This window comes from Electrona antarctica (assembly GCF_951216825.1).
Source record: "Electrona antarctica genome assembly, chromosome: 3".
Taxonomy (NCBI): domain Eukaryota; kingdom Metazoa; phylum Chordata; class Actinopteri; order Myctophiformes; family Myctophidae; genus Electrona; species Electrona antarctica.
In genome coordinates this window covers 16,136,258-16,189,239 of record NC_136808.1, presented here as the reverse complement: position 1 = coordinate 16,189,239, position 52,982 = coordinate 16,136,258, and the positions used below count along the sequence as shown (strand labels likewise).

At 43.0% G+C, this 52,982-nt stretch overlaps 4 protein-coding genes across 5 annotated transcripts; 3 read left to right on the top strand and 1 right to left on the bottom strand.

The window, feature by feature from the left end:
• Positions 1–17,356: 17,356 nt before the first annotated feature.
• Positions 17,357–17,779, top strand: LOC306919665 (transcription initiation factor TFIID subunit 9-like; the record flags this gene model as incomplete). Its single annotated transcript, XM_079496220.1, has 1 exon — positions 17,357–17,779. The coding sequence occupies one exon, from the start codon at positions 17,357–17,359 to the stop codon at positions 17,777–17,779; it is 423 nt and encodes a 140-aa protein (XP_079352346.1).
• Positions 17,780–33,295: 15,516 nt separating this feature from the next.
• mcee (methylmalonyl CoA epimerase) lies at positions 33,296–36,409 on the bottom strand. Its single transcript, XM_079497847.1, has 3 exons — positions 36,270–36,409; positions 33,887–34,227; positions 33,296–33,683 (listed from the first exon to the last, which is right to left on the bottom strand). Exons 1-3 carry the CDS (start codon positions 36,295–36,297, stop codon positions 33,531–33,533), a joined length of 522 nt encoding a protein of 173 aa, XP_079353973.1. The 5' UTR covers positions 36,298–36,409; the 3' UTR covers positions 33,296–33,530.
• Positions 36,351–44,139, top strand: mphosph10 (M-phase phosphoprotein 10 (U3 small nucleolar ribonucleoprotein)). Its single transcript, XM_079497840.1, has 11 exons — positions 36,351–36,486; positions 36,956–37,598; positions 37,865–38,016; positions 38,093–38,270; positions 38,498–38,639; positions 38,760–38,827; positions 39,388–39,525; positions 41,781–41,891; positions 42,384–42,491; positions 42,575–42,814; positions 42,964–44,139. The coding sequence occupies exons 1-11, from the start codon at positions 36,401–36,403 to the stop codon at positions 43,114–43,116; spliced, it is 2,019 nt and encodes a 672-aa protein (XP_079353966.1). The 5' UTR covers positions 36,351–36,400; the 3' UTR covers positions 43,117–44,139.
• Positions 44,140–44,484: 345 nt separating this feature from the next.
• ist1 (IST1 factor associated with ESCRT-III) lies at positions 44,485–52,623 on the top strand. Of its 2 annotated transcripts, XM_079497845.1 has the most exons (10): positions 44,485–44,605; positions 46,735–46,835; positions 47,255–47,435; positions 47,574–47,661; positions 47,947–48,030; positions 48,130–48,240; positions 48,404–48,592; positions 48,723–48,830; positions 50,352–50,397; positions 51,081–52,623. In XM_079497845.1, exons 2-10 carry the CDS (start codon positions 46,748–46,750, stop codon positions 51,248–51,250), a joined length of 1,065 nt encoding a protein of 354 aa, XP_079353971.1. In that variant the 5' UTR covers positions 44,485–44,605; positions 46,735–46,747; the 3' UTR covers positions 51,251–52,623. The 2 variants fall into 2 exon arrangements, with proteins under 2 accessions (XP_079353971.1, XP_079353972.1); XM_079497846.1 differs by lacking the exon at positions 50,352–50,397 and having other exon boundaries at positions 48,723–48,834.
• The last annotated feature ends 359 nt before the right edge of the window (positions 52,624–52,982 follow it).

Below are 52,982 nucleotides of genomic sequence, written 5' to 3'. Positions count from 1 at the left end.
ACAGATCTAGATTTGGCTACCTGCTGTTGCTCAGCAAATGACAGGGGAAATTGTGTTGGAATTGAAGTATGCTCTCTGTGTTGACTGAGGCAAAGCCTCGGTGAGCACGGTCGCACGCACGCACGCACGCACGCACACACACGCACGCACGCACGCACAAACACACACATGCACACGCGCACACACACAAGCACGCACGCACACACACACACACACACACACACACACACACGCGCGCGAGCGCACACACACACACACACACACACACACACACACACACACACACACACACACACACACACACACACACACACACTTTCACAGAATACCATCTGGACTTTAGCAAGATTCACTGTTCTTTGCTCAAGCACCCTTTTCTTCTTCACCCCATCCATTGTTATACAGTATGCTTAAACACACATGTACAAGCGCACCTCTCAACTAGATGTACTCTCTTCAACTTGACAATGCATCTGGACCGGTGTCAGGGTGTAGCCCACAGTGGCATTTTGTCATTTTTGGCAAGAAGAGGCATGAATTTGTGATTGCTGACTTGTAAGCCTTATATACTTCACTGTACAACCTCCCTCTTAATCTGCCAGCTTTATAGTGAATAAATCACCAGCCACTGCTACCCTTTAAACTGGTCACAGTGCCTGCCAGCCATCATTATTATGGACAGGTCCCTGCAGGGTAACTGTAAGTACTATAGGTCAGATTGTAAAAAATAAAATAAAAGTGACACTACCACTAACCACCAAGCTATTGTTCAATGCAAATGTGAAATGATATGTTATGATTCAACATTCATGAGTCATGCTGGTGGGAAAAAAGATGAATAAAATGAGTTTGTGAGTGAAACGAGAGAGTTTATGTTTAAAAAGACAGCTGCCATTAAAAACACTGAATTATTTTGCTGATTACAATATAAAACTTCAAATCAAAAATGCAATTGCCGATCTAAAAATCCAATCATTTCTGCACATGTACTGTATGGGATTGGTGCTTTCTTGTATTATATGCCCTACGCAGAGAGAGAGAGAGAGAGAGAGAGAGAGAGAGAGAGAGAGAGAGAGAGAGAGAGAGAGAGAGAGAGGAAAGGCTTTCTCTAAGCTGAGCTCTCATTCAAATTCAGCATTTGTTCTCACAGGCTCCTATTCAGTGACTGCAGGGCGAGGACCACAGAAAGAGGAAGGCTTGACTTATACTTCATACGTTCGTAGTGATCCAGTGCCACGCCACGGTAATAGCAACGTGAGGCGTTGTGAGCTTGCAGATCGGCTATTTCCGGAAAACGACACCGGGGCATAACATGGTATAGATCAGGCTGAAATTCAACAAGAAGAAGAAATTGTAGACTAGGACTGGGCAGTTAACCAAAAATATTATCAACAGATCGACATTATAAAATGTAATAGGATTTTTATAATTGACTAATTTGATTAGTCTGATCAACCACGTATAAGAAGTATAAGTGTGTTTGAGTACTATATAGAAAAGGGCTATATAAGACAGCAAAAATAGCAAAAAACCCCAATCTGCAAGCTTACAATGCATATACATCACAATGCGTCGTGGGCTTGTAGGTCTACAATTTTCACCATTAATATGTTTTAGTAATTGTTTTATCGCTCAGCCCAAATACACACAAGCACAGCCCAAATGAAACCATATGGAGACCACGTACGTAATGTATGAGACCACATAAAAGCAGATAACACCCCCATCGTTATGCCTGCCAGGGTCCATCTCTCCTCTCCAACCACACTAACACCCCCATCGTTATGCCTGCCAGGGTCCATCTCGCCTCTCCAACCACACTAACACCCCCATCGTTATGCCTGCCAGGGTCCATCTCGCCTCTCCAACCACACTAACAACCCCATCGTTATGCCTGCCAGGGTCCATCTCACCTCTCCAACCACACTAACACCCCCATCGTTATGCCTGCCAGGGTCCATCTCACCTCTCCAACCACACTAACAACCCCATCGTTATGCCTGCCAGGGTCCATCTCACCTCTCCAACCACACTAACACCCCCATCGTTATGCCTGCCAGGGTCCATCTCGCCTCTCCAACCACACTAACACCCCCATCGTTATGCCTGCCAGGGTCCATCTCGCCTCTCCAACCACACTAACACCCCCATCGTTATGCCTGCCAGGGTCCATCTCGCCTCTCCAACCACACTAACACCCTCATCGTTATGCCTGCCAGGGTCCATCTCGCCTCTCCAACCACACTAACACCCTCATCGTTATGCCTGCCAGGGTCCATCTCGCCTCTCCAACCACACTAACACCCTCATCGTTATGCCTGCCAGGGTCCATCTCGCCTCTCCAACCACACTAACACCCCCATCGTTATGCCTGCCAGGGTCCATCTCGCCTCACCAACCACACTAACACCCTCATCGTTATGCCTGCCAGGGTCCATCTCGCCTCTCCAACCACACTAACACCCTCATCGTTATGCCTGCCAGGGTCCATCTCGCCTCTCCAACCACACTAACACCCTCATCGTTATGCCTGCCAGGGTCCATCTCGCCTCTCCAACCACACTAACACCCCCATCGTTATGCCTGCCAGGGTCCATCTCGCCTCTCCAACCACACTAACACCCTCATCGTTATGCCTGCCAGGGTCCATCTCGCCTCTCCAACCACACTAACACCCCCATCGTTATGCCTGCCAGGGTCCATCTCGCCTCTCCAACCACACTAACACCCTCATCGTTATGCCTGCCAGGGTCCATCTCGCCTCTCCAACCACACTAACACCCCCATCGTTATGCCTGCCAGGGTCCATCTCGCCTCTCCAACCACACTAACACCCCCATCGTTATGCCTGCCAGGGTCCATCTCGCCTCTCCAACCACACTAACACCCTCATCGTTATGCCTGCCAGGGTCCATCTCGCCTCTCCAACCACACTAACACCCTCATCGTTATGCCTGCCAGGGTCCATCTCGCCTCTCCAACCACACTAACACCCCCATCGTTATGCCTGCCAGGGTCCATCTCGCCTCTCCAACCACACTAACACCCCCATCGTTATGCCTGCCAGGGTCCATCTCGCCTCTCCAACCACACTAACACCCCCATCGTTATGCCTGCCAGGGTCCATCTCGCCGCTCCAACCACACACGGCAACGCCCACCTTCTTCATCGTGTAGCTGTTACTATGGAAACTCTTCAAAGTACTCTTCATAATAATCAAAGTAACTAGTAACTAAAGTTTTCAAATAAATGTAGTGGAGTAGAAATTGTACTTAAGTAAATGTACTTAGTTACTTTCCACCACTGCAGGATAAGAGTGAAGGTGTCCAGGTCACAGGTGACAGGGGCTACGTTTGACCTAGTACCCACTACCCACTACCCAGTAAGAAGGGAAAGAGAATTATTTCTCCAAAGTTTGCCCGAAGATAACTAAATAGAGCAACGTGGCCCCAAAGGGAGACAGATGCTGGGGACATTTCACCAGATTGAATTGCTTTGAAGAGAGGGATAGAGAGGGGGAGAGAGAGGGGGGTGGGAGGCAGAGAGAGACAAAGTAAGGACATAAGAAAATGTACATGACAGCCTGGGACCGTGAAATCACAGAAAATAACATTTCACATCTATGTTTCTGTTTCTGTTACAGCTTGTGCTATCCTGATGTGTCCTGGGCCTGACTGCATCAACTGTACTGTACACAACGCCTGGTCGGTCTTTGTTAAGACCAGTTAAGACCAGACTTTATCGGTTGCACCAACCAAACTTACAGTACGCCTCGTATGAACTACACCCGGTTTTAGCAATGCCTGCGAATGCCCAATAGTGCTTTTGTCCCTATAACTCTATCCTGTCCAGCGTGCGTGCGTGCGTGTGTGTGTGTGTGTCATGCTTCCTGCAGCTGTCCAGTTCCCCAATCAATCCCTGTCTCCTGCTGTCTCAGCCATTCTTTGTTCCCTTATAATTGCCTCGCTGTACACTGTGTACAGTATGTCCCAGTCTCTTGTTGTCCAGTCATTGCTTGTTTGCGAGTTTACCCTGATGTTAGCTACGATCCGTATGCTGTTTTCCAACTATGTTACGTATACATACAGTAAAGTCTACTTTTGCGTTTCGCTCTATGAGTCTCCTGAGCCTTAAGTGTTCTGTGTTTGGTTTCTTTGCCTGACAGTTTCAGTGCATATATAATTAGCTTCAGTTAGAAATGTCATGTTGTACATGCTGTGCATTTCACAGTAACATATTTAGGCTAAACAGTGACATGACATGACATGACATGACATGACATGACATGACATGACATCCTGTATGCAGTTTAAGTATTGAGTTGCACACCCTGCATTTCAAAAACTTCTCCACTTTAATCTACACTAGCTTACCTGGCAAACTACATGAAACTCATTGGAAATTATATGATCATTGCCATCGGTAATTTCTTGGATATAATTGTTTTTATGTCTTGCAGATGAACAATTACATGTACAGTTACCTAATTTGCCTATTGGATTGAAACTCCAATATTAAAGGACATGAACAAATCAGACTTGAAATTGTAATTGTGCAAGGTTGATGGAGTGCAAAGAAATACAAAAAATAAACCAGCTGCGCACGCACGCACGCACGCACGCACGCACGCACGCACGCACGCACGCACGCATGCACGCACACACACACACACACACACACACACGCACACACACACACACACACACACACACACTAGTGGGTTGTTGCTGGCTGCAATGCTATCCCATTGGCTGAGAGGTTGGCTAGAGGCTAAACGTGTCTGGTTGCCTAGAGACGAGGCAGCCAATCAGGACGATAGGTAGTCAATACAGCAGCCAATGAGAAAGATAGGTCGAGTGGGCGGCCTGAGAGAGAACATGCTGTGCTTACACAGCAGCTGGTAAAAAATATTCATCTTAGAAACCATTTTGTAACAGCATTGACACACAAATGACACTTTGAGTAACAATACTTGTCCTTGTCCTTAATATAATAGTTCTATTCACAACTTTATTTTTCCACAAGCATGTTATGTACCTGTTTAAAAAGAGCCACAACTACCACAATGATCGATGTAACCTGTAAGACATCATTGACATGCTAGTAGAAACTGCTAGAGAACCTGTTTCACAGCTGCGCCATGATTGCATATTTGCATTTTCTGGATAAAGCTGGATCAAGACAGTATCAAGGTCTATTTTCCAAAGTTCCGTTCACATAAAATATTAATAAAAAATCACAACCGTGTGATTTTGGTTTGCTCGTCTACATCGATGTAAATTCTCCATTCATTGTCAATGTCATTTAATGTTTGTGTTAACACTGAATATAGCCCCTCAAAAAACTAAAATCCAATTTCTGCTCACAAATAGGAGCTGCCCAGATTAACAGAATTCCAAGAGTAATGCAAATAATATTCATTGAATGTGCTGATGTGCATTGTATTCAGTGACAGCACAATATAAAACAAGCAAGCACATTTTCCCTTATCTTGTTCGAAAGATGGCCTTGCCAGTAATGCAGTTTGGTAGCAGACAGCCGCACATGAAATAAGTCCTGGCTCTGGTCAATCACACTGGCCCCTCAGGGAAAATAGGAGGCAAATATTCAACCATTTTCACATCACACGATGAAGCACTCACACATGATGCACATTACACGCACGCACGCACGCACGCACGCACGCACGCACGCACGCACGCACGCACGCACGCACGCACGCACGCACGCACGCACGCACACACACACACACACACACACACACAAACACATCTTGTACACGTACACAACACCCCCTCACAACCCACAACCCTGTTTCTACACATACAGTACACATAACGTTCCTGAGCAGAAACCTTGTATCTGTTTTTTTGTAAAAACTTATACACTACTTTGTCATGATGCAACACGTTGTGAGCATGAAAATCTGCTATTTTGTTATTTGTTATTTGCGATTAAGTCTGTCTGTGGGTTTTATAAATATTGAACCAATGAAAAGTAGCCTATTAACAAGGGCTTGTGACTAAATAATAACTGCAGATTTTCTGAAAAGTAACAGTGTTGGACATACAATGTTTCCACCCAACAGCGACGATGACATAAACATACTGTACACACTTACATCCTGAAATGGAACATGAAAAGGTGAGATCTACAGAGCAGTGTGTGAGTGTGTATTAAGTGCAAAGGACCATTCAGTGCCACTATCTCTCCTGTCCAGTAGACAGACTGAGGATTAATGTCCTAGACTCTGTCAACTCAACCACAGAGGAGAGGCAGTGTAATGCCCTAGACTCTGTCAACTCAACCACAGAGGAGAGGCAGTGTAATGTCCTAGACTCTGTCAACTCAACCACAGAGGAGAGGCAGTGTAATGTCCTAGACTCTGTCAACTCAACCACAGAGGAGAGGCAGTGTAATGTCCTAGACTCTGTCAACTCAACCACAGAGGAGAGGCAGTAATGTCCTAGACTCTGTCAACTCAACCACAGAGGAGAGGCAGTAATGTCCTAGACTCTGTCAACTCAACCACAGAGGAGAGGCAGTGATGCCGACAGAAACAAAAGACAGACGGACAGAAAGAGGCACATATTCGATTATCAGTCTAGTCCCATGTTGGACTGCCATTTTGAATATCTGTGTGAGAGTGTGCATTCATTGTTTTATTTGTGTGTGTGCGTGCGTGCTTGCGTGTGTATAACTGTGCCTTGGTCTCATGTGACTTGTGTGGTAAGAATATCAATCCTGATCAATATTATTTGGAATCTCACTGTGTGTGTGTGTGTGTGTGTGTGTGTGTGTGTGTGTGTGTGTGTGTGTGTGTGTGTGTGTGTGTGTGTGTGTGTGTGTGTGTGTGTGTGTGTGTGTGTGGCTGTGTGCGTGTGCGTGTACTCTAATAACATACTTATATGAAGATGCAATCGTAGGTTCATGATTGCTTCCAACATTTCTGACCCACTTTAGCTTTAGCCTTTGTATATCACCAGATTCACTGCGTGCACGCGCGCGCACGCGCACACACACACACACACACACACACACACACACACACACACACACACACACACACACACACACACACACACACACACACACACACACACATAAATCCACATAACAACATATCCTGTGGTTTCTATGAACTGAGTTGACTCGGCAACATCATGGCGGATGATTGATAAGTAACGGGTGATGTGTCTATGTCTTTGGGTTTTATAAATATTTCACCAATGAAAATAATTAACTTAGCTTATATATAAACTTTATTACAGGCTCGTGGCCCACAAGGTAAGACAGTACATCACATATACGAGAATAAAAATAAATAAAAATACAGTACATTTACCCAGCCCCACAGGTTACTACTCTAGGTGAGGCACTCATGCCAGTGCAGTCCTCTGATGGTAGAAGTGTACCTTACAGAACTACGGCCTGGGTCTGTCATCTGTCCAATGAGTCCATTCAGTGAGCGATCCAGCCTGCTCATGAATTTAAATGTCAGGTTCCTCAACAGAGCCATGAATGTAGTGAGACCCACCGAACAGAAAAGCCCACTGGCTCTAGTGCTCCTGGGTTTTTTTAACAGGATTTATGACTAAATAATAACTACATTGGATTCTTCTATTTTTCCCCATTTCTTGAAAAGTAACGGTTTTGGACATACAAGGTCCAGATTTGACCGACAGCGTCAATATATTTCAGGCTTCAAATCTATTCAGATGTTGAAGCCTCGAGAAAGCAACGAGTACAATAAGCATCGCAGCAAATGCAGCCTGAGAGAGGCAGCACCCTGCTATGTAATAATGTATGATTCAAAGCTATTTTAAGATAGACGATTGCTAAACTCAACGTTCTTTGGGGAAATCTCGCTCACATCACTCAGTGGAAACTGTGCCACGCAGGAACACACTGAGTGCCTAGGTTCAGTAATTAGGTTGGCTTTAACTTACTGCTGCCAAGACATGGTGGGACGAAAAGTAGCAAATAACATTGGGGTCCATCTTGTCCAGCTTTGTTCTGGTTTATATATGACAGCTGTACTGTCACAAAGCTCACAACATGTCATCAGTCCTCATGAAGCTTGTGAATCTGCCATTTGTGCTGAATGTTCACCTATTTTTAACCGGATGTTCGGCGGTTATGATTATGAAATGCCCAGAATAGTATAGTAAATGTACTTAGTTACTTGTCCACCCCTGACTTGTAAACATATATATTCTGAATTTTAATCTATTATCCCCATCTCGTAGGAAATGAATAATAAGATTTAAATGATGTTGCACAACATAATAGAATGGTAAATATGCATCTAAATGAAAGACACTGGGAGGCCATTGACTTGGATGAATAATACGTTTCACTGATGATGGTCATTGATGATGGTCATGTATTGATTTGATCTGCACTAATAGTGCTCATTAAATGGAATAATACCATGCTTTATCAGAGATTACAACAACAGGTAGCCTATAATTTCAGTTTCAATCAATACGTTGAAATACTGTGCTGTGTTAGATAAATGTTACAAGGATATGGCAAATTGTTCTACTTTAGCCCTTATCACAAACAATGGCTGCATGAAATTCTAAGCAATTTGGTTACCCAGAGCTTAAAGAGATTAAATAACCAATACCTGTGCACACAAGACAGAGAGCTCTGCCTGCAGGGAGGCATGTTTAAAAATATAAAATTATCCCTCCGTTTGTTCACATTTCTTTCTGTGGACTTCAACAAACAACATATGGTGTCCTTGGGTAGGCAAAATCATCCAAATATAATTAAGCCGAAGCTTTGTCCCAACATACAGTCCCCACACACATTAATAAAGAAATAATAATGTACGCACGCATTTGCACACGCACGCACGCACGCACGCACGCACGCACGCACGCACGCACGCACGCACGCACACGCACACGCACACGCGCACGCGCACGCGCACACACACACACACGCACACACACACACACACACACACACACACACACACACACACACACACACACACACACACTCACACTAAAAACTGACTGTGATAAATTGTTCTGAAGCCAATTTCAAGTTCAGGGCTCCATGTACAGTTCACAGACGAGGAGAGACAAGAAGAAAGATGGAGAAGATTCGTTGCACTTTTAATAACATATATGATTAAGGGCCAACTTCACAGCCTAGAAGACAGGCTGGAATCACATTCCACCATGAAATGAAGGTTATCATTACATTACAGTAGTTATCACTACTTTCATGAATATTCATGGTTTAATAGTCTGGATGGATTCTGTTTACACGGTGAAGGAGCTTCTTTGGTGTTTGATGATTTATAAAAAGCAGGCCATTGTCTTTGTCTCACCCATCATCTTGAAAGCTTTTATTGAAAGCGGCAGACTGCACTCGCTGACTTGAGCTCCAAACGCGGCTTTCCCCAACAGGAGCAATTAAGCCCTATTGATACTACGACCGGGTCTCACAGTGACAAGTATTACAGACATACAAGCTCACAACATGTCGCGGATGCGACACGTTGTGAACTTGTAGGTCTGCTATTCTCGGCCGTTCTCGGCGAGCAGCGACAGCATCATGTGATGGAGCATAAATTAGGCTTTAGTCTGACAACCAACGCTATCAGAGACATGCAGATGGACGCGGAGCTGTTTGGAGGCTGATGGTGATCCCAGCTCAGTGGGCATGGTGTGAGGTCAAGAGACACATTATTAGTAATCTGTTTGTGGGCTCACAGCTGTTAGAGCTGGCTGATATCCTAAGAAAAGAAAAAACAGCCCTGTGATCAAAGACAATGGCCAGCATGAATTAATAATCTACAAAGGTTTTCCAGGTGTGAGAGGAGAGCATATACAGTATAGTCCAGTATAAACAGAAAAAGCCCACTCACTGCAGAAATAAATCTTGTGTCTCTATGGATGCCGGGGGGAGGGGGGGAAATAATATTTATTTACATAGTGAAAAATAGTGACATTGGACAGTGACAATTGTGGATGACAGCACTAACACAAAGCACTGAGGCATACTGCATTAAAGTACATAACAGAACACAACGCCAATGCTCTCTTTTGCTAAAAATAGATCTGCATCTTGAAATTATCTATCTATAAATGCACCATGTCTCTCTCTCTCTCTCTCTCTGTGTGTGTGTGTGTGTGTGTGTGTGTGTGTGTGTGTGTGTGTGTGTGTGTGTGTGTGTGTGTGTGTGTGTGTGTGTGTGTGTGTGTGTGTGTGTGTGTGTGTGTGTGTGTGCGTGCGTGCGTGCGTGCGTGCGTGCGTGCGTGCGTGCGTGCGTGCGTGCGTGCGTGCGTGCGTGCGTGCGTGCGTGCGTGCGTGCGTGCGTGCGTGCGTGTGTGTACGTCTGTAATCCAAGTAACTCGAGAACCGTTCGCCCCACCGACACACACGTTCCACACCACCACAGGGAGTGCAGTGCCCGGCCTCGAGTCGTCGGACCCACGGTTGTCCAGAACCAGCACAAAAGCCTCTTCACGGGCTCTGGACCTGATCACCCCTATACTCTCCCCTCTATAGCCTCTTCACGGGCTCTGGACCTGCTCACCCCTATACTCTCCCCTCTGGACCTGCTCACCCCTATACTCTCCCCTCTGGACCTGATCACCCCTATACTCTCCCCTCTCTTCACGGGCTCTGGACCTGATCACCCCTATACTCTCCCCTCTCATCACGGGCTCTGGACCTGATAACCCCTATACTCTCCCCTCTCATCACGGGCTCTGGACCTGATCACCCCTATACTCTCCCCTCTCTTCACGGCCTCTGGACCTGATCACCCCTATACTCTCCCCTCTCTTCACGGGCTCTGGACCTGATCACCCCTATACTCTCCCCTCTGGACCTGATCACCCCTATACTCTCCCCTCTGGACCTGATCACCCCTATACTCTCCCCTCTCTTCACGGGCTCTGGACCTGATCACCCCTATACTCTCCCCTCTGGACCTGATCACCCCTATACTCTCCCCTCTCTTCACGGGCTCTGGACCTGATCACCCCTATACTCTCCCCTCTCTTCACAGGCTCTGGACCAGATCACCCCTATACTCTCCCCTCTCCACTGCCCAAACATGTCTTCAAATGAGATTTCACACAATATACCTTTAACTTCACCTCCTCCACAAACATGGCTGCCTCATCTGTCTTCTGTCTCCTCGCTCACATTGCACTTGCTTCCTCACCTCTTCAGCTCTCTTGTGGAATATATTCCATTCTCAAATATTAAAAAATTAAATATCACTGCAGTTTCAAAGAAAGATTATTATAAAAAATAAATTGTTTTTCTATTTTCATTTGCATTTCTATTTTCAATTAGAATTATTTATTTGAAATGCAAAGCAACCAATTTCAATAATTAAGGATAAAAGACAGAGCTTGAAATAACTTCATGTGGAACTGATGTGTGAGGACTGAGGAGTGCATGGGAGCTCATTTTTAAGGAGCATAGCCTTCTCTTGGGGCTGTGCAACATCATTAAAGGCAGACTTAATAAGGAAAAGCAGCTCTGATACCATTCCAACAAAAGTCCCAGATGCTGTTAGAACTGTACTTTGATTTTTGACCACTGGCACATTCCAAAGCTAGAATTGCGACTATTCCAGAATAGTCCTCCATTAACCACACAGTGCTCAGGCTATACTATTATAGTATATTGTTCAACTAGCCTGGTGTCTATTTAAGCACCTGCAGTGCGAGTGCCTTCCTAATACAGTCAGACTGATTACACTCGACCTCCAGTAGGCTGTGAGATGTCTGTGAGACGCTGAGAGGCTGAGACACACGTCTCTAAACGGTCGATTTTATTGTCCAGGAGTACAACACTCCAAAAACACCCGTGTGAAGTGAGGGGCGCTAATATATTAAAGTCTAACTCATGTTGATTAGGTGATGTAATGGTGATGAAAAACAAACGGTGTCAAAACAAACATTAAATTCTCTTTATTGTTAATGGCTGGGTTTTCCAAAGGAAATATGCATAGTGAGTGGGCGTGTGGTTCTTCTCAACAACACCCCCTTTCACTGTGAACATAGATATTCCGTGCATAGATGAGGCCTCAGGCCTGGTATGGTAGGCCTCAGGCCTCAGGCCTACCATACCGGCCTGACCAGTCAATAGAAGAATGCTGAATTAACTAGCTTGGACAGTAGTGTTTTTATATAGGCCTACATTTACCTTGCCGACATCACTTCGCCTCTGAAATTTAATTTAATAATATTCACACAAACTAGTTTGTAAAGCTCACTATGCAAAAATAGGGTCTCCTTTTCACTAAAACCAGTAAAAAATGAAGATGTGCTGAAAAAACTAATCGCCCTCCAGCCAAACAAGGCCACTGGTCATGACATTGTCTTCACCATATTCCTCAGAGACGCAGCTGTAGAGGACAGAGTCAAGCAATTGAAAATGGGACTGACATTCAAAATTGTAAATGCAGCTCTGCCCTCCATGCCCTCAGTGCCCACTTATTTCACTGATTACCTAAAAAAGGTGAGCGACACCCACAGCCACAACACAGGGGGCACAATAATATATATAATTTTGACAGGTGTGGAATTGACCCCTTCCCTTAAAACAAGCAAATTACTAGCTTCCTTTAAAACAGGCATGAAAATTCACCTCTCACTAAAGAGAGAAGGTTATTGGGTAACCCTTCATTTTACGGTACGGTAATTACCAGGTAACTACCAGGTAATTACCTGGTAATAATAGGTTATTACCTGGTAACAACCAGGTAGTAGTTATAAGTATTTGCCCATTAATTACCTGGTAATTACATGGTAACTTCCAGATACATTACTCAGTAATTACTATGTAATTACCAAGTATTACCCAGTATGTATAACTATTTACTGTATAATCTCCTGGTAATTATATGGAACTTACCATGGTAAATTACACACTGGTTGCCAGGTAATTACCAAGTATGTTCCTGACAATTACCAGGTATTTATACGTTTTTAGTATGTAATTACCAGCTAACTACCCGGTATTTACTCTGCAACCAGGCACGATACCCTGGTTGCAGGTACTATAGGTATGTAGGTACTATAGGTATACCAAGTATTTTCAACAACTACCAGGTATTTACTCTGCTACCAGGCATGTTACCCAGTAGGTACTAGGTCATTACCAAGTATTTTCCTGACAACTACCAGGTAATAACATGGTAACTGTATTCACTGTGTTTACATGGGTACTACCCATGAAACACGTGGGTAGTAGCCTACCAGGAAATTACCAGTTGTGCTAGGTAATTTCCTGACAACTACCATGTAATTACCTGATAGGTAACCAGTAAGGAAGGAGGAACTGTACTGTAAAAGGAAGCGTGCTCTATTTCCATGATATTACCATGTACCTACCTGGCAATTGTAGATTATAATCCTCCCCATTACCCATCAGGGTGTATTTTGAACTTTCAACTTTGAATTTTGAACTGGCAATAACTGTTAATTACCAGGTATTTACTGTGTAAATTAACAGGTAAAACCAAGCAAGTTACCGTGTAAGAAAGGTGTAATTGTACTGTGAAAGGAAGCGTGGTTTGTTACAGTGAAAGTACAGGGTAATATTATGGAAACAAACCACGCTTCCTTTCACAGTACAGTTCCACCTTTCTTACACGGTAACTTGCAAGGTTTTACCTGTTAATTTACACAGTAAATACCTGGTAATTAACAGTTATTGCCATGGGTAGTACCCATGTAAACGTATTTTTTGTATTTTGAACTTTGAACTTTGAACTTTGAATTTTGAACTGGCAATAACTGTTAATTACCAAGTATTTACAGTGTAAATTAACAGGTAAAACCAAGCAAGTTAACGTGTAAGAAAGGTGGAACTGTACTGTGAAAGGAAGCGTGGTTTGTTTCCATAATATTACCCTGTACTTTCACTGTAACAAACCACGCTTCCTTTCACAGTACAGTTCCTCCTTTCTTACTGGATACGTATCATGTAATTACATGGTAGTTGTCAGGAAATTACCTAGTAACAACTGGTAATTTTCCTGACAACTACCAGGTAATTACATGGTAACTGTAATCACTGTGTTTACATGGGCGCATGGGTAGCCTACCAGGAAATTACCAGTTGTTACTAGGTAATTTCCTGACAACTACCATGTAATTACCTGATAGGTATCCAGTAAGAAAGGAGGAACTGTACTGTGAAAGGAAGTGTGCTCTATTGCCATGATATTACCATGTACCTACCTGGTAATTGTAGATTATAATCCTCCCCATTACCCATCAAGGTGTATTTTGAATTTTGAACTTTGAACTTTGAATTTTGAACTGGCAATAACTGTTAATTACCAGGTATTTACTGTGTAAATTAACAGGTAAAACCAAGCAAGTTACCGTGTAAGAAAGGTGTAATTGTACTGTGAAAGGAAGCGTGGTTTGTTACAGTGAAAGTACAGGGTAATATTATGGAAACAAACCACGCTTCCTTTCACAGTACAGTTCCACCTTTCTTACACGTTAACTTGCTTGGTTTTACCTGTTAATTTACACAGTAAATACTTGGTAATTAACAGTTATTGCCAGTTCAAAATTCAAAGTTCAAAGTTCAAAATACAAAAAATACGTTTACATGGGTACTACCCATGGCAATAACTGTTAATTACCAGGTATTTACTGTGTAAATTAACAGGTAAAACCTTGCAAGTTACCGTGTAAGAAAGGTGGAACTGTACTGTGAAAGGAAGCGTGGTTTGTTACAGTGAAAGTACAGGGTAATATTATGGAAACAAACCACGCTTCCTTTCACAGTACAGTTCCACCTTTCTTACACGTTAAGTTGCTTGGTTTTACCTGTTAATTTACACAGTAAATACTTGGTAATTAACAGTTATTGCCGGTTCAAAATTCAAAGTTCAAAGTTCAAAGTTCAAAATACAAAGAATACGTTTACATGGGTACTACCCATGGCAATAACTGTTAATTACCAGGTATTTACTGTGTATATTAACAGGTAAAACCTTGCAAGTTACCGTGTAAGAAAGGTGGAACTGTACTGTGAAAGGAAGCGTGGTTTGTTTCCATAATATTACCCTGTACTTTCACTGTAACAAACCACGCATCCTTTCACAGTACAATTCCACCTTTCTTACACGGTAACTTGCTTGGTTTTACCTGTTAATTTTCACAGTAAATACCTGGTAATTAACAGTTATTGCCAGTTCAAAATTCAAAGTTCAAAGTTCAAAGTTCAAAATACACCCTGATGGGTAATGGGGAGGATTATAATCTACAATTGCCAGGTAGGTACATGGTAATATCATGGAAATAGAGCACGCTTCCTTTTACAGTACAGTTCCTCCTTCCTTACTGGTTACCTATCAGGTAATTACATGGTAGTTGTCAGGAAATGACCTAGTAACAACTGGTAATTTCCTGGTAGGCTACTACCCACGTGTTTCATGGGTAGTACCCATGTAAACACAGTGAATACAGTTACCATGTTATTACCTGGTAGTTGTCAGGAAAATACTTGGTAATGACCTAGTACCTACTGGGTAACTTGCCTGGTAGCAGAGTAAATACCCGGTAGTTGTTGAAAATACTTGGTATACCTATAGTACCTACATACCTATAGTACCTGCAACCAGGGTATCGTGCCTGGTTGCAGAGTAAATACTTATAAATACCGGGTAGTTAGCTGGTAATTACATACTAAAAACGTATAAATACCTGGTAATTGTCAGGAACATACTTGGTAATTACCTGGCAACCAGTGTGTCATTTACCATGGTAAGTTCCATATAATTACCAGGAGATTATACAGTAAATAGTTATACATACTGGGTAATACTTGGTAATTACTGAGTAATTACTGAGTAATGTATCTGGAAGTTACCATGTAATTACCAGGTAATTAATGGGTCAATACTTATAACTACTACCTGGTTGTTACCAGGTAATACCAGGTACTTACCTATTATTACCAGGTAATTACCTGGTAGTTACCTGGTAATTACCGTACCGTAAAATGAAGGTTTACCGGTTATTGTCCCCTCTCCCCCCTCTGATTTATTTAGATTCCCTGTACATTAGATTTCCTGATTTTGAGATGTCTTAATTGTTATTGTTTGATTGTGAATGAATGCATAGGACCTGAATGGAAACAAGGTCTTTCTCCGGTGCTGTCCTTTTGGACCAAGTGTTCAACTCTACCCTGTGCTATTTGCATTTTTATTGTCTAATAAAGTAATCAATCAATCAATCAATCCTACGAAATTTTTTTGCGTTATTTGGTTAGGAAATTATATAGCACTCCGTCAACATCACATTTAAATCCAATGGAACTTGACATTTTATCAATGTTGTTGCTTATAGTTGGAAGAAGACATGATTCATTCACTCTGTAAAACCGACAGGACAGATCACTCCCACACCTGTGCAAGATTGATACGTTTTTATATTTCCTTACAACTACGCCAGCGGCTTACACCCACTTACGATACACTGTCATCAACCTGTCACACAGCTCAATCAATGGTGGGTTAAATAAATTGTGGATACAACAGGAAGCCACCTGTCTCTGAAAAATAATGATTTTAATTTATTTTCTGTATTGCAAAGTGGGCCTACTAGTGCAATACCCGTTGTCAGAGTACTTAGTGCAGTAGTACCTGGATTCCAGTCTATTATGTCACCAACTGAGGAGAGTTCAGGGATCTCCACATATGGTCATGAAAGGGACACAGACAAGACACACGCATGCACAAACACGCACGCACACACACACACACACACACACACACACACACACACACACGCACACACACACACACACACACACACACACACACACACACACACACACACACACACACACACACACACACACACTGTGATTGTCAGTAGATTGTAGATTAATAGTGCTGAGGTGTGCCTCATCATTTCCCGTTTCTCAATCCATTCTATGACTTCACTGATGCACCCAGTTAGGAGGAGTTGGGGATTTCCATAAATGGGCACAAATGGGCACAGAGACACTTTGTTATTAAAAAGGCTTTCACGTTATCCAGGTTTGGCTAGCTAAATCTGACACCATGAGCTCCATATTTGGACATGGCTGACACAGAACTCCATATGGGCATGTCTGACTCATTGTGACCTCACCATGATGACAAGAGCAAACACCACCAAACGTTATAAAAGCTCTGCATACATGCATACACCCTACACATGTTGACATTGCAGACCTCTCTCTTTGAAGAGCTGCTTAGGTTCCGATTAAACATCACTGAGGGGAGATAGTTTTGCAACTCAAATTTGATGTCCTGAACATGGCTACTCAGAGCAGAATTCCAAAAGATGCAAAGGCCATCATGCAAATCCTCGAGGACATGGGTGTCCAAGAGCACGAGCCTAGAGTAATCAATCAGATGTTGGAATTCACATACAGTCACGTGACGAACATTATTGACGATGCCAAAATTTATGCAGCCCATGCTGAGAAGTCCAGTATTGACACTGAGGACATCAAGTTGGCCATTGAGTGTCGAACTGACCAGTCCTTCACCTCCCCGCCACCTCGAGACTTCCTCATGGATGTGGCCCGACAGAAGAACCAGACTCCACTTCCAATGATTAAACCTTACAGTGGCCCTCGACTGCCTCCGGATCGTTACTGTCTGACTGCTCCTAACTACAGGCTCAAGTCCTTTCAGAAAGAGGTGTCTTCCTCGGAAGAGCAGGATGATGACAATGATGATGATGATGATGATGTTAATGACAGTGGTACAGTGTGATGTCCTGAATAGAACTCAGGACATCGCAAAGCGCTGGACCAATCATAGCGCCAAATTCTGCATCAAATTCTGCATGGCACAAACTGGTCAAAAGGTTTGCCCCCTCAGTAGAACCCTGCACATCACAAACTGGTCAAAAGGTTTGCCGCCTCAGTAGAACCCTGCACATCACAAACTGGTCAAAAGGTTTGCCGCCTCAGTAGAACCCTGCACATCACAAACTGGTCAAAAGGTTTGCCCCCTCAGTAGAACCCTGCACATCACAAACTGGTCAAAAGGTTTGCCCCCTCAGTAGAACCCTGCACATCACAAACTGGTCAAAAGGTTTGCCCCCTCAGTAGAACCCTGCACATCACAAACTGGTCAAAAGGTTTGCCCCCTCAGTAGAACCCTGCACATCACAAACTGGTCAAAAGGTTTGCCGCCTCAGTAGAACCATGCACATCACAAACTAACTGGTCAAAAGGTTTGCCGCCTCAGTAGAACCCTGTACATCACTAACAGGTCAAAACGTTTGCCGCCTCAGTAGAACCATGCACATCACTAACTGGTCAAAAGGTTTGCCGCCTCAGTAGAACCATGCACATCACAAACTGGTCAAAAGGTTTGCTGCCTCAGTAGAACCCTGCACATCACAAACTGGTCGACCAAATCACACTTGGTTTGTGTACAGCATTATCTACAGCCTTCCAGATTGCCTCCCGTTTCTTCTAAACCTAATCTGTGAGGACATTTGAATCAGTGAAAGAGAACTATTGTTGTGGGTGTTCCTCTTTGTACAGTATGTTAAATAACTACCGGTAAATAGGTTTGCCTATCATCACTATCCTGAATACCCTCTCATTTCTTCCCTCTTTACAGATTATCGTCAATATGCTCTCTTCCCAACCTTCCTCCTTTTTTTCCCTGTCCTGTTTTTCCTGTGTTGAGGCTCAGAGCCGTGAGCTCCCCAAAGCCCAGAGGTTGCTGTCTCGGCGTACTCAGCACAACAACAGGTCTCACTGCATCAGCAGTGCACACAGTGACAAAGGCCAAAAAATAGAGGCTAATCATACTTTATTGTACATATATTAGGCTGATGTTTTAAAGAGCGTGTGATATGTTTACGGAGGGGGAAAAAAACATATCTTTAGCAAACAAGAAAATGCATTTTCAGGTCAGGACACCATTTTTGAGCGGTGCTAGCCATTCCTATAGACAGCAATGTGTGTCCATAATGTCTGTCTGTCTGAGTACGGAAATAGCGTTTGTTGACTTAAGTGTCACTGCAATCACACACATTATTTATCAGCTTCAATGTCAGTGTTCCAGTTAGATTTGTCTGCTCATTTCTTTTGTTCCATCACTGCCAATTTAACTGCTGATTGGACACAATTTATATCCCAAATTGAAAATGTAGATGAATTCTTTTCGTAGAAACCGGGGTCAGAATACATTTTCGACTTAAACTGTTATTCGTCTATATAGTACTCAATCAGAGAATGCTTGGATACAGAAAGCTTGAATAGGCACCCATGAAAACAAAGGTGCCCATCAAAGAAAATAAATGAACACAACTGCCTTCCCACAGCAGTGGTCTAGTGTCTGCGACAATACCAGTTTATTCATGTGTGTGGCAGTAAAAACGATTCCTCCGTCCCACACTATCCCACACTATTCATGAATTAGCCTACATACCGTACCACAACAATGTGCTGAGTGCAGTAAAGCTGACTTACTGAGAGTTGTAGGTGGGTTGAAGAGTCGATGCTCCCGGCAGTAACCTAGAACACACACATAGAGATGGTATCACACGTACAAATCAGATGAGAAGACACAAACAGGTCACGCCTGGATCACCTGCTACTCTCTCCCTTTTACTGTACTTCAGCTTGCTACAGTAAGTTGCTTCTAGATGTGCAGCCTGCCTCTGTAAAGATAACACCATTAAGCCCTTTCAATCTGGTGTCCCTAAAAATAAATATTTCAAAAATAGAAAACAGCAGATCTATTATTTCAACACGTTGCAAGGCATTGTAAAATTGTAGATCTCCTAATTTTAGATATGCATTGTACGATGAATATGGCTTAAGCGATTAAAACCCCACTCATGGCCTCATTTCTGTATTCCTTGGGAATACTGAGAGTATCACTAGATCTGAGTGTATACTGTAAGATATCTACAACATCCAAGAATTGACTGGGAAAGCTAGAGAACATTAAAGAAAATCTTTGAAACCAACTGAGTGGCTGCATGAATTATTGGTCATTAGAGAGAAAGAGAACTCTCTCACACACACACACACACACACACACACACACACACACACACACACACACACACACACACACACACACACACACACACACACACACACACACACACACACACACACACACACACACACGCTGTGCATACATGCACGCACGCACGCATACTCTATCTTTCTCACAGTCAAAAGTCACAAAATCACACCACAATATGACTCGTGAATTATTGCTTTCATTAAAAAGAACGCAGCCAGCCTCTGTAATCAATCAGTCCAGTAGGCTTGCATGTCTCACCCTAGCTGAAACACTGAAGTAGAGGAGAGGAGAGGATGTGTGTACTAGTACTGTGTACAAGAGCAGAAAATGGTCAAACAAATTGGCATGAACAGCTGCTTGTTTATGTTTACTGCTACAAAATGTAATGAGAAAAGAGAAAGGACATGGTTTAGAGGTGGTTATGAAGTGGACAGGGAGTGAGAATAGAGGACAGAGGCAGAGAAACATTTCACCAGCTGCACACAGTAAAATCCACTGTGCGGTGTACAAGTGTATAGTGTCTTTATTTGGTTCCATTTGTACACTCTCTGAGTTACAAGAGGATACATTGACACTACGATAATTCCAAAATATCACTGAACATCGGTGCAATGGTTACTACTGCACCTAGTGTAATGGTAGGGCACATTTCTATACCCAGGATTTTGCAGTGCTGGACGGACGCATCTAAGCCACGGCCACTACAAGTGACATCCCATCCTCATACTGTAGCCCCATGCGTGACTCGAGGTTGCTGTCTCTGCTCAATGGAGAGATCAGATAAGACAAAGTCACACCAGCAGAGCGAACACATAGCCATGTATTCCTTTAATGGCTCCATTACAAAGGCCCAAGTGATTGTGACGGTGGATTGATGGAGGCGAGGGGGTCAAAGCAACCATAACAGCGAGAGTGATGCATGGAGTTCCATTCTGTCAGTGTAGCAATCTGGAAGGTCTGCTGAGGTGGCGTTATCTATATATAATCTGTATCTGCTAAATCAGACACCATTAGGCAGGCACACACAGCTGCTATTGTAGAAAGCTCTTCTATCAAGCCAAGGTAGAATCATGCAGCTGCTTCAACAAGGTGAAACAGGATATAGTTATAACCACTTTAACCCTGACATTCCTAATTTGGGCATGTCATCATAGCGAAAATATTAATATTTTGTACTTTTGGCTATTTTTGAAAAAATAGTGTTACTGCGATATATCAGCGTTGGTTATTGAATACATTTCGCTTTAACACATACACATAGATCCAAGAAAAAGCTTCAACGAGTGCAGCAATAGTGCAGATTTTATCCCCCGGGTTCCGCCCACACGTTAGAGGAGCGAAGTAAAGAGGGGAGTAAAACGGCCTTTTTGAACAGCTAGTCAGCAGCAGTGGCTGACTCAGTGTCCCTGGGGAACTGAGAGCTCAGCAGAGATGGGAAGGAGAGAAGTGCCTGTGCTTTCTACTACAGAGAAGATTAAGAAGCACGCTCCCTGTTGGGGAGCGGCGTCTTTTCAGCACGCACACAGTGCATCCTCGATATGGAAAATTAGTGAATTCTCCGTGGCTTGCTTTAGTTTTGTCAGCTTTCTCAAGAGCACCCAATGATTTACTTTTTTACTTTCTCCCCCCGAGCAGCAGTGTTCGCTTCAGGAACGTGAAGTCGACTTGTGAACGCAGACGCACGCACGCACGCACGCACGCACGCACGCACGCACGCACGCACGCACACACGCACACAAACACACACACACACACACACACACAAATACTTTCAAGGAAAGTCTGTCTTCGTTCAAATGCTGCGATGTTTCACCTCACCCTCCTCCTTGCCTATGGCCCGGAGGCTCACTTCCTGATTCCCATCTGTAACACTGCAGTACACTGCAGCGCTACAGTCTCATACACACACAACACGACTTAATCCGTCTTTACGTACACAGTAAGATCCTGTTCATTTAACTGTAAAAAGGGAATCCTCGGTTTTGCATAACAGTACAGTGAGGAGCTCGTAGACAAGATGCCATCTTCAACTTTAATTCCTTATAATCTCTCAACAGTGATAGGCTATAAGCTTCTTCTTTTCTTTCATTTTTCTTTTACCCCCACAGATGAAACATCCACATTTCTGTTTTTGATGGCAGGACATATTTCGAGATTCTGAATAAAAGCAGAATGACAGTAATCGACTCCGGCCTCAGCTGTCCTGCTAGAGGACCTGGTAGACAGCTCTGTGATGATAAGAGTGACCCGCTGACATTCACACACATTCTGTCTCTCTCTATTTCTCTCAAACTCACACCTGCAGTGCAACCTTCTCATAGCATCCCAGCTCAGCAGAGTTCAGATCCAAGACTAGGCTATACCACTGCAGTTAAGATCAGACGGCTCCTCTTTTCAAGTAGGTGAATGAGGGTCATCCCTAAACCCTCACTCTGCATTTTATTTCCGAGTGTAAAACATACTTCAACATGTACACATATACTGTATGAGTAGTAGCGTTAGTCTGACGACTGACGTCCCAATAATCCGACACCCATAAATCCGACTACCCAATATTCCGACCATAGGCGAGCCCCATACTAACCCTATCCCCAAACCCTAACTAACCCTAACCCGACCATAGACGAGCCCCATACTAACCCTATCCCCAAACCCTAACTAACCCTAACCCGACCATAGACGAGCCCCATACTAACCCTATCCCCAAACCCTAACTAACCCTAACCCGACCATAGACGAGCCCCATACTAACCCTATCCCCAAACCCTAACTAACCCTAACCGCATACTAACCCTATCCCCAAACCCTAACTAACCCTAACCGCACGCGGAAGCCACGGGTGAGGCTTAACCGGCTACGTAGTCAGACAAACGGGATGTCGGACTAACTCGTGCACCCCAGAGTGGCTCAGAGCCTGACGACTAAAAAGTCTAATATCTCCCCTGGTCATGGCAGGGTGGAGCTAGAGGATATGGCTTTAACATCGTTTCTCATACAGGAGAGTTACATTGGTGCCGTAACCCAGATCTTACCATATTGTCCCCTGAGATGTAGTGGAGTAGAAGTATAAAATATTGAAAAATTGTAAAGTAATTGTAAATTAAAAGGACCCCAAAATTGTACTTAAGACAAGTACAGTACTTGAGTAAATGTAGTGCATGCTTACTCATGTCGTGCATGTTTACTCTCCATCACTGCATGCACAGCAAAGAGCCCAGACAACAGCCTGAATAATTACCAGCATATCCAAAGTATTCCATGAGGAAGCTTATATTAGAGTAATTAGAGTAAAATCTTATATTAGTATTGGTAAAAGAATATGATGTTAACATGGCGGCTCAAAAAAAACGACCTTTGCAATGTGTTAGACCCCTGGGAGATGGATTGCTGAGGTGGAGCATCACACCCACAGGCAGGTACAACAAGTATTTACCACATGCCGTGCTATACATCTGCTGAGTTGCTGGTGCCAGGGATCAAACCCAAAACCTTGCAATTGAAAGGTGAGAGCTCTATTGACTGAGCTACCCGGCCACACTTAACATTAATGGCAAAAAGCAGCACAATATGTACAATTTGTTGTTAAAATATGAAATAATCCATCCCTTGCTTAAAATTAAATTGTCAATAAAAGTCAAAATATTGGACCGTAGTGTCCACTGACCTTATGCTTACTGTAGTCAATATGCTCCACTGGGCTTTAGCTTTATATAACATGCAAGTTATTATATAACAGTAACAGCAGTTTGGCCCATACCTAACAGCCCATAACACGGTGAGTCACAGAGATGTACAGAAAGGACAGACCCCTGCTGAGTGTGGCCTTAATGTGCCACTGAGGCAGTTCTGAATAAAACAGTGTAACATAAGGATTATAAATGTCAGTCAGTTCTGACTTGAGGCTATTAAATTATTGTAGATGTTTGAGGTGGACTTAAGAATGGCAGAATTGCACAAATGTTTAAAATCTAGCTATATCTTTCTTACAATAATTTATAATAAATTGTAGGCACATATAATATCTATGAATATATTGAATAATAATGTTGGTATCCCCAGCTGTCTCTATTGTACTTGTACCCTATTCTGTAGTCTATGTTGCATCCCTTATCCTTATCTCTCACTTGACTCTTTCCCTGCTTAAAGCTACCATCTGATTTCTGCATCCACCCCATCACTCAACTGATTGACAATTATGTGTTCTGTCAGACAAGACACATGAGTGGCTGTATAATGGCCCACAACTGGCCCTTCAAAAGCACTCAGCTCGAGCTTGGCCTGGCATGTCTGAATGCCACCAGAAGCTCTGCATTTTACCTGGTACCATATTGACCTATGTGGACATTGGTGTTTGTAGTGAGAAACAACAATTTACCATATACGTCCAGGCAGAGGATTCGAGGAACACCACTGACTGCAGCGACAGCAGCAGGTAAGGCTCTCAACACATTTAAATGCTAATGTTATGCCGTTCTTCACAGGAATTCGATGGCTAATAAGCTAGCTTGCTGAATTTTCTGGGCATAAGTACCAGTGACATAAGTGAGGAGGGCAGCCGAGTCATCCTGTTACCCGCAACCCAGCAGGAGGGCTGGAAATGAATGGGAAGATCAGGTTTATGCATCAACACACTTGCATTCATTGCTCGCACATAGACCTGACAATTAATAACAAATAAAAACAGCAAAACAAGCCAATTATTGATGAAGCATTCCTAAAAAACTGGTGATTTTAGATTATCACACAAATGTTGCTCCTGTTCTGCAGCACCATGAACCATGAACAGAGCAACATACAAACAGCAGACAAAGACATCGGGCTCTATCTTGCGCCACCCTTATCCCTTATCCCTAAACTTATTTCCCATTTTTTTACTATTTTGAAAAACATTTAAAAATAGTTCAACTAACCGATCTACATCGAGACATTGTGAGCTTGTAGATCGGCTATTTGAACTATTTTAAAAGGTTTTTTTAAACAGTAAAAAATGGCAAATAAGTTTAGGGATAAGGATTAAGGGGTGGCGCAAGGTATGGCCCTCCCTCTGCTAAACAGCTCACACAAACAGCTGGCTGTTCATTCAGTTACACAAAACGGGTACAGGCTTTAGTTTAGACATACTATTGGTCCGACTGTCATTAGACCGACAACCTACGTACCTCAAACCCTAACGAACCCTAACCGCAAGCACGGAGCAGCGCATGTCCGACTGCATGTCCGACCGTTGTTTCCGCATGTCGGTTCGTTGGTGTGTCTAATCTGTGTGTGCATCCCAACAAAACAGATGTCACATGAAAAAACTAAAAATCAGACCCGTCTGAACTGAGTGGTGCTTTGTGTGTGTGTGTGGTTCTGTGCCAAGTTGTCCAGGTAGCCACATGTCCCTAGGTGCCCAGTTGTCCAGGTACAGTGTGTGTGTGGACCTTATGAATACTGGGCGACCAGTCACGTCAGACTATTGGCATGTCCAGAAATTGGCATGGCGGACTATTTGGGTGCTGGAACTGTACCGCCTCTCATCATGCACCTGTGCACAGTGTGAAGATCAACAGCACCACTTTGTCACCTGTTGGTACCCTAAACCGAATCCATTCCCTATCCCTATGCCCCATATAGTGCACTACTTTGGGGTTCCGCCATTTTGTTTCAGTGTCCGGATGTGTAGTGAGCAATTTTGCACCCTAATGTAGTGGACTGAAGTATCCCACAATGCACCGGGAATTGTAGGGACCATCCGATGGTCACTGCATTGCCGCAGCGAAGCAAATCTACCCCATAATGCATTGCGCAAGCTCGCTCTTGAGCACACATGCACGCGTTTGCGCATGTGCACTGCTTCTGCATGCATGTACTCCAACTCAGATGAGGCAGACGTTGAACCGGCGAAAGAAATCAACACGTACAAATGTACATTTTAAACGTTTGTTTCCCCCTCTCTTTTCTTCCCTGGCGCATCTCGAAGCTGAAGATCTCGAGACAAATGATCTGTGCATTTATTTGCAATTGTTTTGATTTGATTTGATTTATAATAAAGCAAGTGTATTCATTTGCAATAGTATTACTAATCTGATGCAGCGGTGGCCGAACGGATTGCGGAGTGGTCTTGATACCGGAAGGTCGCCAGTTCGAATCAGCGGTCCGACAGGTTAAAATTACCACCGCTGAAGTGCCCTTGAACAAGGCATTGAACCACTACGATGAAATGTTCTATGAGCAGGGCCTGGCTGGAAACAAGTTCTTGAGCTTAGCCCAGATACCCTGGGTAAATATAGTAATCATTTCATTTAATTTCATGCATTGTATCACTAGGACAGGAATCAGTTGCTGTATAGATTAGAACATATTTGCGAGAATAACCTATTTTATCACAAACGTAGGCTACCTGCATGTGAGACAAATTAATTGTGTCACCAACATTTATTTATTATTCATTAATTCCTGCCATGAATAAAAAAAACTATTATTTAACATTATTATTTCATTGAATTGCGATAAATACATAAAAACCTAAGGCCTATAGAAATGTATTGGGCTGCTTTTTCTGTTAACACCAATTGAAGTTCCGTACGCCTACAAAACAAAATCACAAAACATCACACCAAAAAGCCAACAGTAAGAATTCAGAAAATGTGATGGATTTCACAAATTGATGAGTTATTGACCCACTGCATCCAAATGTTTTGCACACACGAGAGATGCAGAGCCTGTCAAGCCTCTGCATCTATCGCAGATCTGTTCACACCCCATCCAGTCACCTACTCTAGTCTATATCGATTCCCTGTAGGTGCACAACATCACTGATGCCTTTATATAGAATGGCAGGGGACTCTGGAGACTCATTCCTACCACTCAACATGCTTTTGAGGGCTGTAAGAGTTGATGTAGACATGAGGAGAGTGACATTAGAGGAGAGCTCCCCTTTTCTCATGCACGCACGCACGCACGCGCACAAACGCACGCGCACGCACACACGCAGTCGCACACGCACAGCCGCACACACACACACACACACACACACACACACACACACACACACACACACACACACACACACACACACACACACACACACACACACACACACACACACACACTCTCACCTCCAGAGCCATATGCTTAAGAGTTCTCAACTGAAAGATTATTCACATGTATCCTTTTAGATTTAGAAGGTAAATACCAAAATATATCACCAGAAACTATACTGCACCATACCATAACTATCAACAAATATGGATCTCATTTGGGCTTCCCAGCCTGCATTCCAGCTTGCTCACCAGTCAATCAGGCTTGGGTTTGTAGGCCTCCGGCCTGTCAGTCCAGCACCAGCCGGCCTACGCTGACATGGCTTCGGCCCAAGGGGGCGTCATCGCCATGGCTTCCAACACCACCATTGCTCCCAGCTGCCACGTGCCATGTCACGTCCGACCAACATTACTGTCTGTGTGATGATCCATGCTGGGACTTACTTATCCACTTGCTGTTAAAACGTTAATATAAAAGGTCAAATGCAATGACGTGACATGATATACAAGCATCTCTCCTTTCAGTGGCATCACGCCATCTGCTGGGCCATTTGTGCCATATCTATGATTTGTCATGTACACATGTTTCTTTCCTTCCAGGGAGCAACATGGAGTCCACCGTAGCGTCCTAATAGTCCTTGAACGAGAGGAGGAAGTAAAGCTGCGTCGCTGCCGGTCGCTGCCACTCAAGTGACTACTGGCCAATCAAATCACGTCTTTTTTTCCGGGATCTTCCGTTTAGAAGAAGAGGGAGTCGCGCCTCTGATTGGCCTACCGAACGTCCCCCTTCCGTTATTCTGTTTTGCCTCCGCTATGCTTCGCAAGGAATCTCGGGAAAGATTGCCAATATCGCCTCCATGTTCCTTCCATTGCGATAGACGCCCCAGAGCCGGAAGAGGCGTCTACGTTTATATGCCTATGGTCAAGTACTGTGATCAGCCTAGTTTCCACCTTGTCCTGTTAGTTCCCCAGCCTATCCCAGTGTTGATTATAAGTTATTTCACCTGTACCCTGTTATCCCTGTGTGTATGTAATATACTCCCCTGTTTTTTCAGTTCCTTGTGAGATCTTTGTTGGATTGTCATAGTAAGTGTTCTGTTCCATTTTGAGTCTTTGATAATACATTTGAGCTCCTCTGCCTCTCTGTCCTAGCCTGGATCCAGCCCAAAGACCCCGCCCAGGCTATCTCTGTCCTGCATTTGGGTCCTACCCTCTTGACTCACCGTGAGTCACGTGCACCTAGAGAATTAGAAAAGTGGGGGTGGGGTTCTTCCATGGCCTACTGAGAGTGAATGCAAGGTTTCAGACTGATCAGTCCAGGCTCCAGCGGCTCACAGACAGACTCACAGACAGGGGCGAAAACATAATCCCTGCCCCTGGCCATTCTGGGCTGGCGGAGATAATGAGAGCTGCTGAATCTGTAGTCAGTCAGTGAAACGATTATCCTCACAACGCTGCCTCGCTTTGGATGTTTATCAAGTTCATGTGGGTTGGAATTGGAAACTATTTTCCCTTAGGATGAATAGCCATTGGCCTTCCGTTTGTTAACTAGTTAAACAGGTGAAACCAAGCATGGGCAAGCTCATTCCCCACTGCGTCCCTTTGCCTCTTCCATTAGAGTCCAATTTAGAATCCTCCTGCTGCTGCAGCATGAATAAGACCTCAGCAGGCTGCAGGGATACTGTCTGTCCTTCAGCACAGGGTGGCATGCATAAAACCCCAGCCTCCTTTATGTGGCTGAGGTGAAGGAAAGAAAAGATGGGAAAGACAAGGGGACACAGTGAAGGGACGTAGAGAAGGACCAAAAAACGAAAGAGGATCTAAAATGAGAGGGAGAGAAAATGTCACATGGGCACCTCGGCTTGAGGTGTGTCTCCACTCTCCATAGAGCAGAACAGTCCACGGGATGGTCCATCCTCCATGGCCTTATACCTTCCCATCATAGGCCCCTGGGGGCTCCTCAGTTTCCCTATAACCATGCATCACTCTCCTCTGTCTGTCTGCCTGGCCTCATCCTCTATTACAACCTTGGTCATCACTCTCGGCCACATATTGTTCTCTCTCCCCTATTTCCAAGGCCCATACTTCCCACCTATGGAATTATGCCAAACGTCATACCGTAACATAGTTTCAGTTTTCAGTTAGGTTAGCAAAACCCTGGTATATTCCCTTGTGTTCTTCTGTGTGTGCCCCTTCTGCTTCTTTTTACACTATCGTACTGTCTGTCTTTGCCGTTGTACTCCCCTTAAATAGATCATCCAGAGGCCTATACGTTAACAGCAGCAGGCCACCAATTCGATTCACTGTTAAAAGGGTTTAGTTGTGTCTTGAATAATTCGTGTGGTTTGGGCTTTAGAGATATCAACAAGCATGCCGTGTAAACATAATGCCAACATATGGGGTTACCGTGATCTTACTGATAAGTGGAACATTTAAAACCTTGTATGATTTAATGTACTGTAGTGAGTCTATAGGGATTTAAGATGAAAATCAGTGAGTCAGGACTGATGACACACGTATCTGCCTGTTCCCTGCTCCCACTCAACAATACACTAACAGACCGACAGACCGACCGACAGACAGACAGACATGAGGCCTGCCACTACTGTCCTTTTCTATGGCTACTACTGGAACAGAGTGGTACTCAGCAGACAATGAGCAACACAACACAGTCACAAATGACGGATCCATCGGATATAGACATTTGTGCCATCAGTTCACAAATACTAAGAGAACACGTCACTTACAGAATTAATATATAATAATGTAAACAGGTGTGATGGTGTGGAACATTAGTTACAGTCTTGCATAAGTTGGCCAGGAGGAGGCAGTTTAGAAACCAGGATTACTGCATGTTTTTTGTGAGGGTATACCTACTCTAGGGCTAGGAGACATGGGGAGAACATGCAAACTCCACACAGAAAGGCCCTTTCGCCAACCCCACCTCAGGTATGGGCACTGATGATGCGGAGGAGAGAACACGCCCCCAGCGGGAATCGAACCCAGGACCTTCTATCTTACTTTCTTCTGCTGTGTCTTTAAAATCATAGTGAACCAACAGTGCAACGCCCCGAGCTGGAATCAAACACGGCACGATTTTGATATAATCTTACGTTACACAGTATGACTTTAATTATTTTTTGCTATTGTTGCTACAATGTTGGCGAGCCAAAACCAAACAATTTTACTCTTGTTTATCAGTATAGGAGATGTAATGAAAATCTCACACACTCTCAAACCCTCAAATAATTTGCATCAATATGAGGGAATTAGATGTATTTTATAATTTCACAATAAAAAAAATCGACATTGGGGTTCAATGGCATTGAATCCATGGACACATATTTTGTGAACTCATCATTACTCATACCAGGGTTAGTCAAGATGACATCACATCAGTATAATTTCCACAGCTCAATGAGACTGGTGTTCATTAAAAAGAATGATGCATGTAATGAAAGTATTATCATTAAAAAGGTGTCTATGTGAATGTCTGTGTATGCCCTATCCATGAAACACACCATGGGCCCGTTTTAGCATAGTTATCTACTAGCCGCATATAATATATACCATTGCCATGGACAAGAAACCTCCTCAAATTGTTACACAACATAGGCTACAATACAACATTTCGTGCTCTCCGAGCGAGTTCGAACCAGAGCAGCTGTAGGCAAACCTCGCCAACATTTATAGTAGGGACTCATTTCAGCTCCATATGACCGCATCAGTGATGCTGTGGTGGTTGGATCAGCATCAGTCAGTTGCCTTGAAAGCATCATCTGAGCAGAACGGGCTTCATCTGGTGGTGGTGGTAACTGTTATATAAAAATGTTAAAGCGATATCTTACCTAGAGAAGCACATATGCTGATCAAGTCACGTCCTTCCAATTTTTCAGATGACGCTGTCGCTGTTTATCATGCTGCTGATGATGATACGGTTTCGCGCATCACTCCCTCTGCATCTCGTCGAGGGAGAGCTGGCCGAATGAATACCCAGGAATCTGAACACGCACAGTAGAGAGCAGAGAGAAGGGCCGCCCCGGAACGTGTATAATAAAGCCCCTACTGCAGTTGTCTGATAAAGGCCAACTGTGGACTGGCTGGAAACAGAAGTGTAAACCCCACCCGAGTGACCCGATCAATGTAGTTTATATAGGGCTGACCCGACCCTCTGCCATGAAAGACGGACTATCGTGGTTGTTCATTAGGCATAGGGGCCTGGGCTGGGCTACATTAGATTTCTCTCTGTAACCATGGGGGTATTAAACCTGTAGTCTATGTTGCAACACTATGTGCGCCTGTATTTCTGTAAGATTCAATCTGGCACAGTCACTCACATTATCCATAAAAATCCTAAAAATCACACCCGTGTGAAGTGAGGGGCGCTCTTATCATCTTAACATTAAACCTGTATATAGCCCCTCAAAAATATTATATAATATAAAATATTACCTAACATTATATTAAATATATATATCCCTTGATTAAACAGCTGTCTAGATAGCCTAACCTGTGATATCATATTGACATATAGGCCTAGCCTATGACTTCGACACAACATATATTTATATAATTCATGAGTTTCAAATGTAGTGTAGTGTAATGTACACCAAACAGGTGTTGCAAACCAAATTAATTAGTTCTACGCCAATCAGACTGTTCAGACAAATTGAAACACCTGCATGTTGGTTCCCAACATGGTAGGTGTAGGACTAGTTTGAAACTCATGAATATAAATGTATAGATCATTGCTTAGTTTATATGCTGCTGATTACATTATTTGATAGATAAAAAAATATATATAACAGTGACAAAATTAAAATCCATAGGCTAGATCTTAACTGATAAATGCCTAACTTCACGTCACCATACTTTCCAGGAAATGCCTAATATGAATAGAAGGATATACTGCAGCCTCAACTCACCTCTGTGCTACATTAAAAGGCAGTAAAATATTCAGTTCACTTGAATTGTGACACACTGAGAATGTCAGTCCTGTGTCACAATACTCATGAGGCCTAGTAGTGAAATTGTACACTTCAATTGTACAAATTATGTAAAAACAAAACAAAAACATTCTGGTATATTTTTCAGTTTGATATTTTCATTGGCTAATAAAAGGTAAGTTAGGCTTCTGTAGAACTTTATTGATCTCTGCAGGGAAATTTGGCAGTGGCAAAACTATGGATTCATTGCACATGGAATGTGCCTTGCTGTGCTTGGCTAATACTCATCTATTTATCTTACAGAACTGTAGAAAGAGACTGCAGTGAACAAATAATGGCCAAGTTGATGTTGCAGTCAGCTTGTCTGTCAAATGTAATTTTGAATAATGCTGAAGGCTGTGGATTGATTATGGCAATTAAGAGTGTTCCACATTGCTATTTTTGCTCAGTCAAATTCATAGCAGCCTGGAGAACAAGGTAGAGGTGATAGCAGCACCCTGCATTAATCCAAATAAAACACACACTTCCTTGCATTACACTACCTTTTAATTAGAGTAAAACAATTTAACATAAACAAATTTGTGTTCTGTCCAGCCCAAAACAGCATTCCAAACAATGGAACATGGGGGGGGGGGGGGGGATTACTGTAGGTATCGAAGGTGATGTTTTCTTTAACTATTTAGGGCTGCATTTGTACACTCAAAAATCACACCCATGTGAAGTGAGGGGCACTAATATATTAAAGTAACTCATGTTTCTATGATTAGGTGATGTAATGATGTAAAACAAACGGTGTCAAAACTAACATTAAATTATCTTTGTAAATGGCACCCCTCAAAAATCCCATAAACAATACATTATATTTCTCATTCAGTGACCTTTTATCATTGGGACCAAAATATAATCTAGGACGGCACTCTACAGATGACTACCGCAGAACAGTAGGGTTCGACACACAAATGTTTGAGAAGATGCAATTACAATGAGTCAACATTCAGTCGCAGTCACATGTGCAGTATATGTTCCCTATATGTTTTTTTTCCTTTTCTGCCTTTACTTATAGCATCAAGTGAAGACCGACAGGAAAGAGGGAGAGCGGAGAAGGGTAGAGACACGCAGCAAAGGTCACCACGAACGGGACCCGAACATGCGACGCCAACCCGTTTTAAGTCCAATTCAAGCAGGGAATATAAAAGTAGGAAAATATAATATATAAAAGCATGCCTGAATTTCTTTCATCTTTTAAAAAAAGGAAAGGTGACTTTGGGACAATGAAATTCATAGACATTTGTATTTATTCACAACAAACAGGCAAAGGCAAAAAAAGAAAACGAGTGGCTGTAGTATGAACAGACTTTGTCCATGCCCCATCTCTGAAATGCAAAGATAAGCCAATTACAAACTAAATTGAAATGAGTTACTGTACTGGAGGAGGAGGAATGGTGATTTGAATTAATGACTCAGTAACACCACAGAGTTGAGCAGACAAAGTAGAGCTTAGGCCTCTTCAAGCTCAACAAGTACACCATCACAGTCTTTTGGGTGGAGAAACATGACTGGTTTCCCATGAGCACCTATTCGGGGTTCTGGTGACAGCATTCTGATGTTCCTGGCCTTCAGGTCAACTATTGCAGCATTGATGTCATCAACCTATAACCACAGGACATAGACAATTGCTATAATGAATCACCTTAATCATAAATAATCCAATTATCAACTTAACACTGTTGAAAAACGTTTGGCTAATGGGACTTTGAAATGTATGTGATTATGGACATTTCTAGTCATGTCTAGAAATATGTAAACACAGTCCACCCAAGTCACACATCCAAGTGCATTTCACTTGAGCTCACCTCAATACAAATGTGGTGCATCCCTCCCGCCTTATTCTTCTGTAGGAAACCAGCGATTGGACTCTTCTCTCCCAGGGGGTGAAGAAGTTCTAGTTTGGTATTACCCAGCTCCACAAACACTGTGTAGACTCCATGCTCTGGCAGGGGCACCTTGTCACTAACTGTTGCCCCCAGGACATCCCGGTAGAGAGCGGTGGCCTTTTCCATGTCTGGGACAGCAATGGCAATGTGGTTCAGTCTCCCGACCTTCCATAGTGGACCAGGAATGCCCTGCTGGAGGGATGCTGTGGTTGAATGTCTTCTTAGGAGTGTGTGGCGAGTGCACCTAGAAAGCCCTGAAACTACAGTAGAGTGCAGTTTCGTGAGATCGTTTTTCTAATGCAACACAGATTGATAAGAAATAATTCATAGGTACATATGCAAACTGTGTTCAATACTTCTATCTGTGAGAGAGAGGCTGTGTCATGTCTATGCTCTGAACTATATTAAGAACAAGAATGCCTATCATCGCACTGACCATTTGATGACGTGCACCACACAACCCACACACTGACCATTGCCTAGCATGTCGTCTTTTGATTGATTGATTGAAAAATGTATTAACAGTTTGCAGAATTACAGTACATTTCAAGCACAAACTCAATACAAAGGCTGTTAACTGTGAGTGGACGACCCAATTAAGCATTACACTTGTTTCCAATAGGGTCCACAATGTTCAATTCATCAAAAACATTTAGAGACGTACAAATAGACACTTCTATATAGACAAAGGACAGAACAGGAATTCATCATAAAGGAGGTAAAAAGGGAAAAGAAACATATACAGTGAGGGAAAAAAGGGGTGGGCGGTGGGGGGATTCACGTTCAGCTCCGTTCATTTGTTTGTTTTCCTTGGAGGAGCTGCGTTGGGTCCCCAAGTCGGCTCCGTGGCCGTACCTTGAGTTGGCTGTGTGGCCGTGACCGTCTCTTGTGTTGTCCTTGTGTTGGGTCCCCAAGTCGGCTCCGTGGCCGTACCTTGAGTTGGCTGTGTGGCCGTGACAGTCTCTTGTGTTGTCCTTGCGTTGGGTCCCCAAGTCGGCTCAGTGGCCATACCTTGAGTTGGCTGTGTGGCCGCGACCGTCTTGTGTTGTCCTTGCGTCCGTGTTTGAGGGATTCCGATTTTACAGGGGCCAGTTTCGAATTGCAGCCGTCCGTAGGTGCCCTTTGAGAGCGGTTTTGAAGGAGTCAAGGGATTCGCATGTCTTAATGACTGTTGGTAGGGCGTTCCACATTTTGGTGGCATAGGAGCGAAAATAATTTAGTCCCTTGTTTGTGCCGAATCTGGGTTGTACATGGTTCGTTGTACTCCCTCTGGTGTTGTGGGTGTGGACTTCGTTAACATTAAGGAAGTATCTAGACAGGTACATGGGTATCTTGGTGGTGTATCGAATCTTGTGGACCAGACCCATTGCAAGATGCTGTACTCTGTCGTCGACCCTAAGCCATTCCAGCCTGTCGAAGTGGGCAGGGGTGAGGTGGGTTCGGGGGGCGAGGTCAAGTAGGAGCCTGACCAGTTTGTTTTGGGAAGTCTGGAGCCTGGTTTTAAGGGCCTTTGAGGTGCTGTGGTACCAGGAGGTGCATGCATAGTCAAAGAAACCCTGTACAAGGGCTCCTGTTAAGGTCTTCAAGGTTTTTTTGTCGACCAGTGAGGAGATCCTAACAAATTTGAGATGTGTATTAGCCAATCAGTTTAAAACCCAAAGTGATAGAGAGAGCTACATGTATTATTAGGGACATGAATATTTCTGTAAACATATGGCAGCTGTATAAAGAGTCAAAGACTTTAGCTCTCGAGAAAGAAGGAGGAATGGAGAGAGAGCGGAGTGAGAACATCACAGAGAGATAGACAGAGCTGGTTGTCTGGGACACCTTCCGGGGTCTTGGAATCTGTGCTACGGCTGTCACTCAATAAACTAAAGATGAACACCACTTCATTTCCCAAAATACTCATCAAATTGGTGTCACGACCAGGCAAAAACCGCGCACACACACACACACACACACACACGGTATTCAGAATCAGGTTTCCGAAAGAGGCTATGTATCAGGATGGAACAGCGTCTGATGCGACATGGTTCGGGGGAAATAATATAATCGCAAGGCATGGAACATATTTTACCATGTGCAATAAGTTTATATCAACAAGTACGTTACACGCGCGCATGATGTAACTGACATAGCAAACATAGTAGAAAGCAGACTTTCAGCCTTTATTCAATTATGTTAATATCTGATAATAAAACAAAAATAACTGAGCTGTGAGCTCAGCTGACGCTTGAGAACTTAATTGAATCGAACGGGGCATAAACACATCTGTTAAACCATGACACAAACACAAACCTACCTGCAACCTTCAGCACGGTGGACGCCATATTTCCAGCAGTACCCCGGAACCTTTTCACATTACGTAGAGTTCTGGGGGGACCTATTTACCCGAAACACACGTGTGCCCATGTGAGGGGAGCTGATTCAACGATGGCTACCGAAGATGTGCGAGCTATGCTGGAGGACTGTGCAAATAAATTAAATATAAAGACTCGTCACACAGAAAACTTCCTAGAGTAAGTTCAGCCGTGTTTACACTTTCTTAAAAATACATGTCTCAACATGTCTTGTTTTGAGAATGCTAGCATGCGTGATCACTGTGATAACTGGGTAGCTAGCAGGCTAGCACAGCATGCACACTGTTGTCAGTAAACTCAACTGTGTGATAACAAAACTTGTGCTGCCCGATAAAGGTGGCTAACTGGGATTAAAATGTCGGCGGTGTATTGAAGTTTGAACAACACACTGTCAAATCAACACATACACTGTGCGTGTCAACTCTTTACAGTAGAAATAATATAACCAATGGTCCTGTTGAGTTAAAAATCATTAGGGTCAATTTTGTTCCATTGTGAGTTAAATAAACACTGAAAATGTCCCGGTGTAGCAATAGCAACCTCAGAGGCTCAGACCCTGTTGATATCACTCAAATGATCCGATTGTTACACTGACTGACTGTCACAATGTTGTTTTCTTTTTCCCCAGACTTCAAGATGATGTGGCAGCAGACTTTACGTTGCTCACAAAGGTTCTATATGACTTCCACAAGGGGCAGGAGCCCGGGGATTGTAAAAGCAGCCCCTTGGAGCAGTTGGTGGTGGAGGACTTTGATGAGGAGCAGATCTGGCAGGAGCTGGAATTGCAGAACACTGCTGTGCTGAGACATTTTGAGACTGTGGTCAATGACATTATCTCAGATGATGCATTGACTATCCTGGAGGAGGAAAAAGATGAGGACAACATTGATGAGGAAATGGCGGAGGATATTGGTGAAGAGGAGGAGGAGGAGCCACACAAGAAGCCTAAGAAACAGTGTGAGGATGGGGAAGGGGATTTCACAGATGAGGATTCTGATTTAGATTTTGACGTGGACGCTTTGGAAAAACGAGAGAAGCTAAGGAAACGGGCTGTAGGCAAGGCCTCTAAGGCAGCGGGAGTGCCCTCTGAGGTTGATGACAAGTTCTTCAAGCTGTCAGAGATGGAATCCTTTCTGGATGATATGGACAAGCAGGAAGGGAAGGAGGGGGTGGAAGACATAGACTATTTTCAGGACTTACCCTCGGATGATGACGATGATCTTGACCTAGATGAAGACGTTTCTTTTAAAAAACAGAAGAAACACGGAGCTGTAAGTCAAGTCATTTCTTGCCATTATGTAACACATAAAAGTATTAAACACATTTGAAAATCTTGAAGATCTACCAGCTCACAACAGATTTTTTAATGAGACTTTAGTAGTTAATTGAATTACTACTATACAAAAATACTTAAACAAATTGGTAATAAATCAGTATAGTATATATTTGTATTGTAATGTATATATTTGTATTGTAAAGTAGCAGAAATAGTGACACAGTGTGTAGCAGGATACATGTTAATTCCAATTTATTGCAGCTGAAGAGTTCCCGGAATCTCAAGTACAAAGACTTCTTCGATGCTGTGGAAGGTGAATCTGGTAAAGCAGACCACCAGTCAGAAGACGAGGATGACAGCATGGATGGCATGCAGGAAGACCCTGAAGAGGAAGATGAGGATGATGAAGATGAGTAAGTGAAATATAATTAAATTAAGTAATGTAAATTGATATTTGATGCCAGCTAATGTGCATTTATTCTGTACCAGGGACACAATTAAGGAGAAAGAGATGAGACAGAAAAAAGTGACCTTTAACCTTTCTGGAGAAGAGGAGAGTGAGGGAGAAGAGAGTGAGGGAGAAGACATCGAAGACATTTTAGGAAAGAAGGAACCAAACTCAGAAAAGTCTGCATACAAGTCATCATTTGAGAAACGACAAGAAAAGGTATCCTAACTTGTCCTTTTCATTATGTTATTGTATTTTTATTTCCTCTATGTTGAATTCACTTTTTTACATTTGCACTGTTTGCTGTGTTTATGGTCTGGTCATGGTATAGCAGTGTTACTAGTTTACACTAAGTTTTATGTTAAATGTTGTCACTTACTGACTAGGCCTTGATAACATGTGTCATATCAACTAGCTATCATACATTCTCTGATTCCTGCGTTCAGATGAAAGAGAAGATCCAAGAGTTGGAGAAGTCAGCGCTTGGAGAGAAACCATGGCAGTTGTCTGGAGAGGCGACAGCTCAGACTCGTCCAGAGAACAGCATGCTTGAGGAAGATGTGCAGTTTGATCAGGCATCCAGGCTGGGTAGGTGTGGCAATGCTATGTGTTCCTCATGTTTGTGTGTACAAGAGACGGCAGCATTGATTACAAACCATTTTTGTGCTTTGTGTAGAAATCAGTAGTAATTTTGTTACTCTCTCCTAGCCCCTGCTGTCACAGAGGAAACTACACTACTGCTAGAGGATATTATCAAACAGAGAATAAAAGATCAGGTCAGTATATGGATCCTACATTACAATACTATATATTCTTTACACTTGGGAGTGTAAACATTGGACATTTAGTTCCTCAATATTAAAGGACAAATGACAGTTTCCATTCAAAGTTGTTTTCTGTGCATCAAGATAACCCGTCTGTTTGCCATGCACATTGGTATAAAACCAGTCACTATCACCACACATGACGGAGCAGATGAATCACACGGTCATGTCAGGCTCTCGGAGTGTGTGTGGGTATGGCTGATTTAGGGGACAGTCAGTCACACATGGGTGATGGCAGGGGAGTTGCTAACAAATGCTGAGGCGTCAAACTGTCGTGTGTAGAGATTCTAACTCCATGCGACAGCATTTGAAGCACCACAACCGGAAGCTAACCTTGGCTCGCATAGAATGAATGTGACGTGAGTGTCGTGTATGATTGTGTGACCACAACCAGCCCAGAGTTGAAATAATTTAACTTAGGCTAGTTTTGTCTGCATAGATCGGCCTTAACCCACCCCAGCTTCCCATATTGATACTGTATCACAGCTCTTTGACATGTTTTGTTTCATCAGGTGTTTGATGATGTGGTGCGTAAGAATAAACCCAAAGAGGACGCGTTTGAATACAAGAAGAGGTTAACGTTGGACCATGAGAAGAGCAAGCTGAGCCTGGCACAGGTTTATGAGAAGGAGTACCTCAAGATGACACAGGTTTGTCTCCCTTTGTCCTCTTCTACCAGTGATTCACTCAGAGACAGGCTGATCTACAGTACTGCTCTGTGCCAAAAATTCACACACACACCAGATTTCATCTATTATACATTTGAAAAGGTGTCCCCAAGACAGGAACAAAAGGCACCAGCTACTACGTCACTGACACACTGCAACACACACTGCAACAACCCACTAAACACACTAACACGTCACAGACTTACCCTCCGCGTCGTTCGTTCCCTATCTCCTCATGTCGCGCCGCACGCCCAGACTCAACACCAGCCGCCTAAACATTGTCATTGCACTGCCACTAAAGCCGCCTCCCGTCCACACGCGCAAACAATATCAATATCAATAATAAACACAAACACGCCACAAGCACCGACACCCCCGCCTAATTTGTTGCCACGTCTATGACAACAAGCACCGAAAAAATGCCATTCAACACGCTACTTACACACACTACCACTCGCTTACAATACGCGGACCTGGCAACACTACATCTCCCATTTGCTCACAGCCCACCACGTGACCCACACACACACATACCAAAACCAAGTAGAAGAAGAAGAACTAGAACTACACAGCGCACACTCTGATTCTAACTTGGACACTTACCATAATGCTAACACGACCGCGTCGACACCTGGCGTGGTACAAGCGGGACAAACCCAGGCGCATATATGGATACCAACAACAACACTACACGCACACGCGCGCTGCAACAACAAACAGCTACGTACAGTGTCAGTGTGTGTGTGCGTGCGTGCGTGCGTGCGCGGGGGGGGAATTTGGATCGCCTCGCGATGCCGCGACAATGGCACTACACTACACAGGGCTCGCCAGTGCCACTACGTACTCGCATTTGCAACTTACAATATCACCGTGCGAGTTGTAACATTCACTTTGTAGCACCGCTGCGACTACACAATCCAAACTTCTTTACAGCTACAAGTTGCGCCGTTTACATCCACAACAATGTGTCACTCTCTCGGTTCTGCACCGCTGCTGGAGAAGTATAGCACTGTCGAAGGCAGCGCAACTACTCCCCCCCCCCCCCCCCCCCCACACACACACACACACACACACACCCCAGAGAGGGAGGAGAGAGAAGAGAGCGAGAGAGAGACAGAGCACACACGTCTTCACGTAGGAACACAGATAGACAAAGACAGCGCTTTCCAGTCCTTAGTAACTCCTTACCTTTTCTCTCACATTGTTTTCTTAGCTTTGTGACTGACCAATGACAAGCAGATTGTATTGTCTGCAAAGCAACTATGTGTCTGTCACAAATAAAAGTTCTGTCCTGCAAGCCCATGTCATGTCAACACAGACAAGGCAGCTGTGCGCGCGGTGACTCCTGCAAATTACACTGACCCAATATTATTTTGTACAACCTAGCAAAGCATAACATATGATGGTTTGGAGAATAGGCTGGTCTCTCTTTTTACAAGACATACGCCATTGCATACAGGTTCTCAACCTTTTTAATTTCAAGGACCCCCATAACTCTGACAGTAAAACCAAATGGACCCATAAGAGTCCCATTTGATTCCATTTGTACAGTATCAGAGTTAAAAGTTATAAAACAGTCCATTGGGTTCCATTTGTACACTCTCAGAGTTACACACCTGTAGGGTCCACTTGGTTCCATTTGTACACTCTCAGAGTTACAGACCTATAATGGGTCCATTTCGAACCCCCTCAAGGAACCATGAGGGTCCCTGGATCACACCTTTGAGAGCCACTGCTTTCAAAAAATACATAACTAATATAGAGCATATTTGATCAATTTAATGTTAGGCTACAGATTATTTTGACATCTGAATTTAACAGAACCGCCCACGCACGACACATGCACATGCACGACGTGCACGCGCATGTCCACATCCACATGCACGCGCGCATGTGTCCTCTTTTTGCTCATTCAGAATATGGTATGCCTACACACTTAAAATAATGCAAACACGCAAATTGCGCAAACGACTGCATTGACACCTGGCGTGGAACAAACGGGACGAACCGAGGCGCATATATGGATAACAACAACAACACTACACGCGCGCGCGCACACGCGCTGCAACACAAAACAGCTGCATAAAACGCGTGTCACTGTGGACTTCTGTATCTGTGGACTTCTGTATCGCAACGCGGGGCAACGCAACTCTGGGATGAGCGGGCCGAAGGCCCGCGAAATTCTAGTAAACTACAACACAAATGTGTGTAAATGGTCCTTTTTTCTTGCATTTCAGGAAAAGACAGATGAAGTTGAAAAACCAGCCCATGTGGAAATTCAGAAGCTTATGGACACACTTTTCCTGAAGCTTGATGCTCTTTCCAACTTCCATTTCACTCCCAAACCAGTAAGTGTGAAATAATAACAAAACACAATTTCCTACAGTGAATATGGTCTCAAAATTATTGATGCATCCTTGGGAGAAAAAGGTAAACAATTGCCACTGTTGGGGAATTGGATGGTAAATTAGAGAGTTGGCAACATGACTTGCCTTTTTTGAAAGATTTCCCATGACTGGGCATCTTGGAAAGTATTTAATAAGCCAGCAGAATGTACAGGCATTTTTTCTATTTCTCACTCCCTGCCTGGTGTGAAGGACTTTTAAATTTGATCTGTAATTTACATATTGAAATGTATTTAGATGCATTACTATTGTATGCCTATTTCTTCACCGTAGCTTTTTATTTGTTATTGCATGCAGATTGATGAAAGTAATTCCTTGAGACATATGACAGGATAATGTCATTTTATTTAAAATAGTTTCCTGAAGTTTTACAATCCAAAAAGTTGCAATGTAGTAGTGAAAGGCTACACTCACACTTCCCATCCTGTTCCACAGCCTGTCCCTGAGGTTAAAGTGGTGTCTAACTTGCCTTCCATCGCCATGGAGGAGGTGGCTCCAGTCAGTGCTAGTGATGCTACTCTGTTGGCACCAGAGGAAGTCAAGGTTTGTTAGACAATATACCAGCTGATATTATTTTGTGTGTGTAGATTATTGAAAAATTGACAATAATTCATCTCTAACCAAAGGAGAAGAGCCAAGCGGGTGATGTGCTTGGTGACACCGAGAAGACGTCAACAGACAAGAAGCGTGAGAGACGCAAGAAGAAGACGGTGAAGCGTATCAAAATTAAGGAGAAGGAGAGGCGACAAAAGGAGAAGGAGGCCACTCAGGCCACTAGAGGTGGTGAAAACAAAAAACAAACCAAGGCAGAGGTGGCACAAAACCTCCAGAAAATCACGAAGGGGGGCAAAGCCAAAATTCTTAAGGTTAGTGTCAAAGTGGTATTGAAAACAAATCAGACGTCATATATATACAGTATAAGAGTCTGAGAATATGTGTCCTGTATGATAAACACGGTAAATAGATGGCAAACTGAGTAAGCTGAACTTAACACTGATAAACTTTCTTGTTACAGGATGAAGGGAAAGACAAGGCTGTACGTTCCTCTCAAGCCTTCTTCTCTCAACTGCAGGATCAGGTTAAAAGCCAAATCAAAAGTGTCAAGGACCAGGCCTTGAAGAAGAAGAAGAAACTTAAGGAAGTGTCTGTCGGCAAACTCAAATTATAGTTATGTTGGGACGTTAGAGTAGATTGAAGGAGTTGATATTTGCACACTAGATAACAGCTCCTAATACTTAGCAACATTTCCACCTAACAGGGTCAGGTGGCATTTGCCTGGGTTGAAAATAATTACAAAACATTAAACCCTACTCATTTAGTGCCTATGTTGGACTTTTCTACCAGTGGGGATGGATTATGATGCTGTGGAGGTGTCTCCTGGAGGATGGGCTAAAATGCACCATTTACCATGATGCTGAATGGTAGCGTGTAGTTGGGGAACCCTTAGTTCTGGTAGGGTGGAGAATAATAGGAGTTCAAGGATAATACACGCACATATAAGTGAATTTCTGGTCTGGATAAAAGAGTCAAGTAAAACACCCGCAAACCATTGTGAATGCTCCCACAGTCTATTAAACGAGCAACGTCAAAACGTTTGTTTAAGAAATACAAATGTATTGTATTTTTTTGAGGGGGAGAATAATGCCCTCTAGATCTGAGGCAGGAATGTGAATGAAACCAGCTGGGAGTACCTCTCTTCCTGTACACATATATGCAGTTTGACCTTGATGAGAATGGAACTCGGTCCACTCTACGCAGAGCATACTCGCGTCCTCCCTACGGAAAGGGAAAGTGGGTATTTTGGTCACTATTTTCACATGTATGTGTCCTCTGCATTTAGGCGCTATAAATACAGCGTCCAGGGACCAGTTAGGGGTTGACTGCACAAAGAATCTGGCATTTGCCTGATGTTGAAGAGCCTATTAGCATTAAGTCAGTGTATAAAATTCTAAATGTTTAGTCAATCAAGTATTGGGAGCTGTATTTCAGTATGCGGATATTCTTTTATACTTTACTGTGCTAAAGAGTGATAATTTCTTTGTACAGATATCTTTCTTTTTGTAAAGAAACTTGCAATATCTTAACCAGTCAGTAAAAAGAAAATAATGTGCCCTGAGTTGTTTTAAATATTTATGTGGAATGACTGAGGGTTTAAATCTGTTGTAATAAAGTTTATATCGTGAAAATACAGTATCTTTCTCACATGGGTTCCTTTGATAGACGGCAAAAAGGCAATACTGTTTTCCTACTATATTGAACCAAGCACAATTTCCTCTTTGATCATTCAAGCTTTCTTTTATTTTAATTATTATTGTGATTTAAACTAATGTCAAATCATATGGGTGTAAGGGACTGAAATCCTTTGAATACATAATTCTTGTGGGCGGTGTTGATGTAAACAAGTCACAGATGGGTTTTTAAAATAGAATAGAATGTATCTAATGTGAAGGAAGGCATAGTAGACCAAATTATTTTGTGCACTTGTCTGTGTATGTCTCAGCGCACTCTAGTGGTGAATATAATTCAAGCCGCCCACAAAAATACCCATGACGTAACGAATGGATCATATTCTCACGGAAGTGAAACGGCAGACCAGAAACTCAGGCAACGACCCAAATAAATTGACGTTTGACAGACTTTCCTGAGGATACACGCAGGTACTGTCGCTGTCGGGTGTTTATTTGACATTACTATATGAACTGCTAACAGCTTCGCTCTTTATTTTTGTCGTCCAGATACTGTTGCACCTTTGATTAAGACTCAAACCTCTGTTACTTTAGTTAGCCTGATGTTTAGCTAAGGTAGCTAGCAGTTCAGATTTCAGACAGGCTAGCCAGCTAAAGTTAGCGCTGCACATTTCTCTCCAGTACGTAACGTCGTAACCTTACCGTCATTATCAGATATAATAAATACACTGTGGTGGGGAAATAAGGGACAAGCTATTTAATCATGTTAACCAAAAATACATAGCCTACTTATCCCGGTAGGTTTTAGTGTTATCTATCTAATGTTGCCAAGCGAGTTTGTGTTTTTGTCCTGTGTGGTCATGCTCACATGATGTCATGAGTCAACGGACCAGAAGTGTAGAACCAAAACAATAGAGGGTATGCGCATGCATAAAGTGAATGGGAAATCGAGTGGAAAAGTGAGTTTAACGTCGCTTAACATCGTCTAATGCAATCAGATAGGACTTTTCTGTTTGGGTGTATGGGCTGTCAAGGCCAGAAAGTAGTGTTTTGCCACTCAGTAGGCGTTCCCACATAACTTCCTGGTTTGATGATGATGTCACGCGCATACCCTCTATAGCTATATGACGTCATAGGTTTCGATCATGTATCTTTTTTTTGCCATTGACAGTAAAAGGGGAATTCAGGTCAAATGTTTGCTAAATCTTGTCCCCAATCACATGTCTCAATATTTGCCATTGACAATGAACACAACAGAGAAATGACGTCAGAATTCCGCTAAATATGAGTAAATTAAACGCCATTGACATTTAAAAACGAGAAAATCAGATAACCAATCACAGGCAACAGGCATTCTGATTGTCCAGTATGAGATGATGCATGATGATGTATGGTGATAAGAGCTGATAATTCCGCTAAATATGACGTAAATTAAACAAAACATTAAACGCCATTGACATTGAAGGGAGAACTTACGTCATGTAAACAAGCAACATAAATTTAAAATTGATGTACGATGACAAGAGCGCCCCTCATTTCACACAGGTGTGATTTATTTTGGGGATCAAGTATACAGGGTATGCGTGTGACATCATCATCATAGCAGAAGTTATGCAGGAACGCCAGTGAGTGGCAAAAAACTACTTTCTGTCCTTGACAGCCCATACATCCAAACAGAAAAGTCCTATCTGAATGTATTAAACGACGTTAAACAACATTAAAGTCACTTTGTGCATGTGCATACCATCAGGCCTCTATTGTTGATGAAGTTGTAGTTGTTGCCACGGAAACGAGGCTTGGTATGATGAAGGCGCCCAATTTGGTAGGATGAAAGCATGACGTCACATTGCCTAATATAAACTGGCGTATACCGTATAATGAAGAGAAGTGCTTAGCGCATTATTGCAAGTAAGTGGTAATCCAATAACAAAAGTAAAAATATTATTTAACTGTGATTGACAGCTCCATTCGTCCCTTCGTACCCGGGCTTTTGCTGCCCGGGCACCCAGACTCTGGAATGACCTACCTCTGGCTTTAAGGCTATCTAACTCAGTGTCAACTTTCAAATCACTTTTGAAAACATATTTGTACACTAAAGCCTTTTCTTAGATTTATCATGTTGCTCATTTTTCATGTCCATTATGTATATGCTTTGGTTCTATTATTGTCTTATACTGTCTATTTTATGCATTTCATTTGATTGCTGTTGGTTATCCCTTGACACTGTAAAGCACTTTGTAAACATTGTTTTCAAAAAGTGCTTTATAAATGAAGTTTATTACTAATATTATTCGTAAACCATCTACCTAAATACAGTCCTTTGACGTAATACGTGAGTTCTCTCTAAGGTAATGGAGAACCTCTCTAACAATAGTTGTTGATTTTGAGGTGTATGCACAGCTTCGTGTCTTTGTGTGTACGAGCACAGTGATCAAAATGTGATGATTTGATTGGCTGAGCACGGAATGTCATGTATGATGATAAGAGCGCCCCGCACTTCACACGAGTGTGATTTGTTTTTCCATGGTAGTGACTGACGGAGTGACAGGCTCTTTCCCATCGTCCTGTCCACAGAGAACTGACCATCATTCTGTCCACAGAGAACTGACCATCATGCTGGGAGGAGGTTTCAAAGCAGAGAGGCTCCGGGTCAACCTGCGGCTGGTCATCAACCGCCTTAAACTATTGGAGAAAAAGAAGAGTAAGTTCAACTTGATCCACTCGTACTTATCTTTTGACTGTCATAGATGTACAGTATTTGATTGATTCTGACATCTGTGTATGACAGTCTTTGACACTTTCCCCAAAGAGTGTTTAGAGTTCTGTGTACATCTCCATAAATGTAAAAAAAATCTAAATATAAACTTACCGGACCATAACCTATTATGTAAAGGGCCACAGAACTCTAAACTCTATTTGAGGAAAGTCACCAGACTGCCACAGGTACACAAATGTCAGTCTGTGTCTATGACAGTCTTGATCCAGGGCTACACTCTTACCGAACAATTAGCTACGGTACATTAAATCCTTTCATTTTAAGTTTAAAATGTATGTTACAGTAATCTTTCATGGTGGGTCTAACTGTGCCCTCTTTCTCTGTGTGATTAATTTGAACTCTAGCGGAGCTAGCTCAGAAGGCAAGAAAGGAGATCGCAGATTACCTGTCATCAGGGAAGGATGAGCGGGCACGGATTCGTGTTGAGCACATCATCAGAGAGGACTACCTGGTGGAAGCCATGGAGATCCTGGAGCTATACTGTGACTTACTGTTGGCACGCTTTGGTCTTATTCAGTCTATGAAGTGAGTGGCTTGGCTAACGCTCATAATGTATTCAATTAAGAGACACCGTAGGACAGTGCTTTTATGACTAGTAGGCACTAACTGTTTTACTTCCTTGTCATCACTGTGCTCTCTTCCTTCAACCCATTTTCCTGTCAGGGAGCTTGACCCTGGCCTACAGGAAGCTGTATCCACCCTTATCTGGGCCGCTCCCCGTCTCCAGTCAGAGGTGGGAGAACTCAAAATAGTAAGTATTATATGTATTTATTGTAAGTTAGATGTTGACTAGTCTTATTTTAAGACGACCTATCTCTTCCACAATCTTTGAATGCACCAAAGACAGTCTGTAACTAAGGAAGCTGTCATCTTCCCCTGGGAAAATACTTTAAAAATGTATTTTTAGTTTGACCACTTAAAGACCACACTTGAGAGACCCCGGTCATCCCTATACAGGGTCCTCTACCTAAACTTAGTGCAATTTACTCAAATGTAAAGGCTTGGTGGATTGATAATTTGATCTCCCTACTTGCAGGTGTCTGACCAGCTGTGTGCAAAATACAGTAAGGAGTATGGCAAGCTATGCAGGACAAACCAGATTGGCACAGTCAATGACAGGGTAGGTGTTTTATTCCCATGAGTCTTTTCATTGTGTCCATGGGTGTAGAGTTACTTGTTGTAGAACATTGAATTGCATGTCCAATCTTTATTATTTCAGCTGATGCACAAATTGAGTGTGGAGGCCCCTCCTAAGATCCTGGTGGAGCGCTACTTGATTGAGATCGCCAAGAACTACAATGTGCCCTATGAGCCAGACGCCATGGTCAGGGTGAGATATCTTTGCTTTCTAACTTTAGAAAACCTCATGAGGTATAAAGTCACAAACCATCACACATTCTATTTGATACTACAGTTCGACATACTGTAAGACGACTAACTGTAGAACAAACGTAAATAACCAATGGCCTCTGACTATGTGGTTGTCTCTGCAGCCTGACCTCTGTCCTGGCGAGGAGGCAGACTTGATTGACGTGGACACTATGGACAATAAGAAGGGTGGAGGAGGAGGAGGAGGAGGAGGTGGTGGAGGAGGTGGAGGAGGTTTCACTGCTGGTGCTATGCCCATGCCAATGCCCATGCCAATGCCAACCGCGTTCAACTATCCTCCTCCCAGAGGAGCAGTAAGTCATCCTTGCTCATTATGTTGATGCCATTTACAGTCAAAGAAATTGAGGGTTATAAGGCATCCCTGTTAGAGAGAGAGAGATTCTTTGTTCTGATTTGTACCTACCTTGTTCATTGGTTCTCCAGGAGCCCTATGGTGCCCCTGTTGGGACCTACAACAGTTTTAACAACTTCCAGCCCGGTATGGGAGGAGGGCCCCCTCAGTTGCCCAGCTGTCCCCCCACATATGAGTCTGTAAGTGACTGAGCCCTTCAAACCCTTGCCCCCCCACTCCTTCCTGTTCCAGCCACTGCACTCAGATGGACAGATGGACAGGGCAGGGCACCACTCAGGGAAGAGCAGTTCATTTTAGCTTGTCTGTCACCTGACTTTTCTTCTGCAGTCTTATGTTAACATTGTGGCCTCTAGTTTGACTGTGGTATAGTGTTAATGTTTGGTTTTGCAAATTTGACACATCATAGCAGTATCGATAAAGCTGGCACTAACAAAACAATCGGACCGATTTAAAAAGGAAAAGCCACCACAAGAACTTTTATTCCAATTTATATGAGCTTTTTATGTTCAATGTGTGGGCCTTTTATCGTATCCAGATTCCAGTCAACATTGTTCTCCAAATAAAGAGGTAGAATTATGTAATATTTGTTTGCCGAGTAGATATGGCTTTCATTAGTAACACATTATTTGTCAGTAGATTGTAAATTGCACACGCCCACATCAGGAATGCCATACATACACCATAGCGCCGATACCGTGTCTGCATGGATCTCGGATAAAACACTGCACTGAGTGTGCCAGGTTATTGCCCTCAAACTAGAGGCCACACAGTCTTTGGGTTATGGAGCTAAGATCACTTGGGTACTATATGAACTGCTTATTACTAACCATGTACTCAATAATTGCTTGAATGTGTATTAATAGAACTGGAAGTTTGACCGGTTCGGCCAGTCTTGCTCACGCCAACAACAACTAAAAAAGAGAGAGGGGAAAAAAAGAAAGATCACACCCGTGTGAAGTGGTGCAACTCCGTGTGGGGGTCCCCGGGGGGGGGGGGGGGGTCCAGTTTTATATTAACTGTAGATGGTGTAAGTGCATTAACGGTGAGGAAAGCAGCTATCATCCTTCGCATAATACTTTTATGTACAATGTGGAATCATTTGAGCTTGCATGTGCTGTGAGAATGAGAACAAAGCTGTCTCGAACTGCATGGCCATTGTCTTGGATTAGTGTAGCTGGATAGGTTGAACAGGCCAGAGTGATTAGTGTAGCTGGATAGGTTGAACAGGCCAGAGTGATTAGTGTAGCTGGATAGGTTGAACAGGCCAGAGTGATTAGTGTAGCTGGATAGGTTGAACAGGCCAGAGTGATTAGTGTAGCTGGATAGGTTGAACAGGCCAGAGTGATTAGTGTAGCTGGATAGGTTGAACAGGCCAGAGTGGATTAGTGTAGCTGGATAGGTTGAACAGGCCAGAGTGTACATACTTTTTTGTCAGAGGATAAAATGTTCCACATACGATTTGGTTAAGGCATGTTTAGGTTTATTAGAAGGTGATGGGCTTTCCCAGGAATGCAATGGCTGGATTTCCTACCTACACTTTCTTTCTCTCCATTATAATGATAATCACCTACTGGCTCACCTGCTGCTGAGTCATATAATTGAATGGTTATGTCATTTTCATTTGATTACTAACCTTTTATAACACAATTTCATGTGAGGGGATGATTGTTTGTCTGTAATGCATTATGCATATGTTTCAGATCGATGATCTATCTCTCAAACCCTCTGATCCTTCCCAGGCAATGGGTGAGTTCTGTTGGATGTATCCCATGTAAATTGAGCAAAGTCTAATGATTGTCAAGTTGTCCTTTTAATTATTGTACCTTCTAATATGTGTGGGTATGTGTGACATTTTAATTGGCACACGTATCATTGATTTCTCCACTCAGTCTGAACTCAGTCTGACCATTTATTTATAATTTTACACTGCATATTGAGTTAGGTGTGTAATTGTAACACCTCATCTATTCTTCTACACTGCCAGCGATGCGAGAGAGCGAACAATGAAATCGCATTAGACTGCATGTTTTTCATTGTGACTGCTGCGACGTACCGCAAGCGACAACGCGCCATACATCGACTTTGTCCACCCCTCCTATATTCGCTCGCAGGGTCCCTATTTGAACGAGGTTTCGCGACCCTAAACACTTGTATTGTTTGAGATCTACACGCTATTTATCAGTTATATTTGATTGGTTCAGGCTACGTCGCAATGCAATGGCTGACGCTTCATATCAGGACAGGTTTTCGTGCAATATCGCCATCGGAACGCTCGCTCCTTGCCTGTGTAGATGAGGTGTTATGCTGCGTTCAGATATACAAAGTGACAAATAGCCTGTGATCTTTGCATCTACCTCGTGTGAACGCAGCATAAGGTTGTGTGCAAACTGTGCATCCCTTTGATTGTGGTGTTGTATCCTTTTCTTCAGGCTTTTCTGGCCCCTCAGCTCGGATCTATGACAACAGTGCTTTGCCGGAGCTCCCCTCCGTTCCTGACACACTGCCTACGTCGTCCTTCGGCAGGAACACCACCTCCTCCGACGACATTGACTTTGACGACTTGTCACGACGGTTCGAAGAGCTGAAGAAGAAGACCTAAGTCACCGGGAGTGCTGCTGCTGTGCTACTCTTGTGTCGTCATCTCCACAGAACCAGGCCAGGAAAACTGTTAACCACTCTTAAACCACTCATACGGATTGTCCCTCCCTCCATTCTCTCCCTTCACATCACAGTGAAGATTGCTTCACTGAAATCTCACACAGATCTTCTCAAAGCTTAACTTTACCTCATTCAAACGCCAACCAGCTCACTAAGGGTGTGGTCGTTCACTCAGCTGTGTAGTCTGTAGAAATCTCAATGAAAGCATGAGTGAGCAGTGCATTTTTACACAATCAAATGAGTGAAAGATGCGTTTTGGATATTTAGTTTATCTTTGCTAGGGCTTTCACTTCTAGTGATTTTTACTAGTTTACTAGTTGCCTATAGGCAACTAGTAAACTTTTTTTTTTTAAATAATAGTTGTACATTTAAAAACTACATTGGTGACTAATTGTAATCTAGCTGATCTTAAGGCCTACAATAACGGGGAACTATCAACTAGTCAAGTCAAGTTACCAACAAGGTCGACTAGTGGATTTACTAGTCGACTAGTTGAATAGTCGACTAGTTGCTTAATAAAGCCCTAATCTCTGCTATGGTTAACATTTTCCCATTTGTCTTGGTCGCTTCTTGTTTGGACTACTGTTTGTTTTCTTTCATTACTCTTTCTTTTTTCCCCCTTGTCTTTTTCCAGGGAGTGGTTCACAGTTGTTGCGATTTACATAGTCTGATATTATCCAGCATTTCTTTGTATAGCTCTCATCTACTGCTGTGACACATAACTAAACCAGCCTGTCCAGTAATACCAGGTTTGTCATGTTGTCAGGGAAGTAGGTATTGGGTAATCCAGTCTGTACATCCCCTACCTGGTCATGTTAAATGGCCACAGTTTGTTGCAGTTCGATTTAAGGGACTATCCCAGCTCCTGAATGTGCAAGGAAGCCATAGGTTCACATTCGTTCACAATAATACATCTCTGTGACTTTAGAAACACTGAGGTTCTCACACTCCAAGGTGCATTCAGTGAAATGACAACAATGTATTTTCTACCAACCTGTGTTTACTTCCATCTTTGGCCTAATTATTATTATGTTTGTATTAACATTCACATAGCCTTTTTGCAAAAGCTCATGGCGACACGTCAAATCTCTTTTCAGACATATCTGTTCATTTTTCGTCATTTGTTGAGATTGCGGGCTGTTTGTTTTTCTGTACCCTCCCCCCCCAATGTAATTTCTTAAGGTGGTATATTATATAATGCTACAGATACACTTATTTAAATGATTGATTGATCTAACTGTAAAGCGAATTAATCATTTAATTTTGTTTTATATAGAGTTCTAACACAATAAAGCTTTTCAGTTTTACCACAAACTTGCACTTTATGTACTTGTGTTTTGATCCAAACTATAACATGTGTGGCCAAAGACAACCAACACAAGATTGATGGTGGTGGTGGTGGGGGGGTACTGTTTAGTACTGTTTACTAGTAGAGGGAAAGTGATTTGTTGTGCATGTGATACAGTATATATCCTGAATTTGCCTTAGTTATTAACATTTCTCATCAGAGGCCTTGCCAATCTGCATAAACATCCTTTGACACACGACTTGCACATAATATTTGATTAGTGTATAGAGGTTTTAAGGCCAAACCACACCAATGCAATTAGTAGTCACAACCCCTTTGGCCTTTCCAAATGCTTTTCTCTGTAAACAATATTACTTTGTTTTGA

Excerpts from the sequence above, each read along its gene's own strand:
- mcee (XM_079497847.1), bottom strand. The coding sequence starts at position 36,297 with ATGGCGTCCACCGTGCTGAAGGTTGCAG. Across the intron at positions 34,228-36,269 it reads CACCGTGCTGAAGGTTGCAG|TTTCAGGGCTTTCTAGGTGC; the intron begins GTAGGTTTGTGT and ends ACTCTACTGTAG. Across the intron at positions 33,684-33,886 it reads TGCACCACATTTGTATTGAG|GTTGATGACATCAATGCTGC; the intron begins GTGAGCTCAAGT and ends CTGTGGTTATAG.
- mphosph10 (XM_079497840.1), top strand. The coding sequence starts at position 36,401 with ATGGCTACCGAAGATGTGCGAGCTATGCTGGAGGACTGTGCAAATAAA. Across the intron at positions 38,271-38,497 it reads TTGAGAAACGACAAGAAAAG|ATGAAAGAGAAGATCCAAGA; the intron begins GTATCCTAACTT and ends TCCTGCGTTCAG. Across the intron at positions 38,828-39,387 it reads AACAGAGAATAAAAGATCAG|GTGTTTGATGATGTGGTGCG; the intron begins GTCAGTATATGG and ends TTGTTTCATCAG.
- ist1 (XM_079497845.1), top strand. The coding sequence starts at position 46,748 with ATGCTGGGAGGAGGTTTCAAAGCAGAGAGGCTCCGGGTCAACCTGCGG. Across the intron at positions 46,836-47,254 it reads ACTATTGGAGAAAAAGAAGA|CGGAGCTAGCTCAGAAGGCA; the intron begins GTAAGTTCAACT and ends TTTGAACTCTAG. Across the intron at positions 48,241-48,403 it reads AGCCAGACGCCATGGTCAGG|CCTGACCTCTGTCCTGGCGA; the intron begins GTGAGATATCTT and ends TTGTCTCTGCAG.